The 66,774-nt window shown below is 40.0% G+C and overlaps 1 protein-coding gene across 1 annotated transcript; it reads right to left on the bottom strand.

The window, feature by feature from the left end:
• Positions 1 to 21,652: 21,652 nt before the first annotated feature.
• Positions 21,653 to 65,430, bottom strand: LOC113138316 (GDNF family receptor alpha-2-like). The gene is made up of 8 exons (XM_026320629.2): positions 64,780 to 65,430; positions 63,006 to 63,362; positions 52,822 to 52,902; positions 43,018 to 43,405; positions 32,757 to 32,866; positions 31,707 to 31,847; positions 27,992 to 28,122; positions 21,653 to 23,753 (listed from the first exon to the last, which is right to left on the bottom strand). Exons 1-8 carry the CDS (start codon positions 64,829 to 64,831, stop codon positions 23,622 to 23,624), a joined length of 1,392 nt encoding a protein of 463 aa, XP_026176414.1. The 5' UTR covers positions 64,832 to 65,430; the 3' UTR covers positions 21,653 to 23,621.
• Positions 65,431 to 66,774: the final 1,344 nt, after the last annotated feature.

The raw sequence follows: 66,774 nt of genomic DNA, 5'->3' as shown, positions 1-66,774 counted from the left end.
ATGAGCCCTAACTGAGTCTGTGCCATCATTTTCCCCCTGTCACATCCATGTCAACACTCATAACGGTCCTTCAACTCCAGCTGGGGGTAACTTACCTCCATTATAGCCTTCCAGCCTCCACTGTCACAGTCACTCCCGCTGTTGCTCTTTCTCCTAAAGCTGTGTTGATCACTGTGATCAAACCACTTCCAACTGGATAGCAGCCAGCACTACTGCTGTAAAGAGAAAGAAAAGTCTGTTTTTGTTGCTGTTGTTCTCTCTGGTTCTACTTATCACCCCTCTTCAACACCTAGTATGGTGCAATCAGTCCTTCCCATCTCCCATACACTGAACACTGACACATTCCTCCATAAACATGCTCTTTCTCTCTTTCTCCCTCCCTCTCTTTACTGTGTATTCTTGTTGCCTCCCGCCTGAACTCCCTCCCACTCTCAGAACATCCAGCACTCCCTCCTTCCCTCACTTCACTGTCAGCCTCGTCCACCTCTTACATACATTTCAACTTGTGCAGTTTTTTTGTATTTTCCCTCTTTCATCCTTCATTCTCTGCATTCATCTCTCTCTCTACTTACTCTCTACTCTCATTATGCTCAGCACTATTCATCTTATGTCACTTCACTGCCTCTATATAGCCTACATACAGCATGCCATCCCTGCCCACACTTCTAGCCACTAAATATCCATGTGTTTAGGTGCGTTCACTTTCAGAAGTGTGGCAATGAAACCAATTGCAATGTGTATATATATATATATATATATATATATATATATATAAAAAAAAAATCCCGTCTCACCCCTATGGGTGGTGTGTCTTCCTCAATCTCGGGTCCTCTACCAGAGGCCTGGGAGTTTGAGGGTTCTTCGCAGTATCTTAGCTGTTCCTAGCACTGCGCTCTTCTGGACTGAGATCTCTGATGTTGTTCCTGGGATCTGTTGGAGCCACTCTCCCAGTTTGGGGGTCACAGCCCCGAGGGTGCCGATTACCACGAGGACCACTGTTGCCTTCACCTTCCACATCTCTTCTAGCTCTTCTTTAAGCCCTTGGTATTTCTCCAGCTTCTCATGTTCCTTTTTTCTGATGTTGCTGTCACTTGGGATTGCTACATCTACCACTACGGCTTTCTTCTGTTGTTTGTCCACCACTACTATGTCCGGTTGGTTAGCCATCACCTGTTTGTCGGTCTGTATCTGGAAGTCCCACAGGATCTTAGCTCGGTCATTCTCCCTCACCTTTGGAGGTGTGTCCCATTTTGACCTTGGGACCTCCAGCCCATACTCGGCACAGATGTTCCTGTACACTATGCCGGCCATGGCTGACATGGTTATGGCGTTCCATGTACGCTCTGCCTGCTAGCATCTTACAACCTGCTGTTATGTGCTGGATTGTCTCAGGGGCATCTTTGCACAGCCTGCACCTGGGGTCCTGCCTGGTGTGGTAGATCCCGGCCTCTATCGATCTTGTGCTCAGGGCCTGTTCTTGTGCCGCTACGATCAGTGCCTCTGTGCTGTCTTTCAGTCCAGCTTTTTCCAGCCACCGGTAGGACTTTTCGATATCAGCCACTTCTTGTATCTGTCGGTGGTACATGCCGTGCAGGGGTTTGTCCTGCCATGATGGTTCTTGCTCTTCGTCCTCTGCATCGGGCTTCTGTTGCCTGAGATATTCACTAAGTATTCCATCGCTTGGGGCCATCTTCCTGATGTACTCATGGATCTTGGCCGCTTCATCTTGGATGGTGGCTCTGACACTCACCAGTCCCCGGCCTCCTTCCTTCCTCTTAGCGTACAGTCTCAGGATGCTGGATTTGGGGTGAAGTCCTCCATGCATTGTGAGGAGCTTCCTTGTCTTGACATCAGTGGCTTCTATGTCCTCTTTTGACCAGCTTATTATGCCAGCGGGGTATCTGATGACCGGCAGGGCGTAGGTGTTGATGGCTTGGACCTTGTTCTTCCCATTTAGCTGACTTCTTAGGACTTGCCTTACCCTCTGTAGGTATTTGGCTGTGGCTGCTTTCCTTGCGGCTTCTTCCTGGTTCCCATTTGCCTGTGGGATTCCAAGGTACTTGTAGCTGCCCTCAACATCCGCTATGCTGCCTTCTGGGAGTTCAACTCCTTCAGTCCTGACAACTCTCCCTCTCTTTGTTATCATCCGACCACACTTGTCCAGTCCGAATGACATTCCAATGTCGTTGCTGTATATCCTGGTGGTATGGATCAGTGAGTCGATGTCTCATTCAGTCCTGGCATACAGCTTGATGTCATCCATGTACAGGAGGTGGCTGATGGTTGCCCCATTTCGCAGTCGGTATCCGAAGCCAGTCTTAGTGATGATCTGGCTGAGGGGGTTCAGGCCTATGCAGAACAGCAGCGGGGACAGAGCATCTCCTTGGTAGATGCCGCACTTGATGGAGACTTGTGCAATTGGCTTGAGGTTGGCTACTAGGGTTGTTTTCCACAGTCCCATTGAGTTCCTTATGAAGGTTCTTAGGTTCTTATTGATGTTGTACAGCTCCAGGCATTCCAGGATCCTTATATATATATATATATATATATATATATATATATATATATGTGTATATCTATGTTTTTTAATGTGTGACTATTATCATGTGTGCATGTTTGTGGACCTGCAAGTAAGTCAGTAAGTGGCTGGTGGGCTGATGACTCATCCAGGCTGTTACCCACCATGGTCTGCTGCTGTACACTGAACCTGCTTTTGCTGCTCCAGCTCTCACACATACAGGAAGCCAGGGGCAGATGTGCTGTGTTTTGGTTTATTTATGTAACAGATGAGTTGAATAAATGATCAGGATGGTAGTGCGCAGGTTAGAACGCCACTGTGCACTGTACACCCGTTTTATGTGCAAACACCCCCCTCCCATCCTTGGTCTCAGCTAGTCTTTTGTTTTTATGTGCAACCATTGTTTTCTTGTGTGCCCTTTTATATGTTCCTTTTTCCTCCGTTTCCTCTTTTACAGTCTCCCCTCCTTTCCCATTCTTAATCTTTCATCTTAAAACACGCGACAACTGTGCATCACAGTTAGAAGTATCAAAACTTCCAGTCTCTCCCACAATTAATGTAATAAAAAAGTTTGAAGTTACTTAGCAGGATGTGAACAAAAACTCAATCTTCTTTGTCATCTGCGCATATTTGGTGGAGCTGTAATGACTATTGCAGATTTCCTTCAGTGTTCTTGGTGTGCCAATTTGTCTTGAAATGATATTCTTCCCTGGAGTCTGGATAATGATATGTAATCAGCAGCCAGGAACACAGACAGGAACATCGCCTTTGCACTCACTGGGTATCTGAAATATTTATGTCTGTGTGTAACTGTGTGTTTGTCTGCTTGATACAAGCCTGTAATCTTAGTTGTGACCTACATGTATTCAAATGATTTAATATTTCACTGTATTAGTTTTTATACTGCCCAGTGCTATAGCTGATCACAACCAGGTTGTTCATGTGCATGTGTGTGTGTGTGTGTGTGTGCCAGTATGTGTCACTCACCACTGTGTCAGTCTGGTCACTGTTTGAAAGCTCCAAATCTAATGTACATGAGTGGTTCTGTGCATTTCAGAGTGTACTTGTGTTGTACACTTTGTGAGTACCATTACAATCTTTGTGAGTACCATTACAATCTTTGTGAGTACCATTTTTAGGACATTTCTATCAAAGTGAGGACATTTTTGACAAAGTGAGGCCATTTTCCTGGTCCTCGCATTTTTGTTTGAGGGTTAAGACTTTTAGGTTTAGGATTAGAATTAGGTTTAGGTTAGGGTTAGACATTTAGTTGTGATGGTTAGGGTTAGGGTCTAGGGAAAGCATTATGGCTAAGAGTGTCCTCACAAAGATAGCCATGCAAGTTTGTGTGTGTGAGTGTGTGTTGCATAAGTGTGAACCTGTAATTTTATGGTTATCTCTGTCAAAGCTTGTGTGCTTGGTAACTCAGTCCAGTGATATCAATGATGGTGTGCAGCACTGTTCAAAATACTAGATTATTAATTGATTATTCATGTATCTGAGTGCCCTTGGTGCAGTAGTGTGTATGCCTGTGTGTGTGTGTGTGTGTATTTATACTAACTGCCATATAACTCTTCTAGCCAAGCTGTAAAGAATACACTACAGGAAAACAATTAGGAGATGTTAGTGTTTTCTGACAAAGTGAATGAACTGGTGTGATTACTCATGTGAGTTTTGTTTTTCGTGTTTTCTGTACTTGAAGGAGCGGCTCAGGCTGTCAGATGGGGAATGGGCTGCAGCGATTGATTGGATTTTATGTCAAATTTGCTCTTCCAGAACGTGCCTCCTTTTCTTGGCCTGGCCCCATCTGCCTGCTTATCTTCCCTCACCCCCAAAGACACACACACACACAAATAAACACACAGAAGAGGATCAATACCTCGTTGAATAAAAAGGCCCAGCATAATGTTGTTGACCCAGCTGGCCCAAGACACTGACCCTAGTTAATGTTGGATGGCTGGAGGCTGGACACAGCTGAATTGCACAAACACACAAACCTGCATGTTGGGATTACTATAGTTGTGAGGACTGTCACTGAAGTGGTCCATATCCTAGCCCCTTGCCAAAATCATCATATCTGAATTCGTAAACCCAACCTTCATATTACTCCTACACTAAACCTAATTCTAACCTTAACCCTAAAACCAAGTCTTAACCCTCAAACAGGAGTTTGAGTGAGGAGTGACTAAAATGTCCTCATCCATCCATCCGTGATACATCCATCCTCTATACCTCTTAGTCCAATTCAGACCGTGATTGGACTGGAACCAATCCCAGCTGACATTGGGCAAGAGGCATGGTACACCCTGGGCAGTTCAGTCTATCACAGGGGTGACACGGAGACAGACAGATACTTACAGTCACATCTTTGGGCAATTTAGAGCCACCAATTAGCCTCTTTAGACTGTGGGAGGAAACCCAGCAAGTATGCAGCGAGACCCCACGCAGGCACAAGGAAAACATGTAAACTCCACACAGACAGGCCCACGGTTGAATGGGATTCAAACCCAGAACCTTCTTGCTGCCAATATGTCCTCACTCTGATAGACTTATACTGAAAATGTTCCCCACAAAGATAAAAGTACAAGTACACACACACATATAAACACACAAACAGTAGCCACTACATTTTTTGTAATTTGTTTGCACATCGGACTTTTTGGCATGTAGGCAGATGAACATGAATCCAATATGAATCTATATTTCATTGCCAATTAAATGGACTGTCATGTCTCAGTAGTATTACAAATGGAACAACCAGCTGTATGATTTACAACCATCATTTAAAATTATAAGCAGCTATGAATATTTAAATCTTCAAAATGTTCTAGTGGACTAAAATTCTTGCTGAAAATTAAAGTTGTTTTGCAAGAAGAAAAGTAACATAGTTTTTTTCATCTTATTCCAAATGAGATTAAAGATAAGTAAAACATGCCAACTCTTCAGGCACTACAGCAAAGCAACGGGCTATTAAAGTGGTCTTATATGCTTCCATACATTTTTTTAGGTTTTATTTCAAGGTCAGAATAAATGGTGGCTTTAAAAAATAAAGTGGCAACAGTTTTAGCAAAATAAATTTATATGATGATCCCCTCATCTATACTTAAACATAACTATTATCGGCGAAGAATCATTTTTATAGGGAAATATGTCTGAGAAAGATTAAAGTACCATTTTCCCAAATACAATCCGAGTCCTTTGTGGGGGGGACTTCATAATGGTAATCGGCAGAAATAAATGAAAGCCAAACCTCTTCACCACACAAAAGTGCTACTCTTTTGGGTCGTAAACAGGTAGCAGTGACAATGACGCTACAGTTTAATTACCGTGAACTACTCCCAAGTGCTCCTTCTATCTTTCTAATAGCATTTGCACTGCTGTCTGAAATGGTTTGTGGGTACTACACAAGGCCCTCCATCATTTAAACTGTCTGTCTGGGGAACATTCACCCCTCCAGAGCTTCAATCACTCAGCCCTTCTGAAAAAATTAAGTATGCATTTGTCTGATGTAGGTGCCACTGCACTAACAAGCTGAATGGCCTTCAGTAATCTTTAGGCCTTGGTCTTTTCTTTTTATTGAAGCGCTTTTTTTTTTTTCCATCTCCTGTCAAGGCTGACAGCTCTGCTGTGTATCAGCATGTTCACCTGGGGCCGAGCAGAAGGGCAGATAGAGATAATATTGACAGAAGTTGTAGTCAGACACAGACAAATGATGTCACCCTGGAAAAGTGGAGAGAAGAATAGACCAGAAATATTAGTAATATAAGGAGGATAAAACAAGAAGAAATTTGACTAAGAAAAGAAGGCAACGAGTCTAAGGCGAAGTCTGAGTGCACAGAAGTAGGGCTTGACCTAAGGCTTTATTGATTCTGTTAGCTTTGTCTGTCACTGCCTCAGAGGACGCAGTTGGCCTATGATGTATGGCTTTATCATCATCAGCTGCTGCAGCAAGGGACATAAGTTAGGGAGTCATGCTCTACAGGGATCCTGTGTTACTGTACACTACTGATACAGCAGGAGCAGAGCAGCCCTTCATACATCACAACTCCAGTGAGAGCTGGTGTGAACCAGAGAAAACAGGAGCGACATTCACCTGCTTGTTGACCTGTAGGAACATGGCTTCCCACTAAAATAAATCTCTGGCACTCACTTCCTGACAACTAACAGCATAAACTTGTCATCAAATAAAGTAAAATAAATAAAATCCATACCCTGATTTTTATTTTCCTGTGGCATAAAATACGTAGAACTTATCCTGTCTGTTGCAGGAGATGAATTGAGGCTACACAAACGCACACAGATGCTCACACTTCAAAGCAGCGATGGCTGTCTCTCTCTGCAAAGGCAATTTACTCTCCCCAAGATCTCTCTCACTGGCAGCATATAAATAAGCCTGGCGCTAAGCGGTCAGAGCACACAGTAACAACCTGTCAGGTTAGATGAGGACAATGAAGTTGTCTGTCTGTCCCACACAGCTGATGAGTGGCACAATTTGAGAGTGTAGTATGGATTGCACACCCACACGCTGATGTTGTCACTAAGACACTCACATAAACACATATAGGGGTTATAAGTATTGATTTAATGTGCCTTGTTCAATTCTGCTCAGCCGCAGTTTGATGAGTCTTTAATTTATCGACATAGCATGAGTTGAATGTGTTGGGCACAGAGCCAGGGAAAGCGTTGTCTTTATAAATGAAGAAGGATTAACTGACATTAGATAAACGTATAGGGTCAAACACGTACAGATCTGCTCATCAGTATACACCCTGACCTCTTGGAAATGTACAGATGCGAGAGGTTAGTCGTAGGGCGTGGATTCCTCTGGTACTCACTGAATCTTTGTTTGGAGCTTCCAGCTGCTGTTTCACCCTCATTTTACTTTCCAGACTAGATTTGCAAATATTCCTATTATGTCGTGAGGTTAATAAAAGAACTTGCTGGTGATTTAAGTTTTTTTGATGCAGAGGCACACAGGCACAGGGTGACTGTGCCCATGTGCAGTACAGATGGATCACTGCCAAAGTCACCCTGATTCAACCAATGCAGCCCCAGGTGTTATGTGCCTAATATAAATTTCACAAATAAAGTCATCCATCTCTCTCCGTGGTTAACACTTCAGAGGCTAACAACAGTTAACTGCTGTGCGAAGTCTTAAGCATCTGCTAATAGGGATTATATGGGATGTAACTGGGCTATAAATTGCAGCAAGGTGCACGGTCAGGTAGCGTGAACAGAATGGCAGAATATGCCAAACACCTCCTCCCTGTGAAATCTTTGCATTTGTTTCCTGGAGCGCAGTTGAGTGATGCTAACTTGAGATAACAATCTTATTGGTTTCTCTAGCTCCTTCTAAAGACCGATGGTATAATATATTAAAACTGTGGTCATGGGTAACCTATAGCTGACTTTTTAGCCTCATGCAACCTGTCAACACTGCCTCCACTGAATTATGAAAATAGCAGTCTTAGATATTATTTTACTACAAATAGGCCAAGCTGGTGAAAAATGGCCTTCACTATCTTATAATTAAGCCTCTGTGAACACTAAAGCACTAAACTAATGTGTTAATACTCACTACACTAATTAAAACTGAGGCCCTGCTGCTCTAATGCACTTATAAAAATCCTGTTGCAGACATAATACTAGCTTGTGATTGCACTTTATTCATACTGTTATTTTATCCATCTTTTATTCTGTACCATAAACTGCTCATGAGCTGGTTACCTTAAAGTAAACCCACTTCACATAACCCATTTTCCTCAACCTGTTTCTCAGTCCTGATCTTTCCTCATCACTTTATCCTTTTTAGCATAGCAAAAGTAACCAAGGTGTGGTGACAGTATGAGGCTGAACTGCACAAATCAGCTTCTTACTGTGTGAATGAAAAGAAAAATTTGGAGCCACTGAAAATCTTTTGCTGTAGTGTTACTGAATGCAGAGTTGTTGCATATTAGCTTCACAAGGGGGCACTGTTGCCATTTATTTCATACACTGAGGTCTTCTCATATTATTTTTCATTGTCTCTTCCTTCTAGATGATATCATACGTGAAATGAAATTATGTTATTCCTTATAAGCAGAAGGGGAGTATTAACAACAACTTCCCAGTTTCTCTCCTTGGTTAAAATTAGCTGAGTGCTGATACTGGGGGCAGTTCCTTCATTGTGCTTGCAGCACACAGGGTCCCTGTTAATTTCCTAGCTCAGTGGCGAGGCAGTCATTATCTGAGGACGGGCATCTACAATGGATAATTATCCTGGGAAAAGGATTTCAAACTGTGTAGAAAATACTGCTTTCAGCAAGGGGTCTGAATGCACAAAATCACTGGCTAGCAGTTAGTCACTGCCATTACATCTTTCTGTCTGCCTTTTTCCAAATGCCCAGTTGTGATTTGGACCAACTCCTGACAAAACAATTTTAAAATCTCTCTCTTGTCCCTTTTTCCACATAATTCTATATTTATTGCTGTTTTAAATCTCATTTCCAAATGAGCTTGCTGGCTGGAGAGACCAGATAATAGAGTGTGTAATTTGAGTGGACCACTAGGCAGAACAGGAGAGTGGACACAAACACAAATATGTACACACCAGTGAATGCAGGTGCATACAGACAAACAGACGCATACATAGAAAGAAAATAAAAGTTGAAGCTTTGCAGGAGTGTGACACTCACTGTTGAGGTGATATCAGTAATTACTCTCATTTGTTTCAAAGGCGACTTTTTGTGGGGGTGGAGGTAAGGGGCTGTTAAATAGCCTCTTCTTTAGTGAGAAAGCACGAAGTCCAACATCAAACACTCTCTGAGAGTCCATTTGTCAGCACTGACTTATAATTATGATGAATAAGAAGGCTGCTCAACTCTGATAAAAGAAACCCTTCTACTGTCAGTCATTTTATCCCAAGTCAAAAGATAAATTACTTAACATAATGTCATGTCACTGTTATCTCTGAGTCTTACAGGAACATCAATACTGTGGTCAATTTCTTTATGTTTGAGGGGACTCCACTGCAACGGTTAGGGCTAAAAGGCTGACTTCCAAAACTTTAAAGATACCCTTTCTCAGAAGTGGTTTTGTCCTACAGTCCAGGGGAGAAGTTCAGTTCCCTTCTATGCTCCATGAACTTGGGTAACACGTACTATTTTATTCTGCTGTAGACCTCATCATATCTTGTTGGAAAAAACTCTAGAGACTGAACTGAAACCCAGCCGCTCTGTGTGGTAAACTCAAATAAACTCAATCATATCAAACCAAAAGAACATTATTAATGACTTGGAGCAGCTTCACATGCATACACACAAGCATGGACTCTGCACACTATTCCCTGCAGTGGTGACTGACCCTGCCAGGCAAGTGAGGAAGTAACAAGATCTTGAAAAATACATTATATCCTAATAAAGTTATCCCATATAAGCAAATAAAGGTTAAATAAAATAAGGGGAATTCTCTTGGGGTCAGGAATAAGCAGATGACAACACTGTGCTCTGATTTGTTTTTGGTGTACTGGTTTAGCTCAGTATAATTGGCCATATAGTCTGCAGAACACAGGTGATTTGCAGATAAGTGGGTCTGCATGGGGCCTGGTTCAAGCTAATGCTCAGCCACTAACATCAGCAGTTGGTCTCCGCTTCGTTTCAACTCATTAGACCCGAGTGCTGCTGCGGGACTGGGCTGGGAACCATAGCTCTGCAAGTCTTAAAACAGTCTGCAAGTCTGGATCTATAATTTCTAAAATAAGTACATAGAGTATAGACTCAGCTATACTCACTTGTTATTGAAACTTGCAGGATGTGGGTGCAGCAAGAGTGAAAAATGAGAAGAGACAGTGAGTGAGAATAAATATCATAATAAATTTTAGGCTCTGTCACGCTAAACCTGCCACTGTCACTGTGTGGGATGTTGGGATTTTTTCCCCCTCTTTACCTCCTCACAGTTTCAATCCTTTTCCCAAACATGCATCATTATTCCCGTGTCAGTGGACTGAATGTCCCAGTTTGCCTAAAGATTAAAGATACATACAAAAAAAGATATTTCTGTCAACATTTTTGCAATCTGATCATGCATACATACAGTTTATACCATAACAGTTAGTCTCCATGCTACAGTTACCAACACTACAGTATACCTTTGCAATGCTTTCAGTCTGTATTATATTTAAATTTACCCGCTTTTCTAAAGAATATTTAGTCACTTAAATGAGCCCTTTAGATCATAAGGCCAACAAGGAATATGAAAACGGTTTGAATGGCATGGCCTTGGGTGATGCAGTCTGCAGGGTATTAGCTGTGAAAATGCTTTGCTGTTAAACAGACGGTGTCTTAATGCTGCCGTCTGGCCAAAAATCTTCCTTTAAAACCAGAGAAAGAGATGAGCGTAACAGCACTTCTGCTGACAGGAAACATTTAAAGGAACCATTTCTACGAGAACAAATCATCAGCTCTGTTTGTCCATTACTGTCTTATTGTCTTCTCCCATTAGCTGCAAGCATCAACAAGCAGACATCTTCTCTTTCAGCATACTTGACCTCCTCAATTAATCACCCCTCCTCTCAACTGTTTCCATGAAATGTTTACCTTCTTTCTCTCTGTCCAGCTCTACATCACTTTAAAAATTTTTTTTCCATCTTGTGGAGTCTCTAGTGATGTCTTTGTAAAAGACAGAACAGTCATCATTTCAGCGACACAGGGAGGGCATGTAGATTTATACTACATTTATACTATACTGGATTTGCACAAGATACACACAATCTCATTATGAATCCAGTTTCCCAGTTGTACTTCTTTCGCTTACAGGAATAGTTCAACATTTTGGGAAATACGCTCATTCCCTTTCTTGTGGAAAGTTTGATGAGAAGATCGATACCACTCTCAGATCGGCCCCTTAATTATGAGGTAAGAGTCAGAACCCTTTAGCACAGGCACTGAAAACAGGAGGAGCATCCTGGCTCTTACAAAATCTCTCCACCAGCAGGTCCCAGTGTTCACTTATTCAAAATTAAAAAAGGTAAGGATAAAATGACATATTTTTACTTCTAAACGGCAAGTGATAAGTTTCGGGGTGGGTGGATTATTTAATGATGATTAGGTGTTTCCTCCTCTTTTGAGTTTTTGTGCTAAACCGAGCTGCCAGCTGTTAGTGTCATATTTAACTAACAGATATGAAGGTGGTTTTCTCATCTAATTCTCTGTCAGAAACTGAATAAATGTACTTCCTGAAATGTCAGACTGTTTCTTTAAACACTGCCCAGTTAATGAGCTGAAACATTTTTGCAACAGAGGTTTCTTGCCGTTTGCAGTTAAATATTAATGTAAGATTTGTAGAGGATGTTTTTTATTGAGGGTATTCTTTCCCTCCACCCATCCATCTTTCCAGCAGGCTGCACTTTTCTGCGAAAGGAGTAATCATGAGCTACTATTTAGCTCCATCTTCACAACTTTATTGTTAGTTGTAGCTACAAAGTGCAGCCCTTATCAGTATTCACCAAGAAGCTACTGTAGTGGGAGAAAGATCACAGAAACCTGACTTTGTAAAAAACAAAAAAAAAAATTTAAAACCAGGTTTGTGATTTCTCACTTTGCGTAGTTTTTTATTTCTTGGTCTCTGCTCCCCTTTCTCTATCTATCTATCTATCTTCTCCCCTTTCTCTATCGGTCTATCGCCCTTATGCTTCCCCTTTCCAATACTCCATTACATCTGCATGTACAGTACATACACCACACACACATCTCCACAGTGTATATAGGCTTCCCCCTTCTCATTACTATCTCTAAAACATCGCCCACCTTTCACTTTTCCACCATTTCCCAACTCACAATCCACTTGTCTTCCTACACCATTCCTCTCTGCACTCCCCCCTCCTCAATCTCTTTTTTTTTATCACAGTCCTGCTTGATGCTAGTTGTAAGAAGAGGTATTTCGACCTGACACTGGATTTGTTCAGCATGTCCATCTACAGCTGCAGGAGGCCCCATGGGGTCAGGGATAGTTGGTTGTGGGTTGCAGTTCTCCAGCCAATATGCTTGTTCAGAATACAAACCTGGAGCTCACCTCTAAACGGGGCAGAGACAGGGACACTGAGAGGTGGGGGTGGGGGTGGGAGGTGGGGCGGTTCAACAGCACCTCTTCTTCCCTGAATTCCCTTGCATCCCTCCCACCTTCTGGCCTTCTTTGTGTCTCTTCCTTCTTCATCCTCCTTCTTGTTCTCTGTTCCCCAATCTCTCTATGCCTCAATACATAACATACATAGACTCAGGGTAGTACAACAGCCCTGGGCAAAGTCCTAAAAATACAAGCTTCAACACATCCTTACGTAAAACTTGTGATGTCACTGCTATTCCCAGAGCTGCTCTCTACAATAGCACTAAACTCTGTATGATTTTCACTTTTACTGAGACTTTTCCACTTTGTAAATCTTTGTCCATACTTCCACTGTAATTTTTGATCTAAATATAAGTCTACTGTGTTTTTAGCTGGACTGCAAATCACACATTAAGGTGTTTCTCTTTTTTCTGCCTCCCCCTCATTTTTTCTTCAAGTGTATAAATGCTAAGTTGACACACTGCATCACGAGAGGTTTTAATTTATTACCTGCTGATACAGACAAAAGTAATGCTCGTTATCATAATGCATTTTTATCAATATTGTTTGATATGTTGACATGTTGTGCTGAGTGATCACCAGAACATGTCCCCCCCTCCATACACACACCCAAACACCACCACAAACCGCTTGTTGGTTGTTAAACACACTTAAATATTTATAATTCATTAATATTATTTGCAGTTGGTTTTGATATTACTATTAACACCAGGAAATAAATAAGAGCACCGTCACAGTTGTGGCAGATTTGCTGGAGCAGCAAAATACTATGTTTTACAGTAATTGATGAAGCGCTACTGTACAGTATTTCATAAGCTGAGTAATTTTCTAATTGGCCAAGGGGTAGCAAGTTGTTGTGCAGTCCTGCAGCACCTACAGCGATAGGAAGCACTTGCTCATCAGAGAGAAAGAAGCGGGGGAAAGAAATGTAATGAATTGCGAATCTCCTTTAAGATATGCATGAGCTGAGTGATTTTTAATGAAAATCGTTTTTTTTTCTCTCTCTCTCTCTTTCCCTCTCTCTCTCTCTGAACACTCATCCTGCTGGACTACTTGCTGTGCTTTTGTTTTACTCTATAAAAGTGATGTCTTCCTGAGGTTGGCCTTCAAAATCCTGAATATGCACAATTCATTTAAATATGTTTACAAGTCTGGAAGACATTATTTTGTGGTTGTGAGCAGTGTGTGCATGTGCACAGAGAGAATGCACAATTCTGGCCTATTCAGAATATCAATTGTATTTGCATAATGTATTTTCACACCTGACGTCTGATGATTGAAATTTAAAAGCTGTGACATAAGATGAAGAATAGGTAGAAATGCTATGATGCTCGCCCAAGATACAGTTCTATCAACTAAAGAGTGCAGACAACATGATGACTAGAGCTTCACCAGGGCTGCTGCATGTCTAACAATTCTTTCTATTTACCTTTATCTACTTTATCATGTAGTCAAACATTTAAAAAAGCAAATTGCAAAAGACTAAAATTGACAGAAATTGTGTATTACTGTTGTTTAGGTTTATCTGCAAGAGGTGTCTTGATGGGTTATCAACTATAAATTCAAATATTCCAGCGGTGAGAAAAACCAATGCTTATTTTTTGAGAGCTCCTGTAATCCAAAAATCCACCCATACTATTTTAAATCACCGCAGACAGCAGGAATAATGAATCTTTCACTATAAACATGTAAACGCGTTGGGCCGGGAGGTGCAAGAGTAATGAGAGCCAGTCTAAACAGTCTGTCATCATCTGTGCCTTAAGAGTGGGTCCTTTACCCGGGTCCGTCCAAAGTATATTGGTAGCATTATACCATAGCAGCCCTCTATTTATCAATAAAAGAACCAATGTGTCACTCCAGCAAACACAGAGCCAGCATTTGCATTCAAGATAACCAGACCTGTCATGTGAATTTTATATGCTGCCTCCTTCCGCTGGTTAGTGCAGCCCCTCTTTCTTGCCTTTAGTTTATTTCTTTAGTTTATTTTCTTCCTTTTGGACATTTGGATGAAAGCTCCTCCCATAGCTTTTCATGGACCTGGATCTACTGTAATATTTAGATTCCATTCAAGTATAGTCCTAATAAATTATTCATGGATTTTTTTGCATTATGCCATATCTTCTATATTATTTACTGTGTTCTTTTCGATTAGGCTACTTTCCTGCTCTTTCCTCATAATGTCCCTTCTCCCACCAACCTATTGTTGCATGCTGTCTGCAGGCAGTGCTGATACCAACTCTGATTCTAGTTTTTCCTTCTGCCTTTTTCTTTAGGAGTTCGTGTTCATTATGTTTGCATTCTGCCTTTCTCCTTTTGCAAGAATAATACATTTTCAGGAAGTGCAAACAAAATTAAACTTCTGATTCAATTGCCAAGCTCCTTCTGACATAAAAAAAAAAAACTGTATGAAAATACAGTAAAAATGCACTGCTGACAGACCAATCCACAGAGGGTAAACAGAAGCTACAGCGGTGAGCAGTAATATAATCCCTTCACACAGGACTCCATACAGTGCTGTGTATTGTGTGTATTGTGTGTGTGTGTGTGTGTGTGTATACGTGCCCTTCACAGGATGGCTGTGGCCGTGCAATAAAGGCCTGACTACAGCTGTGAGAGAAACAGAGATCCCATCGCCAAATTCAATAAGAGAAGTGGAATTTCATTACAGATGTTCAGCCTGGATATGACGGCTCCATCAATAACTACTGTACATGTGAGAGGCTGAGTTGTGAGCATGACGTAGTCAAAGTGGTACAGTCATGGCAGAATCTGTATCGAATTGTTTCACAGTTCCACTAGCCTGAGTCCTCTGCTCCCTCCTTCCTGCGCTCTCTCGCTGATGCCTCTCTTTCATTCTCTCTGTCCCTCTTTTTTCTTCACCTTTACTTTTGTTCTCTTGATAATAGAAATGTCCAGTCCTCCTTCAATGGAGCAAGGAATTACATCTCAAGTGGTCTTGTTTTATACCACTGTCCACACTCCTCACCAGACAACAATGATGTTTGTTTAAAAAAAAAAAAAATATGGCCCTTGTTTTGATTCCCAATTACAATCTCTCTCTCTGTCTCTCCCATGTCACAGAGCGTCTCATAAGTAACACTGCTTACAAGAACAACATAATTTAATCAAAAAAAGTATGCCTCTGTTTGTTATTTAAAATAATGTTTTTGTCTCATTTTTCATATCAAAGCATAAAATACAATGTAGCATATGCTGGTTCTTTACCAATAAATATATATAAATCTATATACATTATACACATCATACATTTTCTTTCATAAAACTAGTATGGCTTTGTTATTCAAGGGCAACACTGACAAATAACTGAGTCATTTTTTATAGGGTTTGCTGAAACCCAATAATAAACTGTGATAACATAACACTGAAGTCCATTAGAACTACGTGACCTCATGTGTACAAAGGTCTAATGAAAGCTAAACAAAGCCATAAGCTGAACAGACAGAAAGGAAATCAGTGTCTGCCGGAGTCGTCATCGCACTTCAGTTTTTGTTTTAACAATCTGATGAAGTATTAGAAATGTCTGAAGAACTCTTACAATTTATCAAACCATTTTATGTTTTCAAACACAGCAGACATTTGCTTTTACACACTGAAATAGCTGAAGGATTGCAGGTGTGCTTTCTTTGCTCTTACTGAAAAGTACTTACTTTAGAGGAATTATTAGGCCTTCACCGAACATGGGCATTTGAGTGACTGACCCTCAGATCCAGACTGAATAGATGCTTTTGATTGTATTATGCTTTTGTTATTATATCATGAATGACCTCTGCTAGACACTATTTTTAAGACTTTATTAAAGTGTTTCTCACGAATGACATGAGAAAAAACAGATTACATTTTTAGGCTTATATGAAGTTTCAGTGGAGAAGCAGAAATATTTGTGTACAGCCACAGCTTGGTTTGTATTAGTTCTGGGTATTGAAGTTCACATTTTTCAATTACCTCCATCTGGAACTGCTACCACTTGGGCACTGGTTTGATCAACCTTTGTTTAATTTAAAGTATATTTCAAAAATAAAGGTAATGAAGGAGCATATTAAAATCGTACAAGACATGCAAAATGTTCTAAAACAAGATTTTGTCATTTAAAAACACCTGTGCTACCAGCTAGAATCACAAAGTGATTCCAGCAAGAGTGATCCTATGTTGCATTAACAAATGGTTGCAAAATTCAAAAAAGGAAAGTGGTATCTTACCATATCTCTACGATGTGAATCTTTCTTCTGTTTTCCTTCTCTAGCTTCTCATCTTTATCTAAGGCAGGCCTGTCCTCTTATCAGCAATAGGCACAGTCCATTCAGAGAAAGCCAGACTCACTAGTGTTGCATCAGTCTCTAATCATTTTAATACCATACAACTGCCATTATTATTGTACTGCAAATCGATCAGCCAGAAAGGATTCCTCACATCATAGTAAAATATTAACACCATTAGTGGAACCAGTGAAAGCACAGAAAAATAACTTAGCTTACTGCTTGTGACAAAAACCATCTGAACCTTTTTTTTCTTTTTCTTTTTTTTTTTTTTGCCCGCATTAAAGTAATATTTAATCTCACAGGGATATATACTACACACAACGTGAACACTCCACTACTCAGAATTTACTTGTCTGCTGCGCTTTTGTTTCTCATTTTTTCCCCCCCTGCGATTATATTCATAGTGCATTACAGAGCTGAGGATACATGCTGTGGCTGGTTTTTTTCTGCCCAGGCATCGAAAGAACTATCATCCTATCATCCTCAGCTCATATTGCAGTGGTTCTGAGAGCCATTAGTGCATACCATACATATTTATCACGAATCAACACATCAAGGCTACATATGCAAGTTGATCAACAGGGGTTTATATCAAACATCCAGTTCTGTCAAGCGTGAAAGTGATATATTTTCAAGCACATCTGTATCTATTACCAAATATTTTACTTGGGGATGTTTTTCAGCTGTTAGAACTAATGTAATGTACTTTTCTCTTGCATGATGACATAAGCCACATTAACAACTCATTACAAGCTTTTACATCATTTCCTGAGGTAATCTCTGAACAAAGATCATGATACATACTGTGAACTCCACAGCGGTAGATGTATCACATATTTAACAGATGAAACTCATTGGCACTTTCCCAGAGTAAAGGGTCCAATTGCATCAGCTACAAATTGCTGTGGAGAAGAGAAGAAGAGAGCCACACAAAAGCAGGTCGGTGAACACAGAAAGGAATGATGGGATGGCAATGGGAGCCGTTTGTGATTGGAGCATTCCTAGCCTCAGTAAACCTTTCTTCTTCCTCCGCCATGTGCAGAGTGTTGATAAGAGACATCATTCCACTGACTCATTAATCAACTGTGAAATGTGCAGCTACCTGCCGCTTTCTTGTTCCCATGCCCCCAAAAACCTTCCGCTACCTGCCGCCTCCGCTTCTCCTCTTCGCCTGTAAAGACAAGAAACAAACTGGACTCCACAAGGACTTCTTTCCCCCCAAAAAAGAGGAAAGAATGAAAAATGCTCTCCTAGCACATTTCCCGTCTTCAAGACTTTTTACTCCTTCCCAGTCATACCCACATGTACACAGTTGTTTGTGTACAGATGCATTCAGGCACAGAGACAGGCGTTAACAAACACAGTGTTTAAACAGAGCAATGCAAGGACAGAGACAAAAGCAGCGCCCACTATTCTGCTGCTGGTTTGTGCTTTAAAGTTGTGCAGCTGAGCACTTTGTTCTACACACACAGACCCATGTCCTACGCATTCTGTGTCAAAAGCTTAAATTATGCTCATGCAGACAAATAAGCATATCATTTTGGCATTACATCTAGCATCCAAACCCAGCTGCCACAGTTCACTCCCCCCCACACCCCCAACCCCTTTCATAAAAGCACTTTATTCTGCCTGTTTTCAAGCTGTCCCTCTGCTGCGCTCCTGTACGTACAGTAATATCTGGCATATAAACTCCCTGATACATTTCTAAATTGTGCTGTGCGCTGTCTAGGTCTCTTGCATATACATTCTTTTGAGAACTGCTGATGTGCTGCATTTTTCACCCCAAACCCAGACCCACTCCAGCGAGGGGAGCTATGAGGGGAGGGGAGGTTTGAATTTTGATAAGTTTATTTGCATTTTCCACATGTCAGAACCTTTAATTTATCTGCCAGTTTTGATCGCCTTTATGAGAAGCTGACTCTATAATCACTCACAATGCGTCATCAGTTTTTCTGAAAAGTAAGCAACAAACTGACCAAATCAAAGTTTGATTAATAGGTAAAGATGTATAGACAGCATTGTTCTGGTGACAGCTGCTTACACAGGAAGCCCAGAGAGTTTTTAGCTGTAAATTTTCTGATTGAGGGCATTGTAAAATCTAAGTGATTAGGGCAGAAGTTCACTTTCATGTTCCATTTATGGAACAGTACATACTGCTAACAGGTAAATGCTTTGATGAACATTTATGGCATGCTATGGCATGAGCAACTCTGCTTAGTTCCACACGTAGCGTGAAAAAAACATTTTGTGTTGTCAGAAGTGTTGAACCTGATGTGTCAGTCAGTTACTTCTCACAGTGCCTAACCCAGAAACATCACCAGATTTTTGTTAGCATCCAGGTACAAATGCTACAGTCTGTTTTCATTTGACCTTCTACCAGTAATAATCCTGCTGTACTGAGCTCTAAATTATTCAACTACAATGTAAAATACATAGAAATATACATGACTGCAGGTAGAAGATGGTCTAAACTGGCAAATTGGACAAACACCTTTCCATAATAAGTTCAAGCATAACATAATTTAATAGGACAATGTAAAAGTAACGAGGTTTCCAAGCTAAAAAAAAAGGGATCATGTCTGTGCTGGGGAAAAAAAAAAAAGGTACTGGGTTGTGTCTGCACTACATTATGGCTGTATTACATTATGGACTTCTGAGGCTATTGTTGCTGGGAAATTGACAGGCCTGCTTCATCTCTGATGGATTCCCCCCTCTGAAATTGTTTAATGTTAACGTAAGATAAGAAACTCTAGCTTTTTGATTGTCGGACACTGAGCATGACATTTACTGTTGATATTGTAGATATGATTTAGACTATTAGATAGTTTAAATTGAACTGTTTTCCACACCAGACTAATTTTGTGATTTTTCCTTATATAATCATATTTCTAAACCATCAATTGAGTGTAATTTAGGTCTAAACATTCACAGAGGTACACTATAATTTAAAGGACCGCAGGTGCTTGACATATAGATGGGTTGTAAAATTGACAGCAAGCACAAATAATGAATCTAATCTGTATAATGTTAGCTTATAATAATTTGGTAGTTTGAAATGTTGATCGTTGTTACAAATATGTGACTGCAAAAAAAAAAAAAAAACCTCTTAAATAAAACTGCTCATGTGCTTCCTACCTCATAGAATCATCATCGAAAAAAAGATGGCGCCAAAGTAGCAAAGTGTAACTGTTGAAATGGATATGGAACTCACTATGAAAAAGCATAAATACAATACTGAAGGGCAGCACGGTGGATGAGTGGTTAGCACTGTTGCCTCACAGCAAGAAGGTCCTGGGTTTCTGTGTGGAGTTTGCATGTTCTCCCTGTGCTTGTGTGGGTTTTCTCCAGGTACTCTGGTTTCCTCCCACAGTCCAAAAACATGTATGTCAGGTTGTTTGGTGACTCTAAATTGCCCATAGGAGTGAGTGTGAGTGTGTGAGGTTGTTTGTCTCTATGTGGCCCTGTGATGGACTGGAGACCTGTCCAGGGTGTACCCCTGCCTTTCACCCAAAGAGAGCTGGGACAGGCTCCAGCAGATCCTTTTGACCCTGGTTAAGGAATAAGCAGGTATAGAAAATGGATGGATGGACAATACTGAAGTGTTTGACATTTTATATTCTCAGAGGTCTGGAGCAGTAAACTCATCAATTTAGGAAATCACTGTAATTTCTGCAAGATGTAGCCACAGTGTATATGGTTCAACAACGGTTAACAATAACATAGTCAGCAGGCTTTAATTTTACATCTGTTCCTGTGACAGGCTGTAAACCTAGTAACATAAAGCTGTTTGGTTCAGTAGCATGCATTTATGTGGCACAACTCTGTGCTATATCATTCTGCCCGAGGACATAAACATTTCTGTGGAAATACTGATTGTGAGGTAACAGTCAGGACCCATTTACGGCAAGGGAAAAAAAATATGTATGCATATATATTCAAAAATATATCTTTCATGTGCAAACATCCCAATACAATTTGTCAGCATATAGGTTTGGATGGAGAAGCGGTATTTCAGTGGTGAAATATTATTCTTAGTCTATAAATACATTGATATACCGACTAAAATAAAAGTCCAATATGATTCAGGCTGTCTGTTCAGGTTTGCAAATACATCATAATGCAGATTAAATATAAAACTCTTCGATGTTTTGCAAAATACATGTGATTGGGTTGAATGGTGAATTGTATCAGGTACACTGAATGACTTTGAAGTTCTCTCAGTGATTTGCTGGAGTTGCCATTTCCTCTGGTTCAAAATAGTGAAATATGTGGAATAGTTTCCTATTCAAAGGGTTGAGTATTTTTTTTTTTTCACAATAGGTTAAGTTTTTTAATATGACAGTCACATGCCCTTATGTACTTTGAATAGGCTATTGGTTGCTGTTCCCGCTGGCTGTGAAGAGATCTTTCTCTCTAGTGCAGCTCCAACACAGGGACAGAGACTTGGGAAAATGAAATTCCCTTTGTGTATCTTTGTGTTGTGACTGTATTTATTTAATTGTTTGCAGAGGAGGAATAAATAACATATTGAGGGTATAACTTTGGATGTCTACTTGATTTAAGTGATTCTGACAGCTAAAGCCTCATGTTAACTTCAGTTGAACTTTGTAAAGAAGAACCATAAAAGGGCTGCATTTTGTTCTGTATTAGTCAGAGTAGAGTGACACTAAGGGAACAGTATAGACACAATTTTCAATCTACATACAGACGTCTGAGTCTGAAAAAAAAAAAAAAAAGATTCCGTCAACTTATGCCCACAGTTAGTTAAAACAATGAAACTGAAAAATCCAAGATTAATTTAAAGGTATAGTTTGACATTTTGGGAGATAGACTTATTTGTTTTTGTGTTAAGAGCTAGATGAGAAGATGCGCACATGGTAACAATGACACTACTGCCAGCAGCCAGTTAGTTTAATGTAGATCAAAGACAGAAAACAGGGGCTCTTGTCAAAGCTACAGTAAATCTGATGGTATATATCACCTTTCAAAATCACAGCAAATAAATATTTGATACAGAATAAACAAGTGACATTTTGGTCCTGGTAGGCAGATTCTCACTGTTGACCGTCTCCATCCTAAGCAAAGCTAACTGCTGACAGTAGTTTCACATTTAATGTACACATGAGAGTAGTACCAGTCTTCTCATCAAACAAGGAATAACCATATTTCCCAAAATGTAATATCATTATCTTACTTAACTGCTTTTTCACATCAGTATTGTTTCGCAGGCAGCTTTATACAACCCCTGGACAAAAATGCACCTTTTTGTAAAGACAGGATCATATTTTTTTGAACAAGGTACAGTATTTTTCAATAAATAGATATCTTCATATACGTCTGTGAATCTAAGACATTTTTGTATTCCTACAACATGGGATCTTTAAAACAGCTGAGGCGTTCAATACGCACAAGCACTCTCAAAAACTGGTTGCTGTCCTTACTCTCAAAATCCAACCAGTTAATTACAGTATGCATCATAAACCCTTCTCTCTGAGGGGGCATACGAACTCCCACACCGGCAATTTAAACTGCTCCTTATAAGCTACTTTTCTCCTGCATGTAAACATAGATGCACACATATTGCATTTTAATAACTGTCCGCACACACTCAGTCAACACAGCATGATGATACACAAACACAGGTTATGGCTTTCCAAGCAGTTTGAGGTTGTTTAATCTCATCCCTCTATACATTCTGTGATCAATCTTTTATAGACAAATATAAACGCAGATAATGAAGGCCTTCAGTCAGTATCAACACTCAATACAGAACCGTCTTAGCATACGGTGACGTCCATTCAAGGTACTGCAGATATCATTAGGCTGATTGAAAGAAAACTGTTTATATATAGACAAAAATATACACATGTGCAGGTGGATGTACTGGGAACACCCACGGTCATCAACAACAACATCTCAAATGACCAAAAAAAACATTAAGTGTTAATGTCGCCGTCTTTAGTTCTTTTCCCCTCCAGCTGAAAAAGTATACTGTAGCACCCAAATGAAAGAGTCATACAGTAGATTGATTATGGTCACAGATACTATACCAACACTTAGAACACTGAGTAGGCTTTACAGTTTAGAGTTTACATGAGTGCTGAAGAGACAGAATGTAATCATCCCCCACTCCGGCCCTAAATTTGCGATCTGTTCATCCAAGAGAAGATTAAGTCAGGAACCAATTCAAGACAAAAAAAAAAAAAGAAAAAAAAAGTGACTGATAGCAGAAATATGTCTTTCTTTCTCTTTTCGCTCTCACCCTACCCCATTTACCTCATACTCATTGCTTTCCTCTCTGCAACAATTTCTTTTCTGTCAATCCTGTCTTCTTTTAATTATGTTGTTCATTCCCTCTCTCCCTCCTTTGTGAGAAAAGTGCAGGAGTCTTTGACATGATCAGCTTCAGTCCTCCAGGATTTTTGTGTCTCAGTCAGAGGGAGAGTCATTCCCAATGAATGGCCTTCATACTCTCTCCTAACAAGGGTTCCTCTAAAAGCCATTACATTAGTGGTCCACGCAAACAATACATCAAATGAACAACAAATTCACAGTTGTAAAAATTCAAGATTTTCCACCTCTCTCCTTCTTTTTCCCTCTTTCATAAATGCCATTTATGTCAACTGCCCAGAGAATCAGCCTTCTTAATATCAGTCTTAGAAATAACACCTTCTGCTTTTGGGTTCAGCCTGTGGGTGGATGACCTCTTTTTTCTCTTCCTGGTGCTTCTATAAGACATGCTGGGCCAGGGCCAGAGCCAAAACCAGGCCGAGAAGCAGAGCCCAGACACTGGCACACACAGAGCCAGAGTGATCCCCTTGCAGGGTGTTGTCCAGGCCACGTCCCATTGGTTCATTATACTGTCCAGATAGGGGGACACACAGAGGGAGAGAGATGTGTAAAGGTTAGGCATGACTCAGACACTCACAACACTTCCCTGTTCTGGCATTTGAAGAGGGAGAGGAGGAGGAGACAGGAGAGGTGAGACAGGACAGGGTCAGAGCTGAAGAGAAGAAGAAAAAACATGAGGCATGAAAGTCAGAGTAAGAGTGAGAAATTACATGTATCGATGGCAAACCCACTTTGGCACAAACATTAAGTGTTTGATCCACCAAATGTTTTGACATGCGAAGTATATTTGAAGCCCCTGCTGCTTAGAATACTCTATGCTTCTTAAACAAGTTGGCAACAAAGGAATGCTTCTTGTGAGCATTTTTTTTTATAACACTCTTTTAGGTTGTGCCAACTAGTCTGTAAACAGTTTTTAAAGCTATCATTACAGACTTTATTTACAAGAAAAACAGGCTACGAAGGAAAACATACACTACAGAAGCCAGCAGCGTCTGTGGATTTCTGTCAATATTTCATAAGGCATGAATTACAGCAAATAGATGCTGAACAAAACTGTTACGAGACACTCTGTATATGGTTTTACTGCACACAATAAGAACACTATGGTGTTTGCTCTTATGCACAAGAGAGAGCAAACATATATACAGTGTGGAAACTGAAAGAAATCCATGCCGTTTACCACACTGCTTGCATTATGGATAAAGAATGCATCATTCCAGATATGAAACTCCATGGCCTCCAGAGTTGCACTGCTATATCCACACTACAATGGCCTTATTATGTGCTTTTCCATAAAATTGTTAGCATTTTGAATACTTTTTCAATTTTCTCGGATTCTTGTAACACTAAGCATAACCATTTGCCTCCAAGTGAAAGTAGTCTCACTCAATTTGCAGAGACACCATTTTCAGTCCAGTACAGTTATACAGAAGCACATCATAAGGAACATGAAACATTTTCTTCCCCTCATCGTTCTCCTCCACCCCCTCACCTTATTTTCACCAATGCAACCTTTGCAGAGATTGCACTTTGGTCTATTTCCCACAGAAAAAAAAAAAAAAACATCTACTCCGATGTTATCTACAAGCAGCCCATCTTCCAACAGAACAAGGCCACAACATAAATGAGAAAATAAATAATGAAATAAGGAGTGTGTGTTGAATTATATTAACAAGACAGGTGTATTTTTTTTCCTATGGAAGGAAGACGGGAGAGTGAGTAAGAGAAAGGTGGGACGTCCAAAAAACTTCAGCATTCACACTCTACTCTCTGCAAATAAATGGTTAAGTGACAGTTGCCAAAAAAAAAAAAAAGAGAGAAAAGACAGCTATGACAATGCACCAAACACATCCGCAACTAAAAGCCAATTAATTAGCAGGGGCAGTGATGTGTGGCAGCAGCCTGTTGACATGAGTCCAGATCTCTGGCTGCAGCCAATATCCACACATGCTCTCAGGCTTGGGTGAGAAGGTACGCATACAAATAAACAAATGGCAAAAAAAAAAAAAAAACCCACAAACACAGGCATGTGCATTCATTACTGTGACAGAATACAGACAACGACACAACATGCACTCATTTACTCACACTTTATCACATGCACAGAGGAGGAGACGGGAAAGAGACCGTTCACGTGGATTTAAGTTATTTACTGTTGACAAGAACGTAACACACTCTTCACTGAAAAAAAACAAAGCTATACATGTAGAGAGCGTGTGTTTTCATTATTGATCAGCACGTTGTCAGATTTACAGTACAATAGGGCTGCATTTCCCACGGCTAGTTATTGAGTAACCCTGAGTTACGTAGTTTCTGTCCACAATCAATTCCATTCAATTGAGCTGAAAATCAACACATGACAGTGTTACATGGGAACACAGGCAGCCTCAACTTCCCAGTGGTTACGGGACTATACAGGGATTTTTATGTACACAAGTTGTTTTATATTATATTGTAAAATGAACTCTAAATGCAATAAAACTGAACAGTTCAATTTAAACGATTACTTGCTAAAGAATCTGTTAAATGAGAGCATTAAAATGTAAATTAGGTTACAATTATAAGACAGACAGAATCCATCTTATCTGCGAGACCCACACTGACCCTGGGAATATAGCAAAGGAGTTTACAGTTTCTTTCATCAAACTTACCGCAACACATTAGTACATGGGGAAAGCAATTCACCATATAAACAAAGCAGGACCCCTGATGGCTACCCCTCTGACTTACAGTCCTTAAAGACCAGGCTTCAGCCCACATGTTTACTCACTGAGAAAGGGATGAAGCCCAAAACCGCTGGCAGTGACATTTTGAATAAACATGCATCAAAATTAGCTGAAAATACTCTATAGCCTATATGAGAGTGGTATGCCTGACGTGAAGAGGCTTAGTCACAGAATACAGATTCTCCTCTACTCACTTTTTTTTAAACAGGTCTTCACGTTATAGATTATCCTTTGATGTCATGGATGTTTGGCGTCCATTCATCCATCACAAACACAAATGTATTCTGCTACCCACACTATTTGTACATGTGTGTGCCTGCATTTTTGTGTGTTACAATGAGGTCTACGCTAGACAGCGTGAGATTTATAGCCTTGGACAGTCAGTCTTCTGCCAAGAAGACTCATAGCATAACAACACTCCCCAAATTTATCTGCCATGGAAGTTTGACAAGTTTTAATTGCCAAGCATAGTTGTTTGAGAACACAGGGCCGCCCAAAATGTCCCTACCAGCTCCCTCTCTAATTATAAACCTCCTGCTTGAGTAATCACACGTCTTATTGTTTCCTAATTACCATTTTTACAATAAATTAAACACCATGCTGCAGTGAGACAGGCACAGAGCGGTACATTAATACTGACATACACACATGATCTCTGGAGAAAGCAATTCCACCATCCACCTCACACCTTTTCCAAACACACACACACTGCTATTGTTATCAGTGGTGCTTATTCATTAATTCTCCTCTTTGCAACATTTTTGAGGTTTTCATTTTCGGACTTCAGAACAATGAGTTTTCTTTTTTTTTTTTGCGTAAAGGACAATAGTCGATGACTCGGGAACTGTGTGACCATTTAATGCCTGTGAAAGTCCCTGGAACTGCTCAAAATTGATGTCTTAATGTGAGTCATTCATTCAGCAAACAAATTTACATTTATAAACATTTGGATTTTGTGTATATCATTGATTGCCAGTGGAAAATGACATTAACAAAAACATCAACAGTAACAGGAGCAGCAGATGATTTAGCAAAATACAGTGTCTAATTCAGCCAAGCTTGGGAACTGGCCTCCTGCAAAGGTGAAAAACGTCATTAGTCTTACACCAGAAGGTTGCATGGCACATCTAAAACACATCTGTAAAACAGAACAATATTTCATTGTGAAAACTAATCAACGCCAACACCAAAAAAAAAAAAAAGGAAAAGAAAAACCTCTCCTTGGACCAAAGTGCAGAGTGAAATATTTCTGTTCAGTTCAAGTGAGACGGGGAGGGGGAGACAATATGGTTCTGTCAGTTTTGTGTTTTATTTGAAGAGAAATGAAGTACTATTTTATTAAAGGACAAGCACATGTGCATTCCTTACAGTAGAGCAAAGAGTTTCTCCTCCAGACGGTGAACCCAGTTATAGCTGAGTTGAAGGCTGTAGAGCAGACAGCGTACGGCAGAGAACAGGCTCCGGGCCAGTATTTTTGAACCTCTAATCCAGATTAAAACCCCCACCTCTCCTTTCTTTCACTGTTATATTGTGTGAGAGAGAGAAATATAATATTTCAAGTAAATGTCATCATCTTGGGTGTAGCATAAACTGTCTTATCATGAAACGCCTGCTCTGATGTACCAATTGCATTAACAAGCAAAGAGAAGCGCAGAGATCGAACGTGACGTGAACGGTGCATTGAGCCTTACGACTTTTCCATCGTACAAAAATCTTCCTTTAATGGAAACAGATTCGAGGAGTTCTTCTTCTAACAGGTCCATCTCAACAACAGACCACATAGAGGTTGCTGAAAGCTGCTGATAAGGAGTGGATACATCTGTGCTGCAACAAATCATATCTGTTTAACACAATGAGGTGACCCATAAACAATATGAAGGACTTTAGCATCAACACCCTTCATTTAAATGGCTTACTTGATTGATAAGCAGGCAGGAAATAATGGGGTGCATTTCGCATTCACATTCATACACCATTTGTAATATTCCATGCAATGCAACAATTAGTGCCAAACCTCTTACCTTGGGCATGGTGAAGGTAGGTTCTGAGGACAAATCTGACCTCATTGTTGTCATCGATGAAGGGGCTGGGACAGAAATATTTTTTTTCTGCACGTTGTCTATCCCATAACCAAAGGCCTGAATAGCATTTCCTGCAGGAACAGAGACAGAGAGTCATTTGTTTTTGACTGCCATCTCAGCAAGAAGCCAGCTAGCAGACAGACAGCTTTAAGTCAACTTCTTGGTCCCCCGCCCAATCTTTGGCAAGCAATGAGTAAGTGCAAAGGGGGATTGAGGAAAGTAAAAAGACTATGGGGAGCCAGTCTTTTTAACTTCATAAGTAAGCTTGAGAGTTATGTGCCAAACTAATCAAAAACAGCAATCAGCGATTTCTTCATAAAATCTGTCACTAGGGGGGACACTTGGCTTTTTTACTATATACCACTATTGCTTTTTGTTTAATATTTTAGGCTATGTTTTCCTTTTGAATGTAATAACATATTTATGCTATCAATTTAGCCAGGAATTATTTTTCTATGGTGATTGCTATGAAGACGCAGTAAATATCTAATATAAACAACTCTCGTTCATGTCCTCAACTGATTACAAAAGCTCCTTATGTTGCAACAGTCGTTCTCAAAGTGCATAAAGCTAACCAGGTAGAGTCATACTGTCTACACTTGAGCTAATGAACCCCCATTTGTTTGCCGAGAGTTGTACACTTACAAATGGAGTCTTAAAAATAAAAAAAGGACAGTTGACTGTGTATCCATACAAGTGCTTGTGTATCAGCCTGCAGATGCATCATATGCATGTGTGCACTTTTGTGTCTAAATGCACGTGTGACTCTGTAAAAATTTAAGTCCCAGTTCAGTCAGCTTTTCAGCCAGATGTGATAAAATTGATGCTGAGTACCTTTACACTGCTCATCGGATTAAAACACAAGGCTTGTTTCTCTTCGTTCAGCCAGAGAGAAGGCAAGGCATGTAATTGCTTGGCAACCACCTCTATTATAAGGTCAGCATGCAGCGATGACTTTGAATAGATTTATGTGACTGATCAAATTCAAAACATTCCCAAACAAAGGAGGCATATCCCCATACAAAGGACAAATAGAATACCTGTGGAACACACATGTATAAATTGGGCAGACAGACAGACACAGACAAAGACAGACAAACACACGCACACACACACACACAGTAATAGTCTTTAGTACTCCAAATGCCAGGGCATACAGATTTGCCTGACAATCTCTGTCCACCTACACAGTGTTGGACAACAAACAAGTGTATATTCTGCACAGCAAAACACATACACCTGCATAAGCAACACATGGCAATGTAGCCTTCATGTTTCTGTTTAACACTGGTGTTTGGGCTGCTACTGGAAAATAAAAGCACGGAGACAATCTGAGCTCACCAGTAAAGCCTAACAACTATAATGCTAACAATGAAGACTTAGGGGAAGTACTGCTGAGATGTGTGATGTTACACATCTGTTTGTCAGAGTCGGCTAAAACTGGTTATCCCTCTACAGATGCAGTAAGAGGGGGGGAATAAAGTCATAAATCAAACTAGTTGGCTGGAGGTCCAACACAGGACGTTTTACTGCACCCAAATGTTCAATTGAGTCATTAAGCTTATTTCTAATAGCAATTTCAATTTTTCATTGATGCTGGATACTTTTTTCTTTAACCCCAGGGCATCACCTGCATTGCTATACCTGCAGGAGCAGAGAGAGTAAGAGATAAGGGAAAAGAAGGAAGGAAGACGGACCTAAGGAATGAATCAGAGTTCTGATATAATATCATTTCTGCTTGAGTGTTTTCTGCTGTCCTCCCCACATACTTTAGCCAGACACATATTCTAAAAATGTTCTTTTGTTGTACCGTTCCTTTGCTTGAACCTGGAAGGAAAAGTGAGGAAAGGGGTGTGGATAGTAAATGATTTCTCACACATGTTTTTTATTTGCAATGTGCCTTGGTTTGTTGACCTAGGAAAATGTTTTACTCTGTAGAAACAGCAAAGCAGCAATTATAGCTTTGATTCTTCTTGGACAAGTCACTACAAGCTTTGCACACCTGGATTTAGGCAATTTATCCCATTCTTCCTGGCAGATTCTTTCAAGCTCTGTCAGATTCTCATAGATTTAGAAATGGTTTTATACTCGTGCCCTGCCTGATCTGTACCTCACCATAATTTTATCTCAGAGGTCTACAGAAAGCTCTGGACTTCATAGTTTTTGTCCTGACATGGAGTGTGAATTGTGGGAGCGTATCTACACAGGGAGGTGCCTTTCTAAACTTCAGTCAGATTCAGATTCTAGACACATCTCACATCGACAAAATTAAAACAAACAGGATGCACCTGACCACAGTCTGCAGTACCGCAGTCTGAATCTGTAAATGAAAGATTTTAGTTTTACATTTTTCACCAATTTTTCAAAAATGTCTAAAAATATAAAACATGCTTTGATATTGTCCATTCAAATCAGATACAATCTCTCTCTATATACAGGCAATGTATATATGTATGTATAGTACTGTTTGAGTGTGTTTCTCCTCCCTGGTGTGTTGAAGTTTATCGTCTGTTCCCCTTGACTGCAGAGTGGAGATGCTGCATTTTGTGTTATTTTTCAAGACGCCTCCTCAGCTCCCAGCCTCATCCCTCATCCTGCACGCTCAGCTAAAATGGTACCCCAGCAATCTATTGAAATGGTCTGAAAGCATTATCCACACAATGGTACATGTTAAAGGCAATGGTGTCTTGTAGTGCTGATGACACTGCTCACACCACCAAAGCAAGGAAGGATCTCTCTACCTCTCAGTGAAAAAGAGCATAAGGATATTTGAGGGAACCACTCTGTCAAGTCGCACCTTGGGTGCTATGCATTAGATATACAAATGATATCTATTTTACCTTCCCCTAATATTTCATTTGTGCTAGATCTGTTCCTTTTCATGACTTTTTTCTCCTGTAAGGGATAAGCACTTTAACTCTCAGATTGAATGGGAAAATTACATGCAAATGATTTCTTTTGTATGAAAGTCTGGGCAGATCTTGCCCAAAGGAAGGATGAAAAGTGATAAAGAAGTACTCGTTTTTTAAAAACCCAGAACATTTAATTCCAACTTAATCTGTGGGCAAAGGGGTGTCCATGATAAGTACCATAAAACTATGCAGCACAGAAATTTTCATTAGGGCTTCAAGACGTTCCATCCATCCATCCATCCATCCATCCATTCATCCAGAAATTTATCAATTAATCCTTCTGCTTTTTTTTTTTTTTTTGTCTTTTGTTATAATCAAAGCAAAGAAATAAAGGATTATTGCCGGCATAATTTAAATGAAATTAGTTCAATAAAAGTTAAATTAAGTTCATTTTCTTTTGACCTTTTATTTATTGGAAGCAAAAGCAAAGCATGTAGCACTCCCCACCTCACACCCTGCCCCTCATTATCTCCCCACCTTCCAGCTTCCTCCTTCCACAACAACATCAGATCCACAGTTATCTCACTAGAGAACTCAACAACACTGAAAACCAGAATCTGACATGAACCCATTAAAGTTGCATTAGATCGAAGTTCATGGCCCACTCTACTCTTACATGGCACCAAGAGTAACTACTGCATCATACGTTTGTGCTCTTATCAATATTACATGACCACTGGACCCTTATGAGTTACAAAATACATTGTAGATGCATGCAGAGTATTTGTGTCATGATGGCTCACTTAAGCATGTGTTATCGATGAAGGATCGCAGGAAGCTCACGCATTCCTCATCTTGGTTTCCACTCCCTTTACAGGTACACCATGGAGAGATTGTCCAGTTGGAGACGCTGTGGTCGACATAGTTGGGAGTCATGTCTGTCCCTGTGAGAGCATTCACACATTTGGAAAGTTTAGGTCACTAATGGAAAAGAATGGAAAACATTTATTGCAAACATTTGTACATAAAATGGACAAAAAGATGTTAGTCATAAGAGTTTACGTGAAGTTGAAGCAGTCTGTAATGCTTTACTTTATATGTGAAGAGGCTATTGTGTTATAAATATTTAGCAAAGTAGGTGATGTAGGGAGGGTATGTGCTTTTTGGTTGTAACACTACTGCTCTAAAACATTTTTACTCTTCAAATGTCACTCTGTGTCAGTGCTTTCAAATGGAGTCAGGGGTTGTAGATGCTTTTTGAGCATAGCATTTTCAAGAGAAACCCAGGAAGCCCATGGCATATTATCACTGTGATCTATTACACAAGGAGGGAAAGCACTGATACTGAGCAACTACTATGCTAAAAAACATAATTTCATGTAAATTTGCGTTTGGAACTTTGCAACCTCTCTGATGCCACCACATCGTCACCAAAGTGCGTTGTCAAATGTCGGCTGTGATTGGAAAGTGTGCATGCACTAGTCTAGCACACTGTCTGAGCAACGTTTACTATGAGCAAACAGATGGCCATCGAGTGTTTTAATTAAGTAAACCCTCTCTCTGTGCCTCTACTCTCTAATTACTTCTAGTAGTGAACTGATGTCCAGTGTGCTGGGGGTGATAACAGGACATGAAGTCAAAAAAAAAAAAAAAAAAAAAAAAAAAAGAGTGACTTCTCTGACTTCTCTGCCTTCTCCTCATGATAAAGTGAAAGTAAATTGCGGTCACACTGTCTTTTATGATCGCCTTTTATAACCACCACTTCATATCTCACCACGCATAAAAGTTTTCCCAAAATATTGTGGGGTTTAAGGTAAATGTGTATTTTATATGTGTGTCTTGACTGTACTGACCGATGAGTCCTGTGTAGGAGGCCAAGCAGGCTTGGTGATTGTCTTGGTTGCAGGTGCTCACTGTGGGATGAGTCATATCACAGTTCTTCATGTAGTCTGCCAGCCTAGACCTGCATGACAAAGTGAATCACAGCACAGATACACTCAGGGGCTCAGTCATTAACTCCATAACACATGACATGAGCACATACACGAACACATTTTCAAAGCACTGGATCCTTTTCTACTCAAGAGCAGCTACTAATAAAGTAAGGGAAAAGTAAATGCAACACCTGCACCTGGACCATTACCACAAGTTGCAACCTAAACATCAACCAGGTCTTACTCTTGCCTCAAACCATTAAATTATCTTCACAGCATGCACCATCAACCCAATGGAACTGCTTTTGTGTAAGGATGAGAATGATATGGCTTTTCTGGTCATAGCTTCATGGACATCCTGGACATCTCAAGTGTTTCCCAAACTCACTTTCCTCACAAACCAAGGGAGCTGACTAAAATAGTATGTTTTGTTCTGTGTGTGTATATGATAAGGGCTTTAAGTCTGTGGAGGCCCCGAGGGTGGCGTTGCTAATCCACTTAAGTAGGTTTATTGGGAGTACCATGTGCAAAGTTGTTCTGTCTGTACTGTTCACATCACAGCTTCCCACTAAGTGAATCACAATCCACTGCACATTTCATTCTCTCTTTTAGCTTCTGACTTTCTCTGTGCCAGGACTGACTCTGACCTGGTCTAACCAGGCTTAAGTTCAGAGATACTCTAACAATCCCTTAAGGCCATGGGTGTCCAAATCCGGTCCTCAAGGGCCATCCCCATAGTTATTTAACTGTCCCTGCCTTACCCACTGCTGATTACTTTAGCTTCTGATTGTATAATAACTGATCAACTGATAATATAAATAAATAAATATATATATATATATATATATATATATATATATATATATATATATGTGTGTGTGTGTGTGTGTGTGTGTGTGTGTGTGTGATGCTCACATCACAGTTCAGTATACAGTATATATATCTGTCAAAATCATTAGCATTAATTATTCAGTGAGAGATTTCCTTTTTCACTTCACTGAAGAGGGTGATGATTATTTCACTGTTATTCTAACAAGCCCTAACACCCTGTCTATAGTGGGGCCACACATGTGTTATTGCAACCTTCTTTTATTTGGCTGAACAGATCTGCTTCCACATACTAGGCATAATATACAAATCATGCTTTTGCATGTATTTTCACATTGCAACGTGTTACAACTACATTAATAAGAAAAACTGTCAGATGCATCTACAGCATTGTATTAATGAACTGAGCAAGATTCACATGAAAACAACAACAACAACAACAAAAAAAACATAACAACAAAGGACTGAAGATGCACACTACTGCATGCCACAATAGACTAAACAGGAGGAATTTTAATATCACAGAAATTTACATACTGCCTTGTCTTTAAATATGCATTGCAGCTGTATACATTACATGTTCAATAGTGGCACCACTTGATCACTGATTCATCATTTTCTGCCTTTTAAGGTCCTAAAGTAATTGGATTAGATGAGATGCGTTGTAATGACACTGACTCTGCATGTTTATTTGAAAACAAAATCTGCTGTTTTCAGCAGGAGGGTCATTGTCATTTAGGAAACTCAGAGAGGAGGGTACACGCAACTATACTACAGTTTGTCAGACACCACTGTTATGCTGCAACACAAGTCTGTGCATAAGGAAACAAGCAGATTTGTCTTAGAGGAATAAAGGGTGATGAAGTAACCACCTTTTCCCATCTGCGTCTCTCACCATAGCAGAGATGCAGCCAGTGTGTTGTGATGGGCTTGGGCCTCCAGCACCAAACCTCACTCAGACTCACTTCATTACTTCAACTCCAACTCCATCCGCCCTCCTATCAAATCACCTGGAGAGCCTATCGACATGACATGCTGCTAACATCACATCTAAAACCTCACTTCAGAAAATGGAATATAAAATTGCTCTACCATGGCTGAAAAGACTGACATAGATTGACACACACGTAAACACACTCAAATAGAGATACCTAATGTTAATTCACAGAAAAAAGAACACACAAATACAAATCTATCTCTCTCCAGCCTGCCCCGCACCCAGAGCCCTCTCCTATTCATTATGTTCAGAGTGAAGGAAGGCCCTTGTACCCACAATCATGCTATAGATGATAAAACAGGATACAACAGTGATGAGATAGAACAAGTCTATTGTTCCCTATACAAAACAATTTTTTTCCATTTTTCTATTTCATAGGCAGAAAGAGTCTTCTACCTTGGTGGTAACAAGGAAAGTGAGATTTCTGTAGGAAAAGGCAAAGACCAAGAACATTAAAGAATCTGAACAAGCACAGTGTTTCTTTTTCAAAGCGGAGCTCTTTCCGACAATGATGGCTTAAAAACAGTAATTTAAAGTTTAGAGAGGTGTCCTGAACGTTCAGACAATGGTGCTCCAACACCGGGATGCAGCACATTTCATGGCTTCCACAGGCTTTCCATTATACCTCGGCGAAGCGCCACTCGCTGCTGAAATTACAGGCTGTCTAGCTCAACAGAGTTTTATGGTCATTTCAGCCACTCAGCCCCCAGGGAAGTGGCAGGGGAGCCCCCACAGAGGTAGACTTCTTTCAACCAACCTGACACTTTAAACACAGTGATTCGGCTGAACGCTGAGTGCCTGTCCATCCAGCTTGGCAGTAATAGAAAACTAATGGCTTTTTATATGGATTCTTATTCCTAAAACTTGATGCCCATGACAAACAATGTGACTCAAATCAGATGAGTGTCAGTCTTAGAAACCATTTCCTCATGAAGAGGAAGAGGCAGGAGGAAAAACACTTATAAGACTCAAAACTCTTCTAATAGCTTCCTTTTTTCATTAAGAACAACAGTCGATTGAAAGTCCTATCTGGTTTAAAGACTTCCTCTCTGTGCTCTGTCCACTAATATGAGTTCTTCCATGGATGAAAATTTCTGTTAAATGTGAAATTACGGCTCTTTACTCTTATCACTTCCTTTCAATCTTCAGCCTGCAGAGGCAGTATACATATCTCTCACTCATCTACAGAAACCATGAAAATAAAGATGATACAATAGCTGCCAACATAATAGCAGTTATATGAAGCAAATGAAACAAAAGATGTTTCTCTCTGCAGTGCTGTTCCCCTCTCGCCTTTCTTCTCCTGCCTGTTGTGTCCTCCAACCTTATCTCTCCTCTCCATTCATTAATGTCCTGTTGTCACTGTCATATGAACTGATTGTCATTGAAGTCTTAACTGTTCATGTGCAAACTCATAGTGAGGGTTTTTGACCCTGTTTCAATCAATAGGACTCGACAGCCTCGTGTGTCCTTTTATCACTTGATGTTAAATGCCAACGCAAACAACAGGGCTCCGAAAATTTGAGAAATGCTACTATTACCCTGCTGTGACCCTCAAAATATTCTGCACTGTGCAATGTAAAGGACTACGACATAAAATTTCATTATTATGAAAAGCCTAACAATGCAGAATGGCCCTGTAAGTGGAGTGCTATGATTATCATTATTATGATTATTATTTTGATCTGTCAGATACATTTTTTTCTTTCTACTAAAGCAAACAGTGTCTAAGAATTTGATTGGCTACAGGGGATTTTGCCCCTGCTAACACCTACATTTCTGCTTCTGACCCTGAGACAGCCTCTCTTCTGCTCTGGTCGAAGGTTGCTGTATGTTTTACCCACAGCTATTTTCTCTGGAGTGTGGCTGCAGCACTGTATTCATCGGGATTCCCAGTCAGTGCTTTAAAAGGGCAATGTGGACAGATGGCATTCAGTCAAAACGCAAAGCGGTTTGGCTTTGCCGTCACATGACACAACCTTTCACCCTCCCTTACTCAGCAGAGAATTGAAAGCAATGAAAAACTGTTTGGTGACTCTCCCTGCATTAGTAAGCAGAAAACCCAAATCAAAAAATGCAAACAACAATCTGAACTTTATTTTTATTTGACTAACCCAATTTGTTTGATTTAGAAACAGTTACTTATGCATGATTGAAATGTTTCTTGTTTGCTGACCAGAAAATTGGCTTAAAATTCATTGTTTCTTTACTTTACTAATTTCTTTCCTCACTTTCTGCCTCTTGCTTCTGCTTCTGAACCACCCGCTGCAGATGTACAACCCCCCACCAAATGTTATGTCATTGGGATGATGTTAAATCAAGCGTGCCAAATACACACAACCCAGCGCTGTCTGCTTGGTAAAGGGTGAATAGGTTATTCCAGGTTATCTGAACACCCAAAATGCACTCTGAACAAGGCAAACAACCGTCTCCCACACAAAGTGTACACATCGAGCAAGTGCAAGAACTGTCCCTGAAAAACTGACAGCATGATGAGGAAAAGTTATTAATAGTAATTAAATAGCTTTTAGTCACATATCAAACAGTTTTGTGGGAAAAGTTTAAAGAAAGGTAAATGCTGCAGACTTTATTGAGACTCCTTAAGTACAAAGAGAAGTTCAGAGTAAGAATGATCAAGAGTGAAAGAGTGGGTCCTAATTGACACATTCAAAACCACACATCGACCATTCTGTAGCTAAGTCTGAAGCCCTATTGATGTTTGCATTAATAATAGATGTAGTACCACTGGAGGAAGAGATTGTTGAAGGGATTGTTGAAAGGATGAGGCCTAGGCAGTAATGACTGCAGTTTTCCGCTATACCATGTTCCCTTAGAGATTGCAGTTAGGAAACTAAATAGGCATATACTATAAAATATGTTTTGGAATTAAATGCGCAACTCTTTCTTTCCCTTTCCACTCCTAGCCATCTCACCACTTCCCTTCCTCTCTGAGCACAACATTTGATGCTCTCATACAGAGCCAGCAAGCTGAGCACGTCTCCACCAAAGCTGCGGCCTGATTAAAGCCTGTGCAGTAGAAAACTGTACTATGTATGAGGAAAAGGTCACCGACTGACACATGCTTTGCTTGCAGAATCAGAGTTCTGCACTATCAGAAAAGACATTTCTCTTTCATCACTTGTATTGTGACCAGGGAAATAGAAACAGTTCAGGTATTATCTTAAGCACACATTTGTAGAGTGTGTTTATACCCTTTCATGCTTTTCTTATTGTGCAGACCATTTTCAATTGGAGACTGTGAGAGTAAAGATGTTTGTGGAAAGTGAAGCTATTTTGTGCAGTACTTTGCCATCAACACATTTGAGATTTAATGCTTGGGTTAAGTTAGATTCATTAGTCTTTGTTTTAATATAGTTTTACATTTTGTGAGTCTGACTGTACAAATATAACTAAATATCAGTACAGTACAGCCGCCTGCACACCCTGGGTAACAGCTTGTGTTTTATTTTATAGTATGTGTATGTAACTATGAAGTGAAAAACATTTATGTGTCTGTTATTTACAAGTCTGTTGTCTACACATAACTACAGTATTTGCTCTGTTCCTCAGCTTTACTGTTTAGTTCATTCCTACATCTCTCATCTGTTTTCAGTGGGGAAAAATAAAGACACAACACATACGCAACAACAGAAAGACAAAGTTAGCAACTAGTTGTGAACAAGGTGGAGCATTTAGCATCTAAAGATGCAAGTGCAAGATGCATTTACATAGAGTACATTAACACTAGGTGAAAGCATGACTCTAAATTAATTCCAGAGTTGCTCTTTATGGATGTGTAAATAGGGAAAGGTTGGATAACATGTCTGCCATTTCATCTTTAAAGGTTCAATGTATAATATTTAGAGAGATCTATAAGCAAATAAAATGTAATATTGCATTCATAAATATGGTGTCAATGTGTAATTATCAGAAAGTACCAGCCATTGCATTTTTTTTAATCATAAAATGAGCCATTGAAACCTACACAGGCAGCCAGCCAGTCAGCAGCCTTGTTTTTCACAAACCTTGGCTCCAGACAGGGAATCACATTTTGCTTAAAGATCACGGCTCCACCATCTTTTGCACCTGGAAACGGGTGGGTGGGGTGTTAAGGGGTGCTCAGAAAGTTGCATTCTGCAATCTCATCGCTAGAGGCCACTACATTTTTCATATTTTACACATTGCACCTTTAAGGTAAAAATATGTCTGCTTCATGAAAGAACAGAAAAGGGTGAATAAAAATGAATTTATCTAGGTCAAAGGTTAGGGTTAAGCTTCATCAAGTAGTTAACTTCATGTTCTCAGAGATATTCAATACCAGATATTCAATCTCTCTCTACCCACACTCAATGAAGTAGTTCATTTTTTAGACAATCTGTTTCCACACAGCTTTTTTGTTCTCAATGTCTTGGATGTTCAGTAGAGAACTGACCATACAAATATGAGGTTAGAGAGGGGTTAGTGACTAGGGAATGCACTGACAGTCACAGACACAAAAATGTGAGTTTCTCTTTGTGTGTGTGAAAGAAAAACCAATGATGAAAGTGCAACAGCATCCTGATTTCTTTGGGTTTCGTCTCAGATACTACACAGTAATGCCATCTGCGCTGGTCATTCTCCCTACACTGTTCCCCCTCAGCCGAGGCTTGCAACGTCAGATACAACGGAACAGACTGTTGATTTAGGGCAGAGTGTGTGTGTGTCTTCGTAAGTGTGGATTTAGTTTTTATGTATGTAAATGTAAAGAGAGAATAGTAACTTGACAGTCCAGACAGTCCAGTACAGAATATCACCCAAACTGGGTCAGGTTACCTGTATGGTGATCGACTGTCTCTGAGCAGCACATCTTGAAAACTCAATCAAAGAGCACCCAGTAAGTGTGGAGAACCAGGAGACATAAATCAAAGAGAGAAGTGTTGCATTGAACCTTTAGACAGTCAATATGGTACACATATACAACCCAATGCTCTTTGGGTTAGGCTTCATTGGGTTTGTGTTGCGTATACTGACATAGAAACAAATAGGGAGTTTCTCTCACACGCACGCACATGATCACACTACAATACCTAAATCAGCACATCTAAATATAGCCTATTGTCACTCTGTGGACTCAGCAGTCCCAAATGAATAGATGTTGCACCCACTGGAAGGATGGTGAGAGCACAGGGTGGAGAAGCACAGACGAAGTGAGAGAAAAAAGAAGAACCGTAACAAACACAGGAATGTCTGTTATTTGCCTGTTTGTGCAGGATTATAAAAGGAAATAACATAATAAGTACAACCAGCTGTAAAAATGAGAACTGCGCCATATGATGCTAGTTCTCTACAGTCTAGATCTCAAGAGTATGACTACAATTGCATCCACAGAGACAAAGACGGGAAGGAAAACTTATGCCAAAATTATATATCTGAAATGCTGTCAAATGTTTATTTTTGTTTGATTGAGCTCCAGTCTCTACCTGCAACAATCTGAACAGTCTCCAACTGTGAAATCTGGCATCTGATACGCTCAAGGTAAAACTCCAAAAAGAAAGTGTTTGAAGGCATCTTTCATAGTGTAAACTGAGGAAATTTTGGCATTGAAAGTCTAAAATAAATAATGAAAATTGGTCAGTTTACATTTTTAAATCCATTTTGACTTGAGCACGTTTGGGGTCATGACCCTTTTTTTTCATCAGAATGTCTTGCAGGGAGCTGAGCTTGTCTTTGAGATGACCAGCAGAGTCTGATGCAGATATCTGTAGCTGTGTGACCAAACCACTGACCTCCAACCCGCTGCAGCAGCCTTACGGGCAGAATTGATTCTACGACCCTCCCTAACACTCCTCCCTCTCTCTGTCTCATTATCGCTTCCTCTTCTCCTAGCCCAGTTGCCTCCTCCTCTCTGAATCCATCGTGTTAAAATGAAACAGGATGGGACTGGCTGTGTATCCCTCCGGTTTGGAGCTGGACAGGTGTTCCCAGGGGAAACAGGCCTGTCATTGAATGATCTCCCTTGCTTTTATCAACACATCTCAGAGGGAGGAACGGAGCCAAGAAAGTTTCCTGTAGTGTTGTACTTGAGTTTACTGTGAATTCTGTATTTAAAAAGTTGAGCCAGTGCTTTTCCTGAGGTTGCTTAACTATGTTTATCACCAAGGTCGAACTAAACAAACCCTAATCTGTCTCCAGTAGCATGACAATTGAGTTTTAAATTCAATTTGCTTGTACAACAGACTGAAGGCAGAGAACAAATTAAGAACATAGCGTGTTGGTTAGTGCAGTATTGTAATATGTTATAGGAACCAAAAATAACAAACCAGGGTTTTCCAGGACATAAACCTGTCCTATGATAATGCCTGACATCATGTAACAAATAGAGGGCGTCAGGACAGAGAGAGATTTTCATATAGGTGGTGATTGTAGACACCTCTAGGCAGGATAAAAATCACCAATCACAGAACACAGTCTGCCCTGCACTGACCAAAGACATTTCAATTTAATTGAATCATGGTGACATTCTCTTGCACTTATTTACTGCAGGCGAATGCAGCACAGTGGACGATTAGAGTTACTTTCAAGAGTGTGCGTGTGTGTGTGTGTATGTGTGTTTGCTTGTGTGGTTGCCGAATTCTCTGTTGGTACGCAGGACAGCATGCAGCCACACTGTATGAGTGTGTACATGCTCATCGAGCGGGTTGACCTCAGTGAGGCATTATGCAGCCACAGATAATGAGCTTTAATGTTCTATTTCATCTCTCTCAATAAGGAGTTGCACAGCAGACACCTGAGGGCCTAAAGGTCAAAGAAAGCAACTCAGCCTGAAAACAGATTACACAATGCAGGCAAGCAGGTAATTATCAAGACAATCATAAATCGCAGGAGAGGCAATGGAGTTTCCCCACTTTAGCGGTGTGGTGGTAGGATTTACTGCTGGTGGAGAGGAATTGGGTTTTTGCCACTGTGCCTCGAAGGCTGCTCACCTCCATGGAAACAGGATAAATGTGAAGTACCACAGAAGTACTAGTCAAGAGAAATAGTTGTGCAGCAGTAGCTAGTCTAATTTGAATTTTTGTGACTAAATCATTCACAGGATCTTACAGAAACAAATGATGTTGGTTGGTTATGCAAAAACAGAGGAGAAAAAATGAATATACAAGTAATACATTTTCTTGCACTTAGATTTTGATATATATATATATATATATATATATATATATATATATATATATATATATAGTTCTATTATTCAAACTATGCAGCATATTATTCATTGTAGTACATAAGAAAGAAGCTGATAAATTGTTTTGTTAGTTTCAACTAGTTGCCCGCCACTAAATCATGCCAAAGTTTATTCCAGGCCAGTCACATTAAAGCAAACACTGACAATAATTCAAAGTACTTTTTGGAAGAAGTGACTGGTGTCTAATTATCAGGCAGTTATCGCAAGTCATCTTCCATGCCCACTGATGTTGGACAGATACTTGGTGTATTAAACACACAAACTCTGTCAAGACCCATCATTGATTGCCACTGAATCGTATCAGCTGCCTAATCATCTGTCAAGCTGAGAAATGAAAAAGTCGCCAAGAGTTGCTCCTTCTGATAATTGTAAGACAATCATGAGTATTATTTTTAGCAGAGAGGTTTCAAGGGTCTAACATTTGGTCAAACTCCATTAGGCTCATAAATGAGCTTTTAAATGCTTAGAATTATTCAAATGTCCCAGATTTTTTAAAATGCTATTAGACTAATGAATGCAGGCCTATTTATGGCTAGATATAGCACATGGTTCTTGGGGTTAAAAAGATCTTGACAGCTGATTTGGCTCCTGTACTTCACCTGCTCTCAGTGGCATTAGCACAAGGAAACATGTCATGGCTGGGTAGGTGTGAATTGAATCCAGCTGCTTGAATCCAATAGAGGCCTCATGCAGCCAAAGTGATCCACTAATGTTTTGTTCAGCTTAATTGAGCATTGTCCCTTAAACTTAGCTTCACATCTTAATCCTGTGTCTAATAGCCACAGTTTCCCTGGAAGTCTAATTACTTTGCTGGCAAAGTTACAGCAGAGAAATATACAACTTTAGGACACCATGGGAGCAGGGAAATTGCCATCAAACAGGAACTCTCTCCCACACAGATTTAATTTTCTTTTTTCTCATTTTCCATGAATATAAGATGATGTTAATGATTCTTCAGATAGTGGTAGCTCATTTCACACTCACAGCACTAAAATATGTCGATCAAACCAACAAAAGCAAAATGCACTAACACAGACATGCAATGACAATGACACCTTTTCTGTAATTTTTACATGCCTAAACGTCCCACTCTCTAAAAACGTCCCACTCTCTAAACCTTCCCTTTCTCTCACCTGCAGAGTGCGTCCTGTTGGCAGGCCCTCTGTAGCTCCAGACAGTTGGGTTTCTTTTTATCATCTTTATCGTTATAGGAGCAATCGGGCACGATTGTCTGCCTGCGTCGTTCAGCGCAGCCCTCAGTCTGACAGGGGCAGAAGAGCAGCTGATGACTGAACTCAGTGGGCACACGGTCCAGGAACAGCCTCAGAGCTTTGTGGCAGCGTTTCTTACTGCAGGTTTCACCCTTGTTGGGGTCCCCCTTACTACAGGTAGCGATGTAGGCAGAGCGTTGCCTCTTGCAGCTGCTGTTGATGTTGCACGCTTTGGCAGCATCAAGACACGGGTTGCAGTTTTTCTCAGCATCAGGACATTGGAAACCTTTTGGAGCTACTGTGAGCATCCCTGACAGTGAACATAGAGAAGAAACACAACACACAGACTTTAGTGAACCTAAAGGCAAAGAGGCTTCAATGCTGAGCTTCAATGATATTAGTCTCATTATAACCTGAAGACACCAATCAGACATTAATGTTATAGCAGTGAAATAATGTGTATACAATAATGTATTTCAGTATCATTTACATGTATTTCCAAGGAAGGAGGAACACTTATATGACCCACGACTTATAAATGCTAACATTTTTGTGCTTATTAATGTTTAAGTAAACAGAACCTGCCAAATACAAAAATAACAGCAGCATTATTGATCCTCGGACTCAACGTCATTAATCTAACAGAGTTTACAGTGGGCTCAGCTCTGATCAACAAATAACCCTTACATGTCTGCCCATCAGGGAGTTCACTCTAAATGTTGAACACTGAAGGAGACCCTTCAGTATCATATGTGCTTCTCTGTTTCTCCAACCAACACTAAAGGGACCCCACATCCACTAACTGAATTATTGATTCATTTTGATTCAGACCCTGAGTGAATTGTGAATGAATTAAGTTATGATTCCAAATGATTCATTTTTATGATGTGATTATAATATTAGTATATTTTCAATTTGTAATTTAATTGTATTGAATTTTATGCATTTTTAATACAAGTTCTACAAGTTCAAGTTACTTGACTTATAATATATATATAAACAGTTTTAATTAGTTGAAGAGCCGTTGTGTAAAGTCAACATCATTGGGAAAATACTGACCAAAAACTATACGGATGTGAATACTAGTCCATGGGAAACAAAACAAGCCCAAAATGTATTATGGCTGAAGAACTCTATGCTGTAATGCATGCTGTGCTTTATCATCCACTTATTGGTTATATAAGATTAAGTTCCCTGATTTTTTTTTCCAGTGTAATCACAAATTGAAACATTGCAATTACGCCTCAGGCTGCAGATATTTGTGGAAAACGGTTGTCATTAGATGCTTTCAGGTGATGTCCTGTATACTGTATACACTACGATGGCGGTAAAAATACACACCTTTTGCTGAGAAATACAGGTAATAAAGCAGAATGATGTTCACTTGTGGCATCCCTCTCTTGTATTCAGCCTATATTAGAGAAGTTAACCTCCCTCCCCTGTAGATAATGATATTTCAGAGGTCGTGGCAGCACAGTGACACCCAGAGAGATTCATCTCTTATTCAACAGAACCAATCTCACTCTGTGTCTATCAGAGAGCCTGGAGCAGGAAGAAGAGCATTTATTTTAGAGGGGTTTGCTACAGAGGCTGTATTGTTTTCATGCAGTGCCTCACAAGTTATCAATCCTAGAAATAGGGATACATAGAACACATCACATTGCAACGAGGGGGGGAATAATCAAAACCCTGGAAATGAATGATTTTGTGATTTCAGATCTTGTCAGATAAAAAAAAGCTCACTGCACAAGAGGAATAGCACGAGTAGAATATCAGGAGTTCATTTCAGCTTTCTGTTACCAGGCTTTAATTTAGATATATCAAGGTAACTCTTATAAACATGCATGGAGTTAAGAGACATGTCAGAGAGAACCTTTCTATATTTGGTCAAATGATAAGAGCATTAACCTTTATGACTCTTATTAAAATAAATCATTGTATCGTAAATGAATCTTGTTTATCCTTGCACTCTCTGAGGGGAGAGGATTAACACTTCAGAACAGATGTCTGGCAGCATAACAAACCCAGTCTTGTTTGTGTAGCTGACTGAAAAGAGACAGACAGAATTGTGCTTAGATCATTTAACTAGGTGACATTAATAAACACCAAACCTTCGAGACAGGATGTGAGACATTCAGCTGATTTTGTCACATAGGAGCATCTGTAATTACAATGAGAATTAAAATGAGAGCTGACTTTAGAACTGGGCATGAAGGGGAAAAGGAGGGCCAGAAATTTGCAAAAGTGGGCCAAGCTTGGCTGAAGTGGGCCTGAAGGCGGGAAGCACAGTCCAGCTGGAGAAGAGGCAAGCAGGGCAGTTGTCCTGTGGTTTAGGCTATATTACATCAATGGATTGCAGCTTCTAAATCTCCCCTGGCCTTCTGCAGGTTCTAATGTGGGCCACTGGGGGGGTTCAGGATGAAAAGAAAATAGGAGAAAGATGAGCTCCTAAGATTTATCTGACCAAGCAGGGCTGAAGCCGCTTTTGAGGCTGCAGGAATGGATGAGTTTTTACTACCTCTGATTGGGGAGCTGAGATTGAATTTTGTGCTCAACCCAAAAAGATGTCCTGGGGCGAACATAAGAAACAAAGCTCACTTGATGGCTCTGACGTGGTTGCAAACAAACAGGATGATAGCACGAGCAGGAGGAGAAGAGGAAGGAAGCAAAGCAATGGAGATGGAGGGAAAATGCGCAGTATTGTGTTACAGAGTTATAATTGATTTTCCAAGTGCATTACAATGGATGTCTTCAGCAAACATATTCTGCTAAAATGTGAGGAGAAAGGGGTTGATAAGCTAATGATACTAGATGTATAAAAATGGAAAAAGCTTTAAGAGGGGAGAAGAGGCTTGAGCAGTTGATTACAGCAGCTGATCATGACAGATAGAGAGATGAAGTGAGGGGATACAGGCTAACAGTTTGGACAGCCACTTACAGACAAGCTGGAGAGCTTTCAATTAATCGAGTCTAATTCAGGAAAGATGTGCGACTCTTGCTCAGAATAATTAACCCAGTCCATCAGCAGTGCAAACAACAGCTCTGAGCATCACAATCATCCACACATATCTATTAACATATCTAGCTGCTGTTGTACTATACATTAATGAACAAGCAAGCCACAAAATGAATGAACAGATAGCTGGTCGGGTGGGCTGCGTTGATTGATTAATGAATGCTATAAACACAGAAAAATCAGTGTCATTAAGTGGAGGGAAAGTTATAAATAATGCATTTCCCCATTATATCTTGCTACAGTACCTGTTGGTGGCAGAAAAGACTAATATGAATACATGCAGAGATTTTTTACATGTGCATGCAGTGTGACATATTTAAGTAATTTGGGGAATTCATAAAAAGAGCATCAAATTGCCTCCCGTCATGTTGTTTACTCACATATGCCCCATGGGTATTGAAGATGTGGCCTCATAACAATTAGTTGACGTCCACCGCAATGCACCGTCATTGCTTTTGGTGAACCTGCCATTTCAGTGCAAATGGGTTTCTAATGTGGCTCTGTACACTATGGGCAACATTAATTATACTCACACAACAAACAAAAATAACACACAGGGAGCAGAAGAAAGAGGGGAAAAAGAATGAAGTGGAAAAAAAAATCTGAAAGAAGCAGAGGGGTAAAATGAAAGCTCCAAGACAACTATAGGGGGCAATAGAAAATTACCTGTGCTCCAGTGAGAAAAAAGGAAGGAATAATGCAGAGAGGGTGAGAAAGAGAGGTTAGGGAGTTGGACAGAGCATGTATGAATGAGGGGAAGTGAATAAAACATTCATGTACACTGTATCTGGATTTTGATGCTGTTTTTTTACCCTCAAAAATAAGGAATCTTTCTTCCTCAGTAATTGCTCTCCGTCAGCCTAATTTGAATTCTGCATTTCATATATCATCCCATACTCAAGGGACACTGTGCTGCAGAGGGTTCAGTGCAGGTTAGGAAGATGCTCTTGGCTCTGAGAATGTTCTCAGTAATTAGGAAAGGTGCCAAAGTCTGGATTTAATACGGCCCTCGGTGAGCTTTCGGGAGCTTGTTAGGAAGTCTTTAGTCTGGACCCTGAGGAGCATGTCAAGCATTTCTGTGTCAAAGGGCTCATCAGTCATTAGCTCCGTACTCTGTGTCGCAGTGGGGTTTCATAAGGGGAGGGTGCACTAGATCTACAACATCTTCTTCCTAAGCAAGTTAGATGGGCAGATGTCATCAAAGGAAGACCAGCAGAGTTCATATAATTTTCTGTTCTAAAGGGATCAACTAAATTTTACCTCTAAGCATGAAATTATCTCTCCAAAATGAATGAGGAGAGAGTGAGCAAAGATGGAAATCATGAGAAAAGACTAAACATTTGTATGTGAAAATAACTGTGTAAGGGATTGTCTAAAAAAAAATGTAATCGTTGTATCCACACTTCTAAATACTTGAGCTCTTTACGATCATCTACCATCCACTTGAGATTACTTTAGTGATATTCAGAGCTTAAGCATCTGCTGTGGCCCTCCAATCAGTCTTAATATGCATCATGGTTAGTTCCTTCAGCAAAACATGCAGAAACAAGATGTACAATACGGCAGGTGAGCCTACACACTGTATCAATAATCACACTTCTTGTTCATTACAAGCCTGCAAGTAGGAATAAATGTACTAACAAACTGAAACAAGAAATGTTTTCTGTGGATTATTCATTGTTGTTTAGAGGAAACTTGTTAGAAGAACGCTGACTATTACAAAGTATGTCTGATGAGCGAGCTCTGAACAACAGCTCTCATTACTGACCCGCAGAGAGACAAACTCAGGCTGGACTAGGGTAAACTGATTAGAAAATTCACACAGAATAATGAAGCATATAAACAAAGTAATATAAATACACACAAGCACAATCACAGGCATAAACAAAATCAATCTTGCACAAACTAACAGATGCACTCAGACCCTGTAATAACCAAAGCCCTAACCAAATACCTCCCCCCATGCACACACACACCCATTTCCCCATGCACATGCAAAAAAGGTGTTGGTATTTGCTTAAGTAATAGTAATTATTATGAGGACAATGTGAAAATGTCAAGCATTTCAACAACATGCTGAGCACGGCTGTTGCACCGCTCGCTTCCCCCCAGCTGTAGAAACAGCCTTCTAAATTTAATTGGATGGTGGGCAGAGGTGAGAGGCTTAGTGTGGAGAGTTAGAAGGTCTAACTAAGGGATGTTAAACTTAATTCCTGGAGGGACCCCTGAGTGCAAGCTTCTATGCTACCCTCTGCTCCTAATAAGTTAATTAGCTCAGTGTTGGTTTAAGAGAACAGAATACATTTCATGTGGAGCATATTAACAATTACAGTCAATGATATATTTGCATTATGTATATAATATGGCAGCCATCTGGGCTTTGATAGGGGTCCTTGTGCACTGTGTAGGATGGATTCTATCGCACATCCTTCATACATGATGTCTTATTGATTTGAGTAGAGGGCTATTGACTCCTACAACATCTCTGCCTTGAAACTGAGAGAACAATGGTTATACATCCTAACCAGCTCCGCAAACGCAACGAAAACCATATTTCGGGGATCTGTAAGCAAAAATGTCAAACATTTTTCATTGTCTAGCTACTCAGTGAATATTTACTGCTTTCGCCAGCAAAAAATATTAATAGACATATATTTATCTATATATATTTATTAATTGAGAAAATATTTTATGGATTAATAAATTACTATAGTCACTATTAGATAAGGCCCAGTTGAGTTGATTTCTGTATGAATTAAACAAAACTGTAAAACCACATCAAGCACCAAAGTGGATTCATTTTCTGAACAAACTAAACTCAGTGGAATAAGAAAATGTCACTGGCAGGTGTAGAACTGTAAACAAGACAAATGTGCCTCCCTCTAACATGCCCATGCTTCTTCTTTTCGTTTGATTTTGTTGAACTGGTGTTCAGTCCAGTTTGATTAGAACAGGGGAAACATTTATTAATATTGCTTACTGCACTCAGTTTTTGGTAGAGAAGTGATTATCAACAGATTTCCTCTGGGAAAGGCTCACTTAGCACTCACTACCATTAGATGACAAAGACACGTTTGAGTCAACACGTCTGAGTCATGTGTCTTCCATTTCACAAGGCTAAATAAGGCCCTGCACCTAAGCAGTACTGTCAATTTATATGTCCCACAATGACAAGTGAAGACAAGACAGCGGCGCATAAATAGTTCCAGCTGGACAAGTCATTAAAGGGAGTTAATCATCATAATCTATTTTTTAAATATGCATTCTGAAGCAGGCTGAAATACATTTTTATTAACTCCAGCTTCCATTACTTATTGGCTGATTCAATCATAATGCAAACAATACTACCTAAATAAGTCACTGAAAAAAGCGGCGTAAGATGACACAGGGCAACAGTACAGTAAAAACAAAAGATTGCACTATGTTGCTCATGTTTAAAACAATCCTGTTACTGCATCCTGTGGGAGATGTGTTGTTAAACAGAGAGCACCTGTGAAACACACTTTCCATGCTCCCTTTAATTCGCTGCAATAGTCTTTGCTTCTGTCATTGGAGTGGTTTTCATTACAATAGTAATACTACCACTCAGATACTGACAATAAAGGCTGAAGTTGTCTAATTCCTTTGTCTCAGGCTCAGTCACATGTTCGATGACTCTCACTAGTGGCTGAGAGACAGATAGGATTTTGTAATATTACTGAATCCTTTAATTTCTGTTGTACTTTAGGTTCCATCCAGTGCTGTCTGTGTGCTGTGGTGAGGTGATAGTTCTCGGTTGTGTGCATATACAAAGTAAGTATGAATAAATGATAATGTCATCTGTTTTAGCTCTTTCGTTCTTTGTTTCTCCATGTCTCGCTGATATACAGTATGATGATAACAACATACACAGGCTTAGTGTTTTGGGTGCTGACCAGACTGCATTCACTACTGACACATGTTCTACCAAAGGAGAAGTTCAGTGTTTTTCCTCAGCACTCCCACTTGCTGGTAACCAGCTGTCATGTCCACGTTCTGCAATCTATCCTCCTCGCATGCTTGCTGCCCTGTAACCACCATTTAACATCTCCATCATATATCACATAACGCCCAGAAAAATGATAGCATGACATGGCATAGGTCACATGAGTGAACATACCTGACGTCAACCAGAAAGCCTAAACAGAAATGTGGAGTGGTGGGCAAGAGTGCAGCATCACACTTCATGAAAGAAAGCAGTGTGTGGCAGACTGCCCAGATACAGTCTGTGGGCCAGAATGTGAAAAACTGCATATATGACACAGAACTTGAAGTTGGATGGGATGGGGCACAAGTATTTTAAAGTTCTCACAGGGCAACTCCTATATTAAAGTACCCATTACTGTCACCCTGTTTCTTTAGTGGAGAGAGGTGTGGCACATGGCAGCAGAGTGATGGAGAGAGTGCCACCATACTGCCTTCACAACAAAGAGATCATTGGAACTAGGCCCACTGCAGACCAGGAGGACACTCTAGTCAGCTCAGGATGCGATCGTGCTCAAGCACTAAAGTGAAGAAATGTACAAGTACAGTGGAATTCATACCGGTGTTACTGACAAGGCCATCCTGTGCTATACTGTTGTGATCACTGAGAATAAAGACAGCTGCTGACCTTATATAAAGAAAAGCTCATTGACGTTTGTCACTGTGTGCACAATGTCTGCACTTAGTTTGAAAATCTACAAAAAAGAGTGGCTAATACTACACAGGCCTTTATAAGGAGAAGGCTGTGTGAAATTGTTTAGTGAGTCTCCATATGTCTGGTCTCATATTAAGTTCAGATTGTGAGTGTACAGTATATAGCAGTATAGAATTCTTTTTCATTTCTATCACACCTTCTGTCCCTTATCTTCCTCCCAGACAAAAACTTTTATAATAGCAGAGATTATTTTTCAATTTCCTCCCTTTCCTCTCGGAGAGTATACATTCCCCTGTCCTCATCAACTAAACAGATATCATATATTCCCTGGGTCTCTACACAGTTTAGCATTTATGGATGTGATTATGAATACTTTTGTGCAGTTTAGTAATTGAAGTGAGAAGTATTTCCATAAAACAATTGTGTAATTATCTGTTTGCCCGTGGTTTCTTCTCAGCTCTACAATCAGTTACTCAGAAATGATAAATAAAGAGGAAAGCTTGTGGCTAAATACATTTGAGAGAGCAAATCCAATATTTCACCTTCAGGAAACAGCTGAAGCAAAGTGGATACAATAATGAGTCCCCTGTTGTATCTTAATATGTCTAGGTGCATAGCACTTTGTGTACTGAGTTCCTTGCTTTACCAGGGCCTTTGTACTTACATCAGTAGGCTAAGCAGATATACCTTTCAGTCATTATCTCATTTGACTATCTCGTTACCAATCTCAGAACTAGTAGTTGTTTTTGGTGCAAATAGTACCAACATGTACCAATTAATAAAATACATTCTTGCTTATAACATCTGAACTGGATCTGTCTGAATATCCAGCTTAATCATCTATTGAACACCTATTTGATATTTCACACTTTTGTATCTACTTCTCTAATAATCAGGGGCCTATTTTAAAAACACTGCCAAAATTCTTCACACTGTATGACTGGTGCCATATTTAAATGTGCGCTAATTACCTCAGAGTGAATTTTCAATAACCAATGGCATTTCAGCTATAGGTGTACAGCAATATGATGTATCAAAGAGGCCATAACTTGGTGATCTTGTGTCCTTCTCACTATCCCTAATAAAAACTAATCGGAAATAAGCTAGCTTATCTGCTCTGAGGATTTTGGTGCAGGGTCTCAAATCCAGATGTACAGTGACTTTGGTCATTAAAATAACAAATTCCTTGGATTGTGCAGCCTTGGCCAAAGCATGCACTTTCTGAATGCTTTTTAGATGAATATGCACTCAAATCAGAAAAGGCAGCTTGCCATCATTGCACAAAACTGCAAAGTAATCAAAGCCTGCACTCTTTCATATTTATTCTAGTACTCTCTCCTTCTTTCAATATATCAAACAAGCACATTTCTAAAAAACAAGTGATACACTGCTGATTTCAAGCTAAGGGGATTATGCAAAAAGCGTGTCTTTCTTGTACCTCCCAGTTATAAAACAAAGCAAGATATATCAGCCAAAAGAAAAAGAAAATGTGCTATCTTCAATGTTTGTAGATTGCTTGTGGCAAAAAAGGGGGGAGAACATCCTCTGGAAACTGGATGAAAGGAAAATGATTGAATGTCCAAGTGACTGTTGCCCATAGCTCTGGCAATGGATAGGCATCACCATGTGTCCAGTCACACCTTCTCTGCACTGCTTTAAATATTATAGCTGTGTCTTATTAAGGTCTTAAGGTCTGTACTGATCTTAAGGACAGTCATAAGTAGTAAATTAAATAGGAGTCTATAGCCCCTCTGTTGATTCCTATACTGTTTAATTAGTTAAATAAAGAGGAAAGCAAAATCAATAGCTGGGAAAAATCTAGAGTACATCGAGAGTATAGAGTTTACCTGAAAAGCCCACAGCAATTGTAATGTGTCACAACACAAATCAAAAAAAGGCCAGGGACAAATTAATTGGAATTACTCAACACAGACTCTTTAAACCAATACATTTTTTTTTTTTGTTCGAGAAAAAAAAAAACCTTCCCTAGAACAAACATTCACATCATATTACAAATTTCAGAGAGTTCAGTCAAAGATCAGATCTGTGATACCTGAAGAGATGGAGGCCAAGCGGAACGCGTCATGGTGTGGTGCTAAAGGTTCATAGGGAGATGAGTCATCCATGTCTCCACCTGAAACAACAGACAGGATGACAAAGACTCATTATCACCTGCTCTCCACTTCACATTCCCGGCAGAGCACATGAGCAAACAGGAGTATGCCATCACAACTAAACTGAACACATATGTAGAAATGCATTTTTTTTTCAATAACCTTAAAGTCAAAACACACAAAAAGAGACCTTTAGTTTAAAATTCCTTCTTTACATATAGAAATTAGATGTAAAATAGAAAATGTTACAGTATAATGTAACTTTATAGTGTGATAATGCCACTTCCCAGTATTGGAGGATAATTATTTTTTACATATGGAAAACAAGATGTTCATCCTGGTCAAATCACTTTCTTTTGGAGAGAATTATTTGTTGCTGCTGAGGTTTGATTTGGGGGAGCAGTCGAATAACTAAAGCACAAGCAATTTATCTTCCCTGCTAACATTGTGTTGCCAGTAAAAAAAAGAAAATAAAAATAAAAAAAAAAAATCAAATTAGCACTCAACTGACAGAGTCTCTCCCATGTGCCTGCTTCTCTGTAGGCCCTAATCCCACATTTAAAATTCATAGCCATTCGCTGCGATTGAGACAAACCCTCCAGTGTGTAATAGCTTTGCATTCTGATCCCAACAGAAACACAGTAAGGGTGTTGTGGGGGAGGCTCAAAGGCCTGCTGCTACAAATGAGAAAATCTGAAACCTGTTGGTATTAGATGTGCTGGCTGGACAGCCAATTCAGTACATTCAATCGATAGATATAGTATATTTTGTTTATCAACGTCGTCCTCAGATGCTTTCAGAAAAGATCATTCAAGGTGATAAAATGTTGTCTTAGAGCTACTCTGATAGTAGGTAAGGCTACTGTGCTGTGTCTGTGTGCCTGTGCTTACCAATACCTAGACTGCAGTGTTATTTATGTCTCCTGTGAATACATTTAATCATCAAATAAAAGTCAGAAGAAAAGCCACGGAGTTATGTTGTGATACTTCACTAAATGTGGAATGAATGTGATACAAATTAAATTCATGCATTTAAACTGGGAAAAAAAAAAGGTTGTCAACCAACAACTCTGCAGCAGTGTGCAAAGGCCTGCAAGACGTCAGCAATTACAGGAGAGGATCCACTCATGACAAGGTGAACAAAGACCTGACAGAAAACTATGACCACATTGTGCTGCTGATCCAGTAGCACTGCGATCAAGTCTGGTCTGGCAAAGTCACCAAATAGGATAAGAACAGTGGACAAGAGATAGTAAGAACTGCAGAAAAAAAAAATATTGGTGCTCCACTACTGACTCTCTAAGACTTGTACACCTGAATAGCCAGGAAATTTGTCACAAACCTCTCACATCCTGGACAAAACCTTTTCCAACGTCTCCACCCTGGCAGCCACTACAGAGCTCTGTATGCCAGAACAGCCAGACAGGCCATCAGTTTCTTTCCATGTCATCACACCAATTAACAGCTGACCAGTCATAATCACTATGTCTCAGCCGCTCTACAGCATGCTGCACATACCATTTCATTACTACATTCCCACACATGAAACTGTCTTTGGCTGCCACATACTTCTACTTGCATCTTAAGTGCATCTTATATAAACCTTGTAATCTCCTCTGTATATTGTGCTACTGTACTGTACATTGAGCCATACCTGTGACTGAAGGCAAAGTCCTTGCAACACTTGCCCAATAAAGCTGACTGTGACTCTAAAACTGATTTTAAAAAAGCAGCCTATACACTAGTACACAGTGAAAAGGAATGACTAACTTAGGAAATGAACTAATGGGAATTATGGACGGGAATGGAAACCAACCTCAGACTGACTGATGTAATGCACACCTGCAGAGTCATTGGTTTATGTATTGTTCCACATCTGCCTTCTCCATTAATACTGACAGTCATAACAAGACGAAGCAGCTCAAATGGCCATTCACTGAGCACACATACAGTAGCTATTGACATCTGGCACAGTGAAGCGTTGTATGTGTGTTTGACAAGGAGAAAAAAAAGCAGTAGAGAGTCAGCCTGGCGACACAAAGGAGAGAAAAGAAAAGGCAGACAAAGACAGAAAATTGGAGGAGAAGAAAGGAGTAACACACAGAGGACATCAGAGAGATTTAGAGAAAATTGCCTAAATCCTTCAGGTTTTCAGTGTATTGTCTGTTTTTAAAGATATGCATGCATAGGATTTTTTGAAAGTTTTGTTGGCCTTTGTTTGTCATATGTTGGTCTTTACATTTCTGATAAAAGAAAAGGAAGTGAGAGGCTGCCAGCCTTGAGATCCCTCCCTACAGTATGTCTAATTACAGCAATTATATTTTAAAGCTATGGTGCTTTAGAAGCCTTTCAAGAGTTCAAGACACTCGCACAGCAAACAACCACCTTAAACCTCTCTCCATGTCATTGTTGTGCAGCAACCACAAACGTGTATTTCAGAAAAGGAAAATATTCCACAAAGAGTGATGCTTTTTCCAGTTCAGCAAGAACAATTGAAGAATGCCATGACTTTTGCCAACAGCAAAATGCCTTGTTGTGAGGTCCCTTACCATTTTGTTCAGGCAGCTTCTTGCAGTGTAGGGAAACTTCAGTGCACAGTCAGCCAGGAACCAAACAGTGTTAGGGCACATTAAACTTCATAAGTGCAAATGTACAGTGTGTATTGTGGTGATCCCGTAAAACAGTAATGTCAACCCACAACCCCCCCTGTAGTTAATGAATTTTAAAAGCCATGCTGAATCATAAAATTGCAAAACACACTATAATCACACCCACCCTTAGGATGTGAAATACCCCACAGCAGGAGGCTTTGTTGTACTACTCTAAAAAACTGCTCTTTGACAGTCACCCTGGACCCAATTATGCATTCATCAAGCAATAGAAAATTCTTCCCAGCTGTTTAGTGATAAGATGTTTTGAGCCACAGGGCAACAAGTTATCGGTGTAATTAAACCTCCGTTTGACTTCATTTGCTGACAGTATGAAGCATGACCACCACGGCTCAGACCTTTCCTTAGTTACAGCATGAGAGGAACACCTCCCTTTTGCCACATACTGTTTTATGAAGCTGTTAGATTCCATTTCTTATCCTTTTAATATTCATCATCAATGAAACTAAAACCCTGAGTTGATGGAAACAGTCCTATGGATTTGTAGTGACATTCTTAGTGAACTGCTTATGGCTGGAAGAAAAGTCAATTTTAATAACTGTCACTTTGTTGATGTTTTTTATTTATTTATTAATTTATTTAAAAAAAAAGGTGCCTATACTGATTGTGCTCTGGTTTAATAACGATTTCAAATTTTCCCTTTTATTGCTGGAGGCAAGTTTGAAAGAGACCATATACTCTGGTTACAAATAATATAATACTTCTTATTCAAATAATACCAGTGTATTCTAACACTACTCCTGTTCTTATATTAATAACATACAGAGAAACTTTAGCACAGCCTGAGCAGCCTGGAGCACAGCCGGAGGTCTTCTGCAGAGTCCCGCTGGTTGTTGCACGAACTCGGCTGTTAACAAAAGGTGACCTGAGCCTGTCAAAGCTCTCAGTCTGCAAAGCATTATCCTTTGAATCACCTCTCAAAGCACACTTGTATTCTACAGAACTGTATTAGAGGAAACAGTGGAATATGGGAACTCATGTTTTTACTGCAGTTAAAATGCATTCCTTTCAACTCCCTCCCATAATATGCTAATTAAAAAAAAAAAGATTTTGTGATACCACAAACGCATCTTTCTTCAAATTGTGCTTAACACAACTCAAGTTGAAGCACAAATTCAATTAACGGCTTAGCTTTTGAAGAGATATTGACATTTTAAACTCAATTTCAAACCATACAAATAGAATATTGGATTAGCTCAGAATAATATTTCAAGTCACAATTCCAATACAGTGTAGGGTGGTGGGCAAACACGGCTGAGAAAATGAGTGCTGAAATTTTCATCCTTCCCTTTGGCTATGCGAGTGTAATGTTAATATGAATTGTTACACACTCGCTTACCTAAATCAGCATTTTAATACCTGGTGTCAGGTACTAAATGTTGAATACGGTGTAAATCCTGCAAAAGTTTCAATAAAAACTGCTATCATCTTTATGGCATAGCAACATATTGGAGAGAACATTAAAAACAGGCAGCAGCAATGCAGTCCAATATATCAGCCTCTCCTCATCGTTTTATATTCTATTTCAATATGAATGAACAGAAAAAAAAACATTGTTTTGAGTGTTGCAAGGTTACAACAGCTTAAACAGCCAATAATAAGAAACGTAGTAAATATTTACGGTAAACATGAATAGTACAGCTCTATAAATAGTACCCTATTAGTAACTGAGAGAAGGCAACCCATTTAGTTACTCCTTCTCTATAAAATGTGTTTGACTGCTATTTGTGCATCAAATTCCTCCATATGCTAAAAAAAACAAAACAAAACTTGGTTGTCTTATTAAAAAAGCAGCTATTTCGATTAATGATGCAGAGAGCAAAAGAGAGAGTGGCAGACAGAAAAGAGAAAGTAAGGAAGGCAGCCATGCTATGATGACAGCCGCCGGGCCTGGTAGTTGACTTCTGCAATGCACATTCATTCAGCAACCTTTCTGCCAAGAATGAGTTTTAATGCCCACATCATGACAGTATTCACTGAGCAGAATGGCCTGTCAGTCACTCGGCCCTCTGATCGAGAGCCTGAGAACTCACTTTGCTATAAAAGGCTAATCTAAACCCCACTACCTGGCCCACATTTCAGCCGCGCTGTCACTCTATACCAGCCTCATAGTGAATAGGAGTCATCTCAGGCAGTTCACCTTAAAGTATAGAAAATCATTAGACAGATTCATGAGTACAAACAGCGCCTGTTTTGTCACTGATCCTTTTCATATTTTGGAGTGAAAGATGACAGGAGAGAAGGGGGGATGAAAAGGACAGGGAGGGGAAAGCTCTCAAAGAAATTATTGATCACATCCTGAAGCTATTGACAGGTCTCTTCCTCTGATGATGAAATAGCCACCTAGTAAGTGTCGTCTGGTCCTTCGGTGAAGGGAGTGAGAAAGCAGAGGGAACATATTCAGCATGCAGGAGCCTGCTGCACTGCTCCCCTGACATGCAGGGCAGGCTGGAAAAATGTTCTGCTTATGACAGTGGATGGCAAAGGTAATGGCCAGTGACTGCTACCATTGCTCATAGTAATGATGGTTTCACTGAGGAATACTGTGTACCTCTGTAACCCCCCCCCCTTTTCTGTATTTTCCCCCCTTGATGCTCTCATTCGTCCTCCCACTTTTTTATTCTTTGGTTTTCGCTGCCTCTCTTTTTAAGTGTTCTTCCTTCTGTCTTCGTTCTTCCTCTCTCCATTCTCCTCTTCAGTACATAAGTCTCCCACTGTACAGTTCAGGTAACGTGGTATTACCATGATGCGGCTACATATTCTGAGGATGACCTTTGCAACATTGACTTTTCATGAAAATGGAGAAAAGAAATAACTCCACAAATTCTCTTATCATTTCCTGCAAAGATACAGTCTTCTCTCACAATGAGCTGGAACAGACTAGTGTGGAGCACACATCGGAGTTTGCCTTTCGCTCTATAAAGAGAAAGGTGGCTTGACTAATCAAACAGCTCAGAAAGGTCCTCACAAAATATCTTCGATCTCTTCTTTTGAGACACAGGCTGTGGTTTCATAGCCAAGGTTATAAAATAACATATGTTGGATGTGTAAAACTTATCGTTTAAATTATCTCTACTCTAACGCTATAAGACCATATCCACATGATGCCTGGGGCAAAATTGGAACAAAACCACAGCAACCTATATAATATCCATGTGTGCAGCAGCAAGTGTTTCTTTCTTAGTAATTACTTCTTTTATAGATTCAAACTGCTAGGCCTCATTGCCTCACACTGACAAAGGCCCGCTCAGAACAGAAACCGCCTATTAACCATCAAGGACGACTGAGTTGACGCATTGAATTCAGCTGCTATTTTGTGTCAGAAAACACAATTAACAGGTCACAATTAGCAATATTACTAATGGCTCAAAGTCTGGCATTGTGACATCCTCTTTAAAAACAGGGCAAACCAGGCAGTGCATGGCTCAAGGGCAGGCAAAGGAAAACACTCAATAGCCAAAATCAGCTTCAGCTTTCTCTACACAGGCACAATGGCTAAGCCTAGATAAGAACATGTTTATAAATGTACAATTCTCAAAAACGTAGGTGCCATCACCTGCTGAAATGCTGGTATTTTGGGACACATCAAGCAACATTGTGCAAATTGTCAACCCAGGAACACCTTTCAGAGGTTCAGGCCACTCATTGGACTTGTGCAAGTGGAGACATTCATCCTCTTCCTGAGTGTCTGGGTCTTGCTTACTATTATCAAAGCAATTTTCAACTACAGCTCACAGACACAGGTCAGAGTGCAGCTTAAGGGCCTTTCCCCCAGTGCATTTTATGGGGAGTCTGGTTTTGACTTGGCTAAAGGCTGAATGATTAATTCCTCAGTATCAGGGTGGACTTCTGTTTTCTTTCATATAGGAATGACATTTTCAGTTATCAGATTAAAGCAGCAAAGCAGAAAGAGACGTAAGCGGGGTTTAAGATGATTTAGATTAGATTTAAGCTGTTATGTGCACTATATTTACCAGTGGGGGGGAAGTAAGACTTTCACTCTAGTACTGTACTTAAGTACAATTCTGAACTGCAGGACTTGTACTTTCAACAGAGTATTTCTACACTGTAGTACTGCTGTTTTGCAAGATAAGAGTACTTCATCCACCACTGATATTAACTTACTCTGAAATTCACAGCACTGCCTGCTGGCTGCAGACATCAGCCATTACGCCTACTGTAGTAGCATCACACCACGTGAGTGTACAGCATCTGGGAACAGGTGATGGTGATGCTTGGGTGTTGGTGTTCTGCATTAGCAATGATCAACACGCATCTCACATACAAAGTGAAATCACATATTCCCATTTGTTCTTCATTTCCCTGAACCACTGTTTTATGACACTGTTAATGCAACCTGGTCTAAATACAACCACAGTGTTAGAGAGCAATTTTAATTGCATTTCCACTTTTAAAATCTATTGTAGACATTACAACAAACACAAACACAACCATCTTTTCAATTTGTTGTGTGGTTTTCTATATTGAAATGCAAAATTCAAGTAATATTCATTAGTTTTGACCTATTTGTCTGGTCACATATCAAAGGAGAAAGAAAAAAGCAACTGGTGTTTTTTGGAAAAACAGACTTCTAACTGCTGCACTATCTTATGGCAATATCACAACCATTTTGTTGAATGTGACAAATCTCGGTCGAAGAAACAGTGTCGACATAATGAATTTAAAGATTTTTTGACTGTCATAATCAATTTGAATCAATTTCTGCATTTTCTTCACATCGCTTAAAGTATATGATCTAGAAGATAAAAGAAAATCTTCCATATAAAACAGGCAAAATTGGGCACATTTGAAAAGCAATCTCTTCATATCAGAGTGCAAACCTCTGTTGTTGTGGAAGTAATCGTTCAGTCAAACATGAAAAATGCATGCTCAGATTACTACAAAGTCTCCATTCCAACCATAATCCTGCATAAATATATTACATGTATTTATCTTGCATTTGATTTCCTATTTCTTTGTTGTGCACATTTTGGAAAGCATACTTTGAAAAGATCATACGTTATCATACTCGAAAGATAGACAGCTCTTCCTTACTCAAGAAGGCAACCACAAAATCATCAACATCAAGGAAAGACAGGTCTTTATTATGTAGTATAATAGTGGATGTGGTCCTAAAAAAGCCCAAATGTATGGTTCATAAACCTAGAACAGTAAAATCGTTACAGTGACAAAAAAACACATAAAGCCTTTTATCTCCTGAAGTTATTAAATTTAAGACGTGATTTTTTTTTTCCCAGTTTACAGTAATTCTCCACCCCAGGTCTACATGATTATTCATGTACAAATTTATTTGAAATCTTTGTAACGTTCACTTTGATTTGTATTTGAAATCAAGATTATACGCACTAAGGCAGTGAGTTAACCTTGCCTGAGGCAGTGGAGTATCTATATGCTATTTGTTTAAGGCTGGTCTGGGAGCAGGACACTGTTTGAGTCCCACTCTGGTCACCACTAACGTTAACCTACAGGCCAACTTCCTGCTCCTGAGCAAGAAGGGACATAAGAAATATATACTAGCCATAGGCTGCAGCAAAGACACTGTGAATTTTTGTCCCCAGGTCATCAACGAGCGCATTTCATAAAAAGCTCATATGCCTTTAACAGCCCCTGCCCTGCCCTAGCTGTCTCTTTCAACTTTTTCCTATGTTCCTATGTTTTATTATATTTCTCCATCACACATTGTTGTGCCCGTCATCTCTCTGTGTTAGCATACGTGGAATAAAACTTTCCAAGCTACATTTCTATAACTGTGCTAAAAAGTTCCTGCTTTGTCCTTAAAGTAGTTGAGCACCATTTTGAGAGGGTCTGCAGGGATTCATCCATTTATGTTTCTTTGCAGAGATGGATGTTGTACACAGATTGTTTCCAGTTAACAAAAGCCTGCTTGACTGCACAATGAATCGTGATTAGATTAAAGCTGCACTGTAAAACTGAGTTTTATCTCAGAGGGCGACACTGCCAAAACCGTACACTGCTGAAAAGTTTTTTTGGACAGAGACACAAACTCTGTGAAGGGCATGCTGCAGGCACAGGGGGTCTCTATCCTTGACAGCCAGACAATTTTGCAAGATATATTCAAGTGAAGCTATTTGTTAGGTAAATCAGGAGAGAATAAGAAAGCAGCAAAGAGAATGGAAAGACCATTACAAAGGAGAAAGAGTTATAAAAATTGAGAAAGACAAGAAGGGAGACAGAAGGCCTGGGGAGAATCTATGTCATTACATTTCCCTTGAACCCATGTCAGGGACCCTCTGCTGCCATCAGTCTGATGAAGTGTAGCTGGTGCTATGAGCAGTCAGCCTGGCGAATCACTTCACGGATCACAACACAAAAGCCCAGAATGCTCAAAGCTCACAGACATTGCAGTGTGTCCACCATTACCCCCACGTGTCAAAACAGCTGAGTACACGATGTCCATGTTTACGTGGCGTGACACTTGACATCAGTCACAGAGATTCTGTCCATGTGTATAAGCATGGAGAAATGTCAGTCTCAGGTTAAGATCCCCCTTTAGCCCAAGTCCCCAGGCCACAGCATCTCCAGCAGCTCTGATTCAGTGAGATTTGTCTTAATATGAAAGACTCTGCTTTTTACCCTTAAGGATGGACCAAGAGTAACGTCAGTCCAGGAGGCTGCTGTACTCTCTCTAAATGTACAAACCAGGAGGTTTCCAAATTATAAGAAGAGTGCTATTTTATGTCTTGCGTAAGTGGACGCATAAGGGCCACTGAGCTACACAATTGTAAACTAATTACATGGTAATATGGAACACTTTAGGTGAAAACCAATAAGTCTACCTAATCCCATTACAGCTCCATTACCTTAGAGAGGGTGAGGAAGGTAGGAAGGCATATATTTTTCAACAGGGGCTTCTAGTTATCACTATAAGAGGGCATCTGGGAATAGGGCATCAACAAAGGGTGTGGTGTTGTCTTTGCCCGGAAAATACACTGGTACTTGAGATCGGAAGATTCATGTAAAATAAATGTTGTAACGCTGAAGAAAGCGTGACCTCATACCCATTAATATCAGGGCTGTGCTGCACATCTATAGCTATAGGGATTATTGCAGCAATGAACATGCATCTTGTTGTACAGACGTCTGGTTGTACATGACCATGAAGCTCGTGTAGAGCTCCGCAATACATATTCAGACATAATATCCATCTGAATGTGCATTGCAGTACATAATGTAACCTGAAATCACGGCAAAATACAGAAGAAAATGGACACTAAGGACCCATATCATTCACAATAATCTGGCAGATAAAATATTGAAAAAAGTGCTAATTTCACACAAATACATTTGGTATTGCATAGTTTTACGAAACTGTAAAATGCATCACTTAAAGAGGTGTTATTATTGCCACACAATTAACCATGATGTGAAATGAATTTTGTAAGACAGCGAATTGTACAACCATCTGCCTCCTACCTTCTGTGAGTCCCATGTGGATTGTCCAGTAGTTTTGCAGACACTGCAGCTCCTTCTTCATGCCCCTCTTGCAGCGGCAGTCATACAGAGGACTATCCAGCAGCACTTCTATGGCAGCCTGGCACTCCCTGTTGTGGTCCAGCATGGCTTCCTTCTCCTTGCCCACAAGGCACTGGCGCATCACCCGGTACCGAGAACTGCAGTAAGTGTTCTGGTTGCACATGTCACTTGCCTGGATGCAGTCCACCCATCCTGAATGAGTTCTGGGCACAGACCCATTACCAGGAGTTTCTGGAGCACTGGTGGCCAAGGATGCAGACAAAGCTGAGGAGCCATCCCAGGAACCTGCTGCCTCATCTAGGTGGGGACAGGGAAACATAGGTGGGGGTAACAATAGGAGGAGGACTAAGAAACTGTAAATTAATATCAAAAGCCTGGGGGACCACTAGAGACGTTGGGCCCCATGAAACAATGCCATATCAGGCCCCTGGCATAATGTTGTATGGATGTTTTATGGGTACCTGTAAGTCCTGGGTCTTTGGAACAGTCTCATCTTTGTCCCCCTTTGTACTGCCCATGTATGTTTGAGAGGTTTTGTGTTTGTGTTTGTGTTTGTGTGTGTGTGTGTGTGTGTGTGTGTGTGTGCAAACATATATCAGAAACCTGTGACATGTCCACACACACAAAACCACATTCTTCATGGTCCACATTAGCCTCATAGTCTACGTCTGTGCACGAGATCCTGTTATGTCTCATTCACATGTATTGACTTACATTCGGTGATTTACCTGTGCTTACCTGCACTCACTTCAGTACATCTAACGCCTCCAAAAACTAGACTGCACCTTTCAGATCCTCATTAAATCTAATCACCGCCTGGTCTCTGCCTAAAGAACACGAAATCATTTCATATCAAACGAGCATCTAATTAAGAATTACACTTAATTGACGTTTGGGTAACCAGAAAATTGGTTTATGCTAAGAAAACAGTGATCCTAGAGCAGACTCAGGTGTTGCCGTCTGAAGGGAGTCAGGAATCAAACGCACAGACCAAAGTACAGATCTGGTGAAATGACAAGAGAGACCCCTTGTGGTGATCTTGGGCGCTGAGCTCGGAGGAGACGTGGGTGCTGCATCAGTATCAGAGCAACGGGCAAGAAAAGAGTAACATGAAGTTCAGTGTCAAATTATTTTAATCCTCAAGATGATTTTAAAAGATACACAGGCCGATTAATGGCAACAGTGCCGATCATAAACATGACGATGATAATGATGATGATGATGATGATGATGATTATGATTTTTCCTCTCATATTCAACCAAATATAAGTATGTAACTGAAAAGACATGTTCCCTTTCCAGAATAAAAGCCCCATTGTTCTGTTACAGTGACGAGCTCTTTATTTCTGCTATGGAACATGTGGTTGTTTGACTGAGCCAAATATGTAAGTGATTCACTCGCATAGACCAAGTTCTGTTCGGAGCTATGGGTCACAGCTAAACACAATCTGATCCTAAACACAATCTGATCAAATCCTCCGAGTACACGGACGCCCATCAGCATTTCACTGCATATTAGAAGAAGAACAGAAAAAGCAGAATAACCTTGTGAGCCAAAAAAACAAAAAACAAAAAACTGAGTCTTAAAAAAGTGGACATGTATCAGGAGATGCTCTCTGCCAATAATTAGCGATGTCAAAATGGGTTTCTATGACCCACAATATTTACAATTAGCATACAAGTGTACATCATGTTACCGTGTTTGACTTCTCACCTAGGAGCAGAAGAAAGATGTGGACGCACATCCACACTATGGCAGACTTCATATTGGTCTCAGCGGCAAGAAAGAGGAGTTGGGATCCAATTAGACTGATATTTCCACCTTGTGAAAGGTTAATCCCCCTCTCCGGATCCCTGACCCAGGCGTAGACTAACTGTAAAAAATCAATATCCTCATTCAACTCCGAAATAAAGACGCACTTCCCGAAAAAAAAAACCTCGGCTCCGAATAATAATCCACAATTATTTTTTTTAAACAACAGACTAACCACGGACACAGACAAATCCCCTGTTATTGAAAAAACAAAAATCAATTGCCAGTCAGTCACTCAGTCAATCCATGAAAGCAGTTTCTTTGGGTCCGTCTGCGCTGCGTTCATACCGACAAACTACAGAGATTTGAGCTCTCCGCATTATAAGGGCTCAGATTGTCAGACTGGCTGCTCCAATTGCCCCTTGGAGACAATTTCACCCTAAAATATTTCGCAAATTGGAATAAAATAATCTGTCAGCTATGCCAATGTCTTTAACAAGGTAGAGGAACTCATCTGAAAGTGCAGCGAAACGCTGAGTGGATTTTCTTTCCCCCTCTCTCCACCACTGGCTCCCTCAAAAAGCTGCGCGCTCCTCTGGAGGGAGTGAACGCTTGTTTTGCACTGACTGCATGCGTGTCGAGGCACCACAGCACTTTATAAAGTGGAGTTTGTGTGAGCCAACAGAGGGCGCTGCCGGTGAGGGCTCTCATCGGAAAACGTGGTACTCGATCACACGTAGGCCCAATAATAAATGCTACCCCGCAGAGATCACCACGATTCCTTTAATTTCCCTGCAGGGATCTGTGCAAAGACGCACCTGTGGTTCTCAGCAGTGTAACTAGCGACTTCACTTGGCCTGTGTGGTATTTGTTATCTCCTGCTGTATTGCTGTAATGCTTTTTTTCTGTAGGAGCTTATACGTTTTGTAAAGCAATGTGTGTGATTCATGTGTAATGTCCTTATTATATGAGTACCATCTCTTTCATAAGGGAGTCTTTAAACCCATTCAGCTGTATGAATGTGGGTGCAACAACTGCAACTCCTCAACATGAGAAATAACAAGTGTCTTGGCTACACACATTAACTGCAAGAGATATCCGGCCAAACCCCAAATAATGAATCTTTTATTTAAGTATTTAGCTGTTCATTTTTTACTCACATCAGCACGTCATTTTCACAAGCCACAAAAATTTGCAGATGATTTTTTAAAGACAGGCCTCAAAGGTGGCCTCAGAAATGATGAAAAATGTCATCATTCATTTCAGCAATATCCCAACACTCCAACATAACGTCTGCGTTTCCTCCGACTCAAAGAAAGGTTTAAAAACCGAGCACAATGTCACATATTATATTTGTGCTCAGAGGAAATAAGCCTACAACCCACAGAATGTGCCATTTTTCAAAGTGGCTTCACATTAAACAAAATGACTTTGTTTTGCATCATCGCTTAAATAGTGCCCAGAATGTCATAAATCTTTACAAATCTTGAAAACAAAGTCTCTATTTAGAGGCTCTGACAGTGACAAACTGCAAGGCCACTGGCTCATAATGATGTTTGACTGTCAGCCCAGGCTTCCATCCAAGAGGGAAAAGAGCTTGGCGTTATAATGGCAAAATCAGCCTCATTCTGCCCATATTGGCCCAGGCTCATTCTCATCTCCCTCCAGAGTTTGAAGTCTCTGTCATTATGAGGACACTGTAAAGCATCATCCACTACCACGAATGCATCTGTCCTGCAGTGTGGCAGTGACTAATAGACCCCAGTCATTGATTGTTTTTTTTTTTCTTTTTTTTTTTAATAGAAGTGCATATTTCAACACAGAACTGCCACCTTTTGCCTTGTGAGCAAGTATTTCCAGTAGCAGACCAATATTTTTATTTTATTTTAGGAGGTAAAGATGGCTTTGAGTTATATTTACATTGATAGTTTTTCACTGAAGCAAGCTGCAGAAACT

This window comes from Mastacembelus armatus, chromosome 9 (assembly GCF_900324485.2).
Source record: "Mastacembelus armatus chromosome 9, fMasArm1.2, whole genome shotgun sequence".
Lineage (NCBI taxonomy): Eukaryota > Metazoa > Chordata > Actinopteri > Synbranchiformes > Mastacembelidae > Mastacembelus > Mastacembelus armatus.
This window is presented reverse-complemented; position numbering and strand designations above follow the sequence as displayed.

Excerpts from the sequence above, each read along its gene's own strand:
- LOC113138316 (XM_026320629.2), bottom strand. The coding sequence starts at position 64,831 with ATGAAGTCTGCCATAGTGTGGATGTGCGTCCACATCTTTCTTCTGCTC. Across the intron at positions 31,848-32,756 it reads CTCCTACACAGGACTCATCG|GGACAGACATGACTCCCAAC; the intron begins GTCAGTACAGTC and ends ATGCTCTCACAG. Across the intron at positions 28,123-31,706 it reads CATCGATAACACATGCTTAA|GAAATGCTATTCAGGCCTTT; the intron begins GTGAGCCATCAT and ends CTGTTCCTGCAG.